Genomic DNA, 72,089 nt, shown 5'->3' with positions numbered 1-72,089 from the left:
CAAGTAAAGAGACCTCATGATTTAGCTTTTCAATATAGGCAAGCACTTGCAGTCCTTAAACAAAACAAGCACAACAAATGGTCACGTAATTTTAAATTATAAGGAACAGACACTAAACAAAATTCCTAACCACTTCAGAGAACCTTGGTCCCTTTAAATAAATAAAAAAAGAATTAAAAAAAAAGGGAATCTAAAAAGTTTTCTTTGTTCATACCTTTCTTCTCTCTTTAGCTTATTTTTATTTCTCTTTTAGAATCTCCATAATCCTTTCATTCCCCTCTTGGGCTCTGTGGCTACATATATACAAGATTAGCCAGAACCTAGACTCCGACCCTGAGGACAAGTGGTACACAGCCCAGTCTACATCTGGGAGGGCTGAACGCCCACCTTTTGCACGTGTACATCCCCACAACCCCCCGCCAAGCCCAGCCCTGCCCTGTGCTACCCCCCAGCCATGCCTTTACACTGCCTGGGGGAGAGCTTGCTGGCAGGCCAGAACTGCCTCAGGGAGCATACTAACAATTAAACAGCATGGATGACTAAGGGCCAGCATGTGAATCTGTGCCCTAGTCTGGCTTAGTTTGCTAGTACAGACTAGAAAATAACTCTTTTTCTTTCCCCCTGTAGCCTATCTTTTCCTTTCCATGTTATAGGAAATTTGCAGTCAGACCAGACATACTCCTCCTGCAATGGAATTTTACTTCTCTGAAAAGCCTGGGAAAAGTCATAGCACCACTCAAAAAGCAACAGTTGGTAGCCTCCTACTTAGATTGTATTTGAAAACATGCTTGCAGCTGTAAACTTCTACATTCCTTTTAGCTGGAGCTCTTTTGGGGTTATTGTTTTGCCTAGTACTTCTTGGAGAGCATATTTTCCAGCTGTCAGTAAGTAAAAATATCTGGAGGTTAGGCCATCTAGCAGTGTTTTCATTACTACTCAGAAACCAGGACAGGAAAGCAGAGAAGTTATCAAAAAAGAGATGGCAGATTTGGGCATACACTTGCATGCAAATTAAATACAAAATGCTGATACCATCAGGAAAAAAAAAAAAAAAAAAAAAAAAATCAGCATTACTACTCAGAAGAACCCTTAGGTGAAAATTAAGAATATCAGATTGATTGGGCTGTAAAACTCAACATTCTGATTTCCACAATGGTTTGCAATCTTTGCTGGGCCAGATCCTGAAACAACTGAACACCCGTGATATGCTTAGGACCTATCAGCATATCTGCTTATCCTTTCACCTACACTGTAGTGTCTAAATACTTTCTATACACAAATTTGTAAAGTCCAAAGCATATTTCATAAAATCTTTGTCATGTCTCTTCCTTGTGAAATCAAATGTTTGAGAAACCTTTACTTAAAAAATATTTTTTTTTTTTAATTTGTCAAAATACTTCTTTGGTGCTGCCTGGGTTTTCTTGGGCTGAAGCTGGTATGCAGATTATATATGCAATTCCAACAGTAAGACGACTTTTTCCATGAAGAAGATTTTGCAGAAGTTCCCAAAGATGTTCAGTGCCTGGGCTTAATACGCCCTGGAAGCATGTTTCTAAGTCAGAACCACTTAAATGAAAAAAATTTATTCAGGACTTTGTGATCTACATTGTCCTACGGGATCACAGCTGTTGTCTTAGCATTTCAGAGACTGAAATTCAATCTTCCGTGTAGTTGTGGTTTGATCTATTAACTACTGTGTCTTGTCACGAAATTAATGAAAAAACCTTGGAAGACAATATGTTATGCAAATTTAATCCACGTAACAGCAGCATTATTTAGCCAAACATTACCACTGGAGAAATCCATATTTCACTAAGTGTGACTGCCACAATATACGACGTTCTGAACTTTGGTTAGAAACAATCTGAACATCAGTTATATAAGACAAGAGCTAGAGATGTGATAATGAACAATTCAAGCACAGGACTGATGACAGAAGACATATCTGGAGAGTATGTTTAGTGCATACAGTCCTCTTGAGAAGGAAGTTATGCTGGTAAATAGGAACCACACAAGAGGCAAACTTCCTGTTTGTAATAGTATAGCTGTCATAAGGGAGGAATCAATGTCACAAGCAGTTTGAACTTAAAAGAATAAAGTTTGTTAAACAGAAGAGGAAACAAGAAGTTCAAATGCAAATAACTTTACACTGTGCTTCACAGCATAAACAAAGAATGTTGCTTTAAGGTCAATACAAATCTCTAAGCAAATCTCTGGAACTTATCTGCAAAGTTATCCCAGATGGTCCTTCCTGGCTTGACACCACAGTAGCTGCCTCAATGACAGGAGCGATAAAACTCAGTTATTGTGTTAAGATAACTGGGCAGCTAAGGGAGTGTATCACCATTTGGAAATTCCCTGGAGAATTTCAATAAGCCAGCTAGATGTCAGATATTATCAGTGTCTAAAAAAGATCAGTACACCCTCTTTGCAGATGCGCTAGGATGAGTGTAGGGGCTTCCTGGGAGACATAGAAAATGGAACTCCTCCCAGAACCCCAAACAAATGCGTAAGAGGTGGTTACAGAACAAGCCTTATTTTCAGAATATGCATCTTTATTAGTGGTCCTTTATTTATAAAGCCTCATAACCAGAAACAAAGACACATTCAGTATGAGAATAGCTCAAGAAATGTACTCTAGAACTACTGCATTCAAAGAGGAAGCAAAACTCCTCCTAAACTTCGACCAATAAATAACAGCCTATTTGCCTAAACAAAGCATTTGAAATGGGTATAAAAAAAGGTCCTTAGCATTAATTTTTAACTTCTGTGACCTCTGACTTTCCTCAGATCCTCCTTTTCTGCCTGTTACCATTTCTCATTGCATTAATTTCGTGTTAACTCATAAGCTCCTCTAAGGCATGTTCTATTCCTATCACACATTATTTAGCTCCCAGTAGGATGCTATGGATAAATTCTGGCATACTCTAGAAACACACCAGAATCTCACTGCAGAGCGATCACATGAGTATTTCCTAGTCGTGAATGGACTGGTAATAAATATCAACTTTATCCAACCATCTGGTAAGAATTTTAGAGCCAAATTCAAATGAATACTGGCCTTTGCAAAATTTCATAGGGACAGAATTATGCAATTTTTATGTATCATTCAAATGACCTAGTGATTACTTAAAAGAGTACTGCTTGAAGAAAACGGTGTAAATGCATACTGAGGGAGAAGTAATATCTAACATTGAGATTACGTGGTAGAAGGAAAAACTCCAGAGCTTTCATCTTTCAAAAATCAAAATGTTTAGAAATAGCAGAATTATCATCTTGTATTTGCTACCACCTCATCATTTAATATGCTGTGTTTTGAATATCAAAACTTAAAAAGCTAAACTGAAGTTACTTCATCATTAAAACCAAGACTGAATTTGCCCAAGTCAAAGTTTTAAGATTTAATCCATAAGGGACTGTCTTTAAGTATGAAAAATGTTATTCTGTGAAGAAAACTTATTTGGTAGCATAATGGAAAAATTTTTCCCAGTAAGTTAAATACATCTTGGGAAAATTCTTTCAAATGCTCCCTAAGTGAACTTGCTTAGGCTCACAAGTATTTTTTTCTAAATAGCATGTAAATATATGAAAGCCAATAGGAATGCGGTGTCTCTAAGTTTTACTTCTTCAGAATTAGCAACAAATACCTATTGAAAAGACAGTTTGTTTCTGATGTAGAAGTAGGGTTTTTTTGAAATGGTAGTCTTACAAAAGCAAACCAAAACAAAACTTGGTTTCTCGTGCAACCACTTCCAGAAAGTCTGCAGAGCCAACTTACAAAAGGTTCTAAGTATTACAGAAGGTGTTTTTTCAATCCCTTTAATGAGGTAGCAGTAATTGCCTTTAGGAGTCTCTTCAAATCAGCAATGTGCTAACGCGCTTGCTGCTCTGCCAAGTAGCCGTGAAGTGTAGCCTTCCTTCTCCCAGGGCCTTAATTATTGCTTCCTCCAGTGGCCACAACAATCCATTCTGATTTTCATTAGAGACTGTTGCCAAGCGGGATCCTCTTCTACAGACAGTGCCATATAGAACTGAAGTGCTAACACTAAGTTTAGCGAGTTCTTTGGAGCCTTCAATGGGCACTTTAAAATGTGCAAGATGGTAACTACTGCTACCCACAAAAGCTTAAACAATCACCTGTGAATTCAGCAACATTTTCACATACCCCCAAAATAAACAATTAATAATTATTCAGAAAACATAAATATATTCAGAACTTGTAAGTCCGTGTTAGAAACCTAAATTCCCTGATGCCTTCTACGCTCTGGCTCCACAAGCACAGAATTAGAAAGACAGTAGATCAATTTTGGGTGAGTCAACTCTTGCTGCAGCTTTCTCTTACTCAAAACTAGGCCATGTACTTGCTCTGGATGAGAGTATTTTAAATAAGCCTATTCCTGTGAAATTTATCCTAGATACTCCTGTTAAAGTCCTAAACATTTCTAAGCAATAAGAAGTGCATGCCAAATCCTATTTCAAAACAAAGCAAATCAGTTTAAATACCTACACTGACAATTCTATGGATAGTGCTAACTAGATCCAAACTTTTCTAGAACACAGAGATATTTGAGATCAATTTTGGCATTTGTGTCAGAAATGAGAATATCTGCATGAACAATAGTTTTGGATCTGCCACTACAGTGTATTAACTGAAGAAACTACTCTTACTATGTCCAGCTCTGCAACACTACACATTGACCTTTCCAGTAAAGAAATAAAATAGAAAGTATAAACCCATACTGAACTAGCCAAGGATTGCACAGAAACATATTCAGAAACTCACAATTTTTGTCATCTCTGACAACTAAGTACTGTGCAAGTTACTTGACCAGATTCAAAACCTGATATACTTATGCAGTCTAGCCCTGTCAGGGAGTTTTCTCCTTCCTCATGCTAGGAATGCGACTTTAAACAAAACTGCATAGCTGAGTTATGCTCCCACATCATCATTTAAAAATAAACTTATAATTGACTTTTTGTAAATTCACTTTCAAAACTGTTCTGTTGATTTGTATGTATTCTTCATCCCTCAGAAAAGTACAATGCTCAGATTATAACCATTTACATAATTATTCGTAATTAGCAGGGCTATCTGTGTACTACTTGTTATCTAGGACTTTCTGTTGATTACATGTACGCTACAAAGCGGATCTCAAAAATAGAAGCTTCCATTTAATCTCCTCTGCATTACACAGAAATATTTGGCACTTGTTCATAATACATTAGCTTCTAAGTAACATAATAATAGAGCTAGCTGTCTGACTCAGGGCTATTTCTGAAGCTGCTAATTTGATTTTTTTTCTAATAAACAGAAAACTTTCCCCATTATATATATCATTATGTGGCTTTTCTGCTTGCAATGAATTTTCCCAGATTGCTACATAGCTAGATAATCTGATAAGACAATTTTTGTTTGTTTCAAATAACCTTCATTCAAAACATCCACTACATACAATGATGAATGTGAAGTGTGGATATAATGATTTTTTGATAAACATACCTTATACTTTTGACTGATTTATATGACTGTAATATGTCTTAGGTATCAAAAGAGGAGGTGTGTATGCTCAGGGGGCAACACTAACAGATCTATAGCACAGACATGGCACATTGGTAGCTGGGCAGCTGAATGCTCAGGGACACATTGATGCAAGCTCATTGTGCACTTGATTTTATTTTAATAATTTTTTATTTTTAATTTAGTATTTTAATAATAATTAGGATTAATATTACTCTTATAGATATATTTACTTGGTCTACCTGAAGACTTTTTCCGCATATCTAAAGAAGAAAAATCCAAACTTTGCAGTGATCAATATTACAGTGTCCATAAAAAAAATTGCATGCTAGTACAGCATATAAACATTCTTATATCAATAATGTGCTTCTAGTTTAAGTCAAATCTTTAAGATAACCCTAGAGCTGTATGCATTCTGCCCCATCCTGGACTTGCTCCTGAGCTCAATGGAACAGTTTCAAGGAGAGATGGGGGGAAATTTTTCCATTTTGTGCTTAAAGAGCCAGTCAAACAGAGCTGACAGCTTTTAAAGGGGTAAAAATGAGAGCTCTTTTGTCCAGTGAGTACATGGAAACTTACTTAGCAATTCAAAATTTCAGATTTAGGTTTTGGTTTCATTATTAGTCATTGCAGACTCTTTCAGAACACGGAAGACAATTTAAAATTTAATTCACATAACTTTACTTACAGTTGTTTTAATGTAAAAACTGGACTAGCTATCATACACAATTTAGTGAATGTGTGGCTATACAACAGACTTGACCCTACACTTCTTTCAGTTAAAAACACTGAAATTAATGTGGATTTTGCCAGTGAGGATGCAACTTTCCCTCCCATCCCTGCCCCCAAACTGTCAAAGATCAAACAACCCTAGAGTTCATTAAATAACATAGACTGCATAAACAGAATGTTTGATTGGGTTCCAATTTCTTACAGATGAAACACTAGGGCTGCTTAGGGGAGATAAGCCAGATTGAGTGCAATAATATGTATTTTGCCTTTTAAGTAGCCACAAATCAAAGATGTGCAGTTTCTCATAAAAGATTTAACTGTTGTTAATAACCTCTAAACATACCTCCTGATTTACATCAGCTGATATTAAGAATGTATTTGCATTTCAATGATAAAATCCAAAATAATCTGAGAATTTACTTCAGTTTGCTGATTCCACATCTCAGATTTTGCTTGCTACAACCAAACTATTGACTTTTCAAAACATGATTCTGAACAATTACTGCCAGAGGTTTAATGTTATTTTTGTCAACCCTTTAGGGAGTTGAAGGAAGTTGATTCAGAAGGACAGTCCTTTTCTGGTCATTCAAATCCAAACTGAACATCATCACTTAATGAATCTGAGACACATAAATTAAATTATTATGATACTGTGTTTAATCTGATAACCATCTTGTGTGTCTCAGAATCCAGTAGAGAAAACCAGCAGTCCCTCTGATTACTACCTCAGGATTTGGGCACAATCCAGATATTGGGAAAGGAGTCAAAAAGTGATCCATATTTGTGTAATGAAACAGCAGAAATGATGGTGACAATGCTAGTGGCAGCAGAGAAACAATGGAGAGAGTAAGACTTGAGAAGGAATTTTCCTATAGTGAGCACTTTCTGGTAGAAACCTTTCCTTGTTAATATTGCTGGCACAGAGTCCAATTCCTGAAGACAGTGGGTTAACAATGCATAAATATACGACAACTCATATTTGTACAACATTTAAGAAGCTTTCAGTACTGATATCCATACCGCTCCTTTTGTGAATGAAAGGGGACTTTGGCAATCACATTTAGAATTCTTAGTCATTTTCTCCAACAATCTAAAGAAGTAACATTTAAATACACTTCTTTGTAGCAGTCATGGCTTGCTTTCCTTTCATGAAAGCAGATATGAAAGGTAAACAGACATCGTAATAGCAGATTTCATGCGATCTCACATAAGTCATTCTGATTGCTGCCTTCTGAAATAGTAGTGTCACCTCTTCACCACCGAAGTTATTTTCAGAAAGACCAATCATCTGCAATTACAGCTGACAATGATTGGCGATGCATATGTAACTTTAGCTCTTTCAAGTCACCAGCTCTTAACTGATGTACTCACCAGAGAAGCCCCAAATTTGTAACAAGCCGGGAACATTTTTCTTGCTGGGCATGAAGATTCAGTGGGGCAGTTCAGGGATAGGAGGGGAAAGAATATTAGATTGCCTACTTCCAACTCCCAAGGAGACTTTATCTACACATTTTCCCCTACAGTTCTGTCTTTTGTTTTATCAACTGGAAGATAAAATAGTAATATAAACATTTATGCCACCTTATGCTGCACGAGTCCTCATATTGACCCTAAGGACTCTAAATATAAATTGGCACAGACAGGCCACAAAGCAATGTAGGACCTGGATTGCAACACACAAATACCACCCATTGGCTACTCTAGAATTTTCAACCAAGCTAACAGGGAGACGCATACGTTTCTGTAAGGACAGAAACATGCAAAGGGTAATCAAGCATCTGGAGATGGGTAGCGTATGTTATGAAGGGAGTTGAAGAATAATAGATGGAAGTTTCTTGTTAAAGCAAGAAGAATGCATGCCCCTAGGCTGCAATAAAGAACAAGACATCCCAATTCTCATTGTCCTTAAGTAACCACTGCAGCCATCTCCACAGACAACATCTTTGTGGCATTAATATCATGCTATTATTCAGGCCTTCGTCTCCCAAGTACACAGAGTAAACCTAGTTGCAGGTTTGGTCACCTATGCTTTCATATACAGGTCATATAAGAGAAATGAAACTCTCAGAAACCAGCTTATTTGTATTAAGACCTCCAAGAAATGCCTAGTAGGTGTAATTCAATTTCTTCAGTGTTGTATCAACAAGAATTCTGCTAATAAAAGATGAAGTTACCTTCATGGTGTATATATATAAAATAAAAATCTTATAAATGATTCATTATTTAAAAAAAAAAAAAAAGAGAGAAGAAAAAAAGAGATGCTCCGTATACAGAAAGATCAGGTCAAGAATCTCTTGTACAAGATTTTTTTTAAGAGTTAGGGTACCATTATTTCAGTAATTGTGTAGAAATCTGGAAGCGTTTTTTTGTTATAGAAAATGCCTTATGAAAAATGTCTTTTCAGGCTGGGAAGGGAGTGCTGGATTATAAACCATGTTATGCAAGCTTGCTGCTCCAGAAGCCAAAACCCTGCCCCATCAATTGCATAACCAGCTCCAAGGGAGATCTGAGCCCTGCTCCTTTACGAAGGAGCCTCGGTGGAAATTCAGCAAGTTACCAGCCTTCCCCAGGCAATAAACAAGGCATTTACTGTTACTTGGTATTTACTGGAGCCAATTGTGTGCAATTTGATTTTTTTCCCCTCTTCTCATTTCACGGTGTAAACAATGAAACAACTTACAAAAAAAATGACACTAGGCAGACTGTCTCCTGTTGACACTATTCTGATCTGGGAATCATATTGCCCCTTTGAAATGCTGAACAAGCCTGTAGGCTGCTGGTACAATTCTGAAAGGAAGTGGGAGAGGCAAAAGCAAAACAAGATGCTCTGCAATGGAATGCACTAAAGAAAACCAAGTATTTCAACCAATATTTAAATTCCTCAAGTGTGGGACAAGACATCCTGATTTCATTCTTAACAACTGAAACCACTACAAAAAACACAGGGCTGATTTATATAGACATTAAAAAAATGTCATGCTTCACTGTGGATCAAGAGACACCTTAACCATTCAGTTACCCCATTTTTGCTTTCTAGACTGTAGCTCTCAACATACCAAACTGTTTTGCCAGGTTTGTACTGGTAAAAAGGTTACAGAAAAACATAGCTGAAAATAACAGCACAACTTTCATTTCCCATGCACTGAGTCTTGATCTGTATTAATATTATTCTTCCTCTATTGTTAGTACTGCATTACTAAAGCCTTCTGCATGCATATTGTTCTCATCTTTACTGGTCTATGAACTGATTTAACATGCTGGATGCTGCACTGTTGCTTTTCCTTTACAGACAGTAAAAGGCAAAAGGAGAAAAGGAAGATACAAAGTCTATCTGAGTCTTGATAGCCCATTGGGCAAGCCTGGTCAAGGGATGACATTTTCCACAGCCAAAACCACACGAAGGACTCTTATGAATATTGTAGTTTATAAGCACTTCCCCCCCCTCCTTATTTCTTCTTCCTTTGTCTTTCCAATCTCATTCAGCTTGGAAAGGATGACTAGAGGTTTCACTCAGACAGCAGGCTGGAACTAAGAATGGCAAGTGTTGGAACAGACAGGTAAAGTTTGTTTAGATTTAGTTTTTCACATAATTTTGTTTTACCCTTGATTTTAAAAACGGAATTCTTATGGCTGGCATTACATTTTTCTAAATACCACATTTGATGATTACTGGTTAGGGTAAAGAATTTTTGTAGAACAGCACATAAATTTACATTGATTTTCCTACAGTAGCAGTTTTTCAAACAGCATCTCCTGGAAAAAATTCTTGTTAATCATAAACTATATTGTTTTGTCAATCATTTTCCTGCAAAGCATTCAGCAGAACTGAAAGACCTGAAAAAGACCTGAGTTCCATTTCCTTCATGGATTTACAAGGAGACTGAAGTATAGCAAAATCATACCCATGTTTGAAGAAAGCAGCTGCACAGCCACCCAAAAGAAAAAATTACTCACCATTCTTATGCCATTATGTATCACATTTGATTTGAAAAAAAATTAGCCACCATGCTAAAAATCTAGCCCAATATTTCTAAGTTCCTGTAAGCAATTAACTGTAAAAAGCAAAGCAATGTTGCAGTTTGTAATATAGAACCCAGCAATTATAAAGATCTGTGCACTAACAGGAAGCACTCGAAGAAAAGTCTTTTGAGTTTTGAGTTTCTAGGATTCCCTAGACACGATTCATAAGATAAAAAATGATGATGTTCACAGCACAAATCCCCCTCTCTCCCTTGAATGAGACTGCACGATACAAGTGATTGAGCAACATATCCTGGCTACCTTTAAGATACATTATATTATCCTGGCCATGTCTCAGTGTGGACTTTATTATAAGCAACTAGATAACCAAATGCAAAGATAAAAATTATAATATGAGATATGTTAACAGAAGCATTATTCCACATGATATAGGGGGGTTGGGCTAGATGATCTCTAAAGGTCCCTTCCAACCCAAAGCATTCTGTGATTCTATGATACACAAGGTATGAGCTAGCTACAAGAACTATCAAAGGTCATTACTGAGCATCTACATACAAACCAGCTCTGAGTAGGTAACTTTTTCCCCTTCACAATTAATTTTTCCTATTAAATTAATAATCATTAAATCAGAGCCTGATGATCTTACTGCAGGCACACAGAAGATTCCCTTTGCTTTGCTGCTTTATTAAGATGACTACTTTACTGTCATTTCTTCCCAATGGCTTAAAAATCCAGCTGCTTTGCTTTGAGATGTTAAAATCCCCCTGAAAGACCATTTTGGCCATACATGTTCCTGTAGCATCTTAAAAGTCACTTTAAACACAGACAAAATTAAGTAATGCATGATTGATTGAACAGAGCTTAGCAAATGAAGGCCTTTTCAGCCATCACCTTAGCCCTCACATTGTTTTTTAATTAGTTACTGTGTTTGAATCTATGCCAAACAACACACCCTTAGCTAAGCATACGTTAAAACTTTGATCAGTAAATTAGTCAAGTTGTGCAATCCATTTTAACTCTGTCAAGCCAAATAAATATTGCCTTGACATTATGGAGACACTTTGAGTAACAAAAGTAAAATGTGTTCATAAAATAAACATGAAGTGTTTTCAATTAAAAAAAAAAACCAAACCCAAAATCAAAACCCAAACAACATTTTGGCAGAAGGCTAGTGTTCCAAAAGCACTTATTTTCCCTTGAAATGATTGGGAAGGAGTCAATTAGACAGTTCTGAAAATTCCATTACGTGTATATCTGAATATTCAGTTACCAAAAATATCATTATAGACAGAATTTTCAATGAGCTATGGTGGTCTGGATAAGTTGCTTATTTACAATCCATTGTGGTAGCTAATGACATGTATTATACTTTAAGGAGAGAGAGAGGCCTGCATCTTCTGAAGCAAAGGATATCCAAATGTATTCTTTGTATAATTTTAAAGAAGTCAACAGAGATTACATTGTACCATAACACATAAATTACTTGCGTTTTTGATACAAAGCATTATATTCCCAGAAAAAAAAAAAAAGACATTAGGGCAGATGTCTACAGATACAGTACAGTTGGGCTGTGTCATAAATAAGCAACCTATGGACCTTATTTTTAATCTGCAATATAATTCTCAGCCTAACTGTCTCCACAAACTCAGTTACATAGGCTGAGTTTATTTTCCATCTAGGCACTTTCAGCGAAACAAAAGAAGTTACAGATGCATCTACTTACAGACAGGATTTGCTTAATGGTTATAGTACAGGTCAACTTTCCAAGATCTAGTTATTTTATTATTAAATATATTTTATTAAATGAGTGCAAATATAATTTTTTAGGCTTAAGTATGTTGGTAATGAAGTGTTCTCTGGCAGCGATTAAGCAGCAGTTTGAATTAGGAGCTTATAACTATGATTAATCTATAACCTAACAGTAGGTAAGAGGAAGAATTTGTGAGGGAGGGCATCCCATGTACTTCTCACCAACTACTACTTATTTTGTCGCAAGGGTTGCTAGTCTTCACAAAACCCCGACAAAGCGTCAGTTATCCATCCAGTTGCATATAGAGTCGACCTTGACAAATAAGTCTGTGTAACTTATAGGGGAAAAGATCAGCAGGTAAGGCAACTGTATTCTATCCTTCGTGTACCGGAGCATTTCATTTATTACCACATACAAATATATATGTACCTGATATATATACACATGAGATATGTACATAATATATAATATTCTATTTGGAACAGGGACAATATTAAAAGGAGTAAAAGCAGGCTGACAATAGATCTCTAAATATAACTATCAACATTTGCAGGACCAGATGATCTATTCTTGGACCATGCCATTTATATTTGTATACACAATCTAAACAGTTGCGCAAAATCCTTACTGCCAAAATCTTTATAGGATGGCAAGTTACATTAATGATATTAAACACCTGGTTTGATGGTCATATTGAATATTAACATAATTGAGTGTATTCCAATATATCTAGGAAGGAGAAGAAAGGGCATAAAAACGTATGTTTGAGATGGAAGCCATCCTGAAAAGCAGCAATTCACAGGAAGACCTGAGGATCATTGTAACTAACACAATTCAGCTCCTCGTGCAACCTTGTAACAAAAAGGGTCAGCAGTACCTACGTAATCATTTTATTACTCCTGTAGTAATTCTTTACAATGGATTTTTGCATATTTGTAAACAAGAATATAAAATAGAAATGTAATACTTCGCATCTGTGCGCATCTTTGGCAAGACAGCTTCCCTTCAATTCCAATATCCATACTTCAAGAATGAAAATATTTTGGAAAGATTAAAGCACCGAGACCTTAGCAGCAACACAGCAGAGAGGAGGTTAACAAAGCTCAACTTTGCCAAGGAAGATTTTGATAGGTGACAGTCACTAAGCATAGGTATTTACACATTAAAAAAAGCTTTTCAGTTTTCCTGATAAACATAAATGGATGCGAGACAATGTCAATGTTAATATTTCCTACCAGTGAGGTTCCACTATTTCTGATAAACTTTTTTATCAGGGTAGGTGGCAGAAGAATCTCTCACCTAGCCATTTATGTGTCAATAGATGGGTCTTAATCACATGCTGTCTCCTAATTCTCTGCTTGCAGCATTTAATCTCCCAGAATGCAAAAACCTGGACCCTAAGACAACCATCCAAATTATTAGGTGAACTACAATTGACTGCCATCTGCATGTCAGGATATAGATTCTACCAGTTGTCTGGCTATAAACTCCATGAAAGTGCAATATAACTATTTTTACTAACTACATAACAGCATGCAGACTAATTATGAACACAGCAGAATGCTAGTGGCTTCTAGAGAACCAGACACAGCGATTCCTTGAATAGCAAACATGAAGTATTTAAAAAGATATTACTTAATTACAATTAACTACACATAATGAAGAAGCCAGAGTTAAAAAGCAAGTCAGAAGTTTGCTTGGTATTCAATAAGAATAATTAAGCTGTAGCATCAACGTATCATTTTGCCTCAGGATTTGTGTCAAATGGTAGCACATATTCATACATACAATAGCAATATATACCCTAAACCAGCTTACAACATATGGATCTAATGAACATGAATATTACATCCTTTTCTTCCCCATATTTGTTAAGAATGTAACAGTGTGCCCATGACTGTCAGGCAAATCTCCTGCATTTAGTGGTAAAGAATATACATATTGAATAAGGCCTAATAAATAGAACACCAATGTCTCTAGTAACATGTTCAAACAAAATTTACCAAGAAGTTGTCAAGTTAGTTATTAGCAGTTTCCTCTTTCACTTGCAGTTTCAAAGCTGCAAGATTCAAGCCATTTCATGGTTTCTGAGGATTTCTACATTTCGTAACATGATCTACAGAACAAGGCTAGTGTGATTAAGATTATTCTGTTAAACATAATATTTTGCATAGTGAAATGCACGGCATACCATTTCCTATAAACCTCAAATGTGGAGAACTATAGTTATAATAGGTTCAGATTTAGTGATGTCACAAGCAAAATAAGGATATTTCCAAGATATATTTGCCTTAAATTCTCTTTGTTAAAACCAACAGTAGCGCTTTCAGGCACAATTTTTTAATAAAGCACCTTGTTATATTATTAAACTGCCAGACCAGACTTTCAGCAGATGGAGTTAATTAACAAATGTAGCATACCAGGCAGGCAAAGAACATCTCAAAATGTCCAAGTTAAAAACAAAATGGTAATATATGGAACACTGATCAATTACATACCATTTACTAATTGTGTTACCATTAAGCAGATCTTGTCTTCCTCTGATTTACCTTGATGACTAAACAAGCATATAATCTGTGAAATTTATACTCACTGTGCTAAAAAAGCCCAATGGCTTTCTGTTGGAAATGTCTTCATTGGCTATTTCCTGTTGATTTGTTCTACTTAGGTATCTAGCTAGTTTTCATTGGCAGGATTTTCTGTTGCCAAAGGACTGGAATGTTGAGGCTTTTACATTGACATGCAGGGTTTTTGCGTGTGTGATCTCCCTGTTTACATGCCTGACCCTTCTGAAAATGCCAAATCAAATTGAAATGCTGCAGATGTAGATTATTTCCTTTCCATAAAATACGATAGATTTGTTGTGTCTGCAGCTGTGTCTACTGAATAATGTACATACATAAAAACAACATGCAAAGATGATCCTACTAATAAAAGAGCTGTGTTTTAATTGCTTCTAGACAGAAACATGTCATGCTTCTCAACTTGTTTTGCTCCACAAGAAAATTCCTTGAAAAGTTTCAGAAAACATTTCCACAATCACATCCAAACATGCAGTTCCATAGACTAAAATCATAATGAAAAAACTCTTCAATATTTTCAACTTTATTGTAAACTTAGCTTCAAAAATTTCAACTTGAACCCCCAACAAATTTGCAGCTTTGTTGGTGTCTCTAAATTGGGGGAAAACAGTCAACAGCCTTGAGGGCAAGACTCCCATCCAGAGCAACTTAGACAGGCTGGAGGCTTGGGTCAGCAGGAACCTTATGAAATTCAACAAGGACAAGTGCAGGGTCCTACATTTGGGATGGAACAACCCTGTGCAAGAATACAAGCCACGGACAGTCTGGCTGTGAGCAGCCGTGCTGAAAAGGAGCTAGGGATCCTGGTTAACAGCCCACAGTGAACATAGGCCCACAGAGTGCTCTAGCAGCCAAGACGGCCAATAGCATCCTGCGCTGTATTAACAGGAACATAGCCTGTAGATTGAAGGAAGGGATTGTCCCCCTGTACTTGGCACTCATTAGGCTGCATCCAAAATATCGTGACCAATCAAGCAACACATTGATAAACTGGAGAGAGAGAGTTCAGCAGAGGACCACCAAGACAGCCAGGGCCTGGAGCCCTTATCCTGTGAGGAGAGGCAGGGGAAAGAGTGCTGGATACAGTCTGGAGAAGGGAAGACTTTGGGGGGACCTGATAGCAGTTCCCGAGTACCTACAAGGAGGTTATCAAGGAGACAGAAAGAGGCACCTCATGGTAAAATATGGTGGAAGGATGAGAGATAAAAGACAAATTGAATCAAGAGAGGGTCAGAGGCATACAAGGGAAAAATCTTCTGAGCATGAGGACAGCCAGGTAGTGTAACAAGTTGTCAGTTGTCTAGTCTCAGTTCTTGGAGGATTTCAAGACCCAACAGGATAAGGCCCTGAGCAGCCTGATCTTGTAGCTGACCCTGCTTTCAGTAAGAGGTTGGAATAGATGATGTCCTGAGGTCCTTTCCAATCTGAATTAATCTATGATTATATTGACTTAGTAAGCAAAATTGGGCCCTGTCTTGTGCCAATTGTTAACCAAACTCAACAGCAGGGAGAATAAAAGATAGTTAAGATCTTTCACCACACATGCTTAGACTTCACAAAAGCATTCAATACAGAGAATGTAAGGAACACGGGTACTGATAAAGCCTAAGTAAATGAAAAAAAAGCACTATTTAAAAAAAAAAAAAAGGAGGAATAAGCATACTAGATGCTGGCTTTGCGACTCTGAAAAGAGGAGCTGTGTAGACATGATATTGTGATATGCATGGAAACACGAATTTCCATATCAAAATTCTTGTATTTATACAGGAGGAATTCTCTTTCTCCTATCCTCCTCAAAGGGAGGCTCTGGAAAATCAACTTGGGGTCTGAGACACAAGGTTGGAGCCTTATTTTTGTCTCAATAACAGTAAGATTTTGCAGTTACTGTGTTTATGGGGAATCTTTAATCCTAATTTGCATACATACAGTTATAAAATCTACAAATACAGAAGGATCCCTAAAGCTACTATGTTTTATTTTCTCAGATACATGAATATTCAAGGACTCTATATATGTATTTGAAGTTAAACAGAAGTTACTATAGGCTGAAAAAAAAAAAAAAAGCAGCAATTTTTTTTATGCTTAGAACTTTATAAGCAGTGAACAACCATGAATCTTTAGATGGAGGCCTTGTTTCTGGAAATGAAATTCTGTTATTTTTTCTAATTCAAGACCTTATGTTTGCCATTGAGTAGACAAACAGTGGGCTAAATAGAACCAATGTACAGAATTATCACAAACATCATCAGCCTCTCTAACAATATGTTTACTGGAAAAAGTTCAGTCACTGGGACAATTTTTTTCCAAACTTAAAAAAAAAGCCCAAACAAGCTTTGTAGTCCTATTAAGGTCAGCTAAGAGCTGCAGGACTGGGCAGCTGATCTATGATATTAAAGTCAAATTTTAGAGCATTTAATAGACATTGTTAATGAAACTCTCAAGGCTATAAGCTTGCCAAATAGCAATTTCACTGTTATGTGGACTATTTCCAGAGACTGTGTTTGTGGCCAAGGTTTTTCTTTAATTTCTGACCTATTTTTTGAAAGAAAACAGTTCCAGTGAAGAGATTACAATGGGAGCTGAGCATCCTGGCTGAAATAATTAAACCTTATATTGACTCCCCAGGTAGACATGCAGTCTTCCCAAGTGAACTCTTAAGTTTACCCCATAGATAAACCAGCTGGGAAGGTTCTGCAGCACTACAGTGAATGCCCTCTTCCAGACCATATGGTTCTTCCACACCCTTTGTGACAGTCCCAGACTAACCCAATTTGTGTGAACTCAAAACCCACACAATGGCACATTTATAGACTGTAGGAATAACTTACAAAGCCCCCTTCTCTCAAAAAAAAAAAAAACAAACAAAAAAAAACCCAAAAAACCCACCCCCCCCAAAACCAAACCTATCCCCAAATGCATCTCCCACCAAAAAAATAAGACACCCCCCCCCCCCCAAAAAAAACCCCAACCCACACCACACAGAGCATTTTGTTTTCTTTTTTAAAAAAAGTATTACAGACTTTCATTACACAGAGAAACGAAGAGGGTTTGGGTTGGGATTTTTTTTTAGTCCATGTGAAGCAGAATCAAGGGTGGAAATACTAAAAGGATTTGCTTTATTAAACTAGTTAAAACACAAAAACCTAAATTAGGGCACTTCCAAATTAAACTCAAACTGTAGACCAGTTATGACATCTCTAGAATTTAGAAGGACATGCTTGTCTGCAAGTCTTTTCTCCTTTAAATCCACAACCAATTTTGTTTCACAAATGAAACAAGTGGTACGTTCAATATTCCATTTGCAAGTGCATTGGCTCTTGCAACTTAATTAAATGCCTCACTAACTTCACACATTCAAGCATTTCTGCATGGTTGCCTCATATTAAACAATTCACAAGAAACAGAAAATATCACAAAACAGTTCTGTAATCAGATATGCCATTGTACTACAAATTATTTTTGTGTAATAGAAACTCTGCTAATAAATACAGAGGCAGCTGGTAGAGAAGCCTTTATGGTTAAACGGACCATCATCTCCTTATCACTGGTTAAGCAGAGGGGAATTCCTAAGGAGACAAACACTTGTAAGAAGCTTACCTCCCAGTTGCCAGGCTAGGCAGATTAATGGCATTGTCAGTCACACCAAATCACCATGACTGTTACTTCACTTTTATGCAAGCATTCTGTTGCTTGCTAGTTTTGTATTTTAAATCCACATATTAAAAAAAAAAAAGCAGCATATTAAAAAACTTGCATACCAAAGTTTCAAGTAAACGTTTATGCTTACTTTTGTATCGAACACTAGTTGCAGTAGTTATGGTAGAGGGTGAACTAAGGGTGTGGAAACCACCAGCAAAACAAAAGCTCATGAGGGAGATGGTGAGTTTGTCAATAAGCTCTTTTGGGCCAACAGGGCTCCGATTTCATATTAAGCTAAGATCAAAGCATCAGTACATTTAATGTGCCAAAGACATCCAGAATGGCTCTATGTCATACTTCACACTGGAAATGCTCTTTCTGCTTTGGAAAAGTATCATCCTGTGCCAGGTTTAGACAAACCCAGACACTCTGAAGTACACTGAAGCTTCTATGAAAGCATTTCAATGTCAGACTCTGCAACATGATACTGAACTCACTACCTTTAATGCCAGCAAGTGACAACTGAGCCTGACGCTCAGTATCTTAGGACTCATACCTTTCTTATGGGTTCATTTATTTAAGCACCAAACACATGATGAACCCTCTAAAAACAATCTTGGCCTATACCAACAATTGCAGTGAAACCAGCACAGCATTCCCCACATACTTCAAAATTCACACTGCTTGTTCCTGTGCAGCCGCTATAGTACAACCTGCTTCACGTTTATACCTCCAGCATCTTAGATCCCTTCCATCTTCATGACAGCAAGTTTAATAATGATCAGAATTGGAACTACATCCAGTAAGTTTAGCAAGTCCATGGTTTCATTACTGTGAAATCAGTCCTATTTTTCCCCTCTCTCAAGAGCATGGTGGCTCTTGCAACAACCTGTAGCCACACTTGGGGCAGTTTACACAGAAATGCTGCACAGCCATGTGGCTGCAGTTGTGCATTCCTGTGGCATATGATATACTGCTCCAGATGGTGCTAACAGCATGGGACCTAAAATACATTTACCTCCCACTGTAAATACACATCTTATCTTCCTTTCCTGAGGTAGTCACATGTTGGCAATACTATATGAATGCAGAAGATGGACTTTTCAAAAATGTAAGTGCTTAGGTGTTAAAGCCACACTTTCTAAAGTGCCTGAAACACTGTGGTCTTTCAGAGGTATTTATGTACCTATACACTTCTGAAAATTCTGCAGAGTTCCTGTCTGTGCCTTTAGACCCCTAAGTGCCCTGTAAAGCTCCCGAGTACCTTCTGGAACAAAACCTGCCCTGTTAAAAAAAAACAAGAGAAGCTGAAACTCCTGGAGCACTATCCCTTACAGTTAGATGAGTTGGAGGTAAGGAAATATTGTTTATATCTTCATGTTGGCCACAAAATTATTCTAGATTTAAAAAACAAACTGGGGGGGAAAAAAAAACCCTGAGTGATAGCTAGATGAATATCATCCCTACTGAAAAGCAGAAAAGAGAAGGATAAGAAAATTGAGCTCAGCTGGTTTGATTTCGTCAAATGCATATAATGTTCCTTCTTAAAACTATTAAACAGGTTTATTATATTAAACACCAAATCACAACAGGGAAAGAAAGTATATAGTGTATTCCCATCACTTAAAAAGTTCTATATTAACAGGCAACAATTATATGTACAAATATATGTGTTATATGTAGTGATGCAAGTATTACATTTACTTTTTCTTTTTTTCTCCTCAAAATTTTTGAAATATCGTGAAGATAACAGCCCCAACACTACAAACTGTATTTTCTCTACAAGATTTTTTTTCCTATGGTTTTCTTTATTACTATTCAAACTACAGGTTTTCCAAATTGCCTAAGCTCACCTCTTTCTTCAAAACCCTTGACTTTTTTGCACTCTTTTTTCCTCTATCCATCAATGGAAATAACAATATGTACTTCTTATTAATAATTCTCTAGGGATTACAGGTCAAGAATCCTCTGTATATCCCAAGAATTATCATTAGTCTATAAATATTTTGTTCTGCAGCACCTTTAAATGGATTTCTGCCTACAAAGAGCTTTTGTAAACAGTAACTCATCACTGCAGTTCCTGGCACCACATTTTGATACGGAAACAGTTTTAGGGCTCCTTGATGGCAGTCTACTTAAGTCTTTGGGAAAAACATACACAGGCAAAAGTTCATTCAAGTAAGCATGCTAATTTCTATCAGGGCTGATAGGTTATACCTAGCTTGGAGAGAAATACTGCATCTAACTTACATCTAACTAGCTCAAATGGTATTTGAACTGAAGATACCAGTAAGAATCATAGCAAGATTTTCAGCAGTTATTTTTACTTTAAAATTAATTCTGCTCTGAAACAGAGTTCTCATGGGGAATCAAACCAACACAATAGAAAAATTGGTCTATCTAACCACCTGCTAGCTTATTTATAAATAAACCATAACTATCTACATAAATTTTTTTCACTAAAACATTATTATATACCTCACTATTTAAGATGCAGCAAGATGACTAAAGCCAACATAAAAATGGACTTGCATAGACATAGAAAGATGTCACATTAAAAATTGCACTTACAAATTAAGAGTTAGTCATATATTTTTCAAGCTCAAAATTCTGGCTTTCCATTACTGGTTTGGTTTCTTCCCCCCCAGTCACTCATCAATGCATTAAAATCAAATACAAAACATTGTAGACTTACACCTAAGCAATAACTTACATAGATTGCTAGAACAACAAGAAACTGATAAAAGCAACAATCAAAACCACAAGATAACTAGAAAATTAGAGGAAAAACTGTCAAACCTTACATGAAAAAACAGCCATCAAACTCTTCATATGCCTGCATCACCCTCCCAAGTTCTTTAAAGTTTCAATTCAGAATGCAGAGTCTTCACAACATGGCATACCTTTTACTCTGAATTTGCAGGTCACATGGCATAGCAGAACCTTAATTCAGCTGGGTCTGTCAGGTATTTCCGTAATACCAGTTACCAATCATTCCACTATATATTCTGTTCACCTGTGAGCTAAATTACCTTGTCAATGCATAGCCTTAGTTTAGGAGTCATGAGGGAGTGGGGTATCACAGCTGTCTACAACATAAAGCTTGCAGCAAACTTCAGGGAACAACCTGGTTGAAGGGGGAACACAGATAAGGTTGCAGCCCATCACAGTGTGCCATGTTTTCTCCACCTCGACTCTGTTAAGAGATGGTGAAATCCTTCCTGCTCTTTTTTGCTGTCTTAGCAGGAAAGTTTTGGAAGTGGTTCTGCCTTTTTGCAACTGCAAGCACTGCAGGTGTCACCCTGATGAGCTGCATAATGATAGGTCCTGATACAGACCTTCACACACTCCGAAGCAAATACCTGTATAACGTAAGAACCACACAGCATATATGCCATTTTTTCTTCCGAAATATGCACAACAGAAAATGTGCACTTATTTCCAACATTGTTCAGTAGCATAGAGTGTCAAATCAATTAGTAGAACAGACAATTTTCGGAAAGACAGTTAACTCAGATCAAATGTTAGAAAGTGTAAAATTTTAAGCCTGTTAAACTTGTATTGTACGGTAGGATATGATTTAATAACCAACTCCTTCCAAAATTACAGTCAGTACAGAGACAGAGCAAGACAATAGCATTGTCTATGGCAGTTTGGTAAGTTGTTACAACTGACAAACGCAGTCTGTTTTGAAATATAAACACAGCTTTCAAATATACTGTCATATTTTCACTTGTGGAATAGAACTTGCTCCATATACCCACTCTGTTTCAGAGTTCTGCTGAATGCTGCTTATCGTATTTCCCACCCTTCTACACACTGATATCTGATCAGACCTTCTGCTCCATGTCTGCATTCACTAACCACAAGATAGCCTTAAACAAGATTCTAATGAACAGACTTTGTGCTTGTTTCACCCAGCAAGAAACTGGAAAGAAACCGTCATAACTTCAAATTTTCATACTTTTTTTTTTTTTTAAAAAAAAAGTTTTATAGCAGACTATAGAACTTTTCACTTTATCATGTAAAGATGTCATCCTTTGCACTGGAAAAACCTTTCTAGATAGAACAGCACACCACCTCTGTGTTGTGTGAGATACAAGGTATCCCCTTGCCCAACAGCTTGCCTTCTTTTATTTAGCTGAATTAATCTTGTGTATGAGCGTTTCTATATGTTTACAGCATTAGGAGATATTATCTTACCTAAACTTTTTCAAAGTGCACCTACCCTGTATTTTATAGAAGGAAAAGAATATGTGCATGCAACGCTAGTATTTAACGCAAACCCACCACAACTGAATAGCAGTCCTAGTAACGAGAGGGTGTCACATATACCTTAGATGGGAGAAAAAGATGTAGATTCTGTTTCTGTCTTTGCCACTACAGTCCTGACTAACCATTGGCAATTTTGCTAACTCTCTACTACTTCTCCCGCCACCTAAGGGCTTATGAGCAGATACACACAATTTAAGGCAGACTCCCATTACATCCTTCTTACTATGTATCACTCACCCTTACTGCATTATGATACAAACAAAAGACAAGCAAGAGCCTATCAGTGAGGAAAGAAATAAAGGGCCATAACATTTTTACAGGAACATTACAAACTCATTTAAGCTGCTTTATTATTTGTATATAATTAAATATCATATTAAAAGAAATCATAACCTCCCCTCCCAAATAGCTCCTCAAGCAGCAATTACATTCACCTCCTACCAGAAACATTTGAATAATGTCCCTGAAAGGCCCCGAGACTAAACCCACCAGATGGGGTAGATGAGATATTCTGGGCTTTTGCATGAATTATTTCAATCCATCATAATTTGGAAGACTCATAGCTGCTGTAATACTGGAAAGCTTAATTTGATTTCCATTTATAAAGTAGGGTTTTGATGGATGCTATAAAACAACGGATAACCATCTAGCTACTATATCTTTATCTTCCCTGCATTTTTGTTGACAGCGGAGAACTGAGGGCTCTGACTCATGACCTACAGCAGTTTAAGCCAATATGCCAGCTATGACAACTGAGAAACCAGCACATAGCACTCCCTGCAGTAGCAAGGGTAGCTGAAGTGAATCTCCTGCAAATAACACCGGTAACATTTTAAGCCACTACAACATACACCATTTATGAATCAGAGCCCTGAATAATTTTAAGTCAAAACTAATGTATTGAACAGTTTAAAACAAAAATAATTGTGGGCACACACTGAATCAGTAGAGACTCTGTGAACTAATTTAATGATCACACTAGCATAGTCTTAAACCATTTAATTTTTAGTGCTATCTAGACACTCATGCCAAGACAATAAAAATTTGGTTAAAAGCTAAAATACAGCAAGTTCTATTCCCCTAATGTCAAGAATCCCTGAGTAGCTACAAATGCAACAGAAAACATTGATTTGTTTCCTGCAAATGTCAAATATTACTATTTTAATGCCCCTTCACTTCAGAATGTCAAGAATGTCCTTATCCATATTCTTGGTGTTCTGCCAATAAGAGATCTGGCAAAGGACTCTGATGTGCTCTTTCTAATTCAAGGCCCTCTGCTGCAAAGGTCTCCCACAGAAAAGTATTTATAAACCACAACGTATCTCCTCCTCCTCTCAGAAAATATTGCCAGACCTTCACGCTCTGCCTTTTAGATATTCCCAATTTTCTTCTGTCTTTGCAAAACACACAAGTGACTTGGGTTCATTTGGATTCAAGGTGCAGTAATGCTCCTCACATAAAGGAGTCGGACTCAGACTCAGACAGGCTTCAGTATCATTTAGTCCTGTTGTTCATAAGTCACTGTCCCAGTGAAAGGTCTGGCCCCTTCCTGCTTCTGCTTTTGGATTCTGCTTTACTGCTCACGAGGTTTTGGCAAAACTAGGCAGCCAGCTCTGCTCTTGTCCTGTTACGTAAGTCTCTGTGATATCTTCTCGGATTTTTAATGTAATCCTTCTAAATTTCTTTTTTTTTTTTTTTTTAATATAATTTCTCATGCACTGATATCTTAACTTTTGGCAATCAGAATTGTCCAAACAGCAGATTTCTGGTTGCAGTTTTGAATTCAAAGAACTCATATCGAAGGTAAATACATTACTACCCATTTCATTTGCATCTTAAACCTAAACTATTAGCAAACAGAAAAAAAGTACAGTCCCTGAGCCAAGAAGCAAATGAAACATAACATACAGCACTAAGGATACCAATAAAAGTCTAAAACGATACAACAAGACATACCAGTGAACTTATGCACTAATTGTTCAAATACTTACTATGTTCATACATCATCCCATAACACTACATTTTCTTTGGAGGCCAAGCATGCAACTGTTCACGTTTGAACTGAGGCGTTAACAAGTGGCTCCCTCTTCTGTTACAAGAATGTCAGTACTGGTATTTCTTTCCAGAAACTGTTTTAAACTGTTTTGTGACCATCAAAATAATTATATAAAATTAAAGAACTGAAACTCTCACTCACAGTTTGGATTCATCTTTAACATTTGTTTCAAAGAGTGTGTGTATACCAACATACATGCAAGTCAGCTTTTTATTTTTTGCTTTTATTTTTTACTAATAGCCTCTGAATAATATTTTACTCAGCAAAGCTCTCTCTTAAAATTAATAATACTAAGACTCAATACTTCGAATATTGTATGCTCATTCAAAAGCCAGGTAGAAAATTGTTACTTTGGATTTGAATCACAATTATTCCTAAGAAAATAAAACTTAATTGGTATATTTCAGCAGAACTCTGATGTGTGTGGAGCATAGTTTCTATTTTTTTTATTAAAAATATGCAATATTTTAGTTCTTACACACATTGAAAGTATCATTCCTGGAACAGTTCAAAATGTACTCAAGTGGAGACTGAAAAGGGGAACCAATGCGTTCAAAACCAGTTTCCTCTTAAAAAACACTTCCTTTGAATTAGCTATTTAAAATTATATAATACAATCTTACAGAATTTATCTAGCCATAAGGCAGACAGCAAAACTTCGTTTGACATACACAGCTGCAGAGTTTCAACAGTACAATGGAACTACAGTCTAAACATAAATACATACACAGACAGGTGAAAAATTTACATACCTAAAATCCATGGTTTTAAAAATTCATCAATTGTCTATCCCTTTTACTTGAGCATTGTAGTATTTCCACTGTATGCATAGGCACTTTCCCTGCTGTTGCAAAAGACAGTTCAGAAGTGTTCTTCCAAAACACAAACTACCCTAATATGGCACTGCAAGAGAAAGCAAAACCAGCAGCACCAGCACTGAATACTAGGACTCACTTGTAGCTTCGCTTATTTACAACCAGAATAAGATTATTTACATTACCTAATGCCTACATTAAAGCTTAGAGAAAAAACTCCTTTCAACAATAAACTGTTGAGCTCATCACAAAAATCTTGTACTCATCCTCACACCAGGAATCAAAGTCTCAGGACTTTATCCTGGAGACAGATGTTCTAGAAAACATTAACGGCAGCAAGAGGGTAAGGCCGCATCACTCACTCATAAGGAATAGTCCCTGTTACTTTCTACTCAAAACACTGCTTCTAGTTGTGTTTTTTCAGCAACCAAAGGTTGAATAGCATGAAGCATACTTTAGGAACAGACTTGAGAGAAAGAAAGATTACAACATATGTATATCCTCACACCAGCAACTAAAAAATGAACAAGTATGCAACCAGGCTGCACGTAAATGAAAGAAGACAAGTTCTTCAACAAGCACATTCACACATGCACGCAGGCTCCAGACAGTTTAAGGGAGCCTATAGCTAATACCAGGGCGAATGCAAAGAGAGAAGGCAATTTCTCTTTAAAACTGAGAACAAACAAAGCCCCAAAATCACACTAGGGTTCTGTCTTCACTTGATTAAGTAATTGTGTGACTTTTAAGTGATTCATCTCTTCCTGATTAAGTCCAAGCATGAGTATTTATTTTGGCATAAGAACATAATACTTAACATTTTTCAGGCGTAGCTAAATCATTCAGGACACGAAAAATAAACCCCCCAAATCCCTGCCATCAGTTGCAGCAAACCAGTTCATACCAATACAACATACCAGACCTCCTTGCCACAGCTCACCTGAGGTAAAACAAGATGGACACCCCCAGAGGCCTCATTTTCCACAGCAGCAGGGCTGCTGCGGCGCTGGTTGCAGGCTGGGTGATGCTGGAGCCGGCCGAGAGCAGCAAACCAATTCATGCAGCAAACCTCTTTTACTACAGACAGCTACAGCGTTTACACCATTAAATCATAGCCCTAACAGGAAACACATTTGATTGTGCCTTTTAGCAATTATTTAAAAACAGAAGCACAGTCTTGACCTCTCTGACACCCCTCACTTTGCATGTAGGCTGTTCAGTACAGCGGGCTACCTGCAGTTTGCCATCTCAGTTTAATACTGACACTACTATGTTTTGTCAAGCCTAGCGGTGCAGACAGTGAGATTTAAGCTCACCTAAAATACGTACCTACTGCAGAGCTGCCCGGTAGCCAGCTGAGGGCTTTGCTGTTACCACACAGTCCACCACTGAGCCAGGGTTTGCCTTGTGCTCCTTCATCCCCCGCCTCTTCCCTGCCAGCCTCTCCCCTCAGTCTCTCTCATTCATTCACTCTCAACCTGCCTGCTTCAGCTGCAAAATTGGTCCAAAGCACAGAAAACCAGCACAGCTGCTGCCCAGGCTGCCATACAAGCTCACAAAGCCTTAAGCACCGTGTCAGCCATCAGCCTGCCTTCCTGTTTCCTCACGCCCCTTTTCCCTCCCTCCCTGCCACACTCACCTGAGGTGAAACAAGATGGACACCCTCTGAGGTCTCATTTTCCACAGCAGCAGGGCTGTTGTGGCGTTGGTTGCAGGCTGGGTGATGCTGGAGCCAGCTGAGAAAAATCTTCACGTCAGCCCTGGACATCTGCCTAGGCAGGAGAGATGTCCTGGTTGGATGAGGAGGGATTTACCAAGGAGCTTGTTGCTGCGGTGAGGCTTGGGAGCTGGGTCACCACTTCCATCTGCCATACTGAGCGGTTTTAGGCAACTTGGTTCTTTCTTGTGCTTCAGTGTCTCTGTTTGAAAAATGGGAATGATTATGTTGGCCATCTGTGTGGAATGTTTTGGTTGATAAGAAAAAAGATACTCATCAAATACTCTCCTTGGCAATCCTGTAGTTCCTCTTGTCAATGCCCTTTTCTCCCATGTTTTCCACCCATTAAAATCTAAGCATTGTCTCAGATGTCTATAAAAGAATAGGAATTAGGTAGTAATATTTGCGCTACAAATTGACCTTCTGCATGCTCATTCTCTGTGTCATACAAAAGGCCATTTACAATTATGTTGTTAGCTTATCATTAATCAATTACTATTTTTTCATAGGCAAAAAGAACATGTGGGCACTTGCCGTATACCCAGTGTGTTACCTGCTGCAAATAGGCACTGTCTTGTCCTCAGCAAGCTTGTGAATGGACCTACGTAATGCTCCCGTGTGAATGTCTGGAAAAAACTTGTTCAGTTCTGTAACAGTCTCTTCCTAGAGATTTTTACCTGCTCATATTAAGGTTTTCATCTTAACTTTTTTCAGTGAAGAACAGCTTTCCCACATATCACAGTATTTTGACAATTTTTCATATTTTTCTTTCTTCATACAAGTTAGCATTAGGAAACAGTATTTTGCAATAAATACAATAGTATATTTCATATTTTTAAACTGATGTTCTTTTTCTCTTAGCTTCAGTCAACTCTGTCTTCCAAGATGATGGGAAAGGTGCCTGGAACACAGAAGGCATTAACACTGGTAGGAAAAAAAAGCCCAAATACCACATTATGGGACACACTGGGCAACACAGTACGAAGACACTTCATGGCATTAGCTCAGGTCCAGCAGGAATGACAAGTTCAGGCTCACCATCAGTGCAGGACTTCCTTGCAAAACCATGTCACTCACTGTACACTTCATTTGCCAGCACAGAACCCAGTAATGTATCTGAAGTGTGAGCTGTCTGGGATTGGGAGCAATGCAGGAAGCAGAGAGCTCCAAGATATTTGCTTAGAGCTGGATCCTGCTGGTTCCAAACTGACAAATCCAGAGTGCCTTGGGTATCTGAACTGCAGTTTGCTACACAAGGATCACAGCAGAACTAGACAACAGCTACACATTAGTTATCACACAGACAACTACTTGAATGCAGTCGGGCAATTATAATATTTTATTATTTTAGTATGGAGCTAGATTATACACATATTCAGGATTTTGGGTTTTGTCGCTTATTGCTGGGTCTTGGCACTTTTTTACTATCATGGGTAAACTCAGGGCTGTTCTGTTCAGGTAAAAGTAGTCATTATCTACCTGGAATTATGAATATCTCATCCCAGACAACAGAGAATATTCCTTTATCTTCCCATTTCAGTGGAAATACCAAGATATTGAAAGCCATATTAGTGATATATACCACCTCACAGAAAATTAGGGATCAGGAACTTTCTGCCTACATTCAGACTTAGACTTGACCCTTTCCTCTGCTTATGCCACTCTGAGCACTTTGTACAGTTGATAAAGGAGAATCACAGACCAACCTTCTTGCATAAAAAAAGCCTATTTTCTTTGCCATTAAAAAAATCCAAACAAAAAACTTGTTCTGTTGGGTCCAAGAAAGCTTTCTCAGTTGCTGTGTTTTATGCAGTGCTAGTTCTGTTGTGCACTGAAAGACACTGTTCATGGATTTTATGAACAGCAATACCTATAGTAAGTAGGCTAATAGGGAACTAAGAACAAATGAAAACAAAACTGAAAGACACTGATGGTTTTATTCTATGTGCAGTTGAGATGCCACCCTGGGTGTTAACTTCCACCACATAGTGTAGCATTGCAACAGCTCCACCCGTTTCCCTGAAGGAAAATTCAGACCATACTGGTTATGTTTGTCATCTTCCCTGTTAACAGAGAAGCAGTGTTTAAAACCCAAAGCTGAAGGGACAATAGAACCTAAAAAAAGAAAAATAGAAAATGAAGAACTTAGACCTTACTTGGTATCATTTTACATGAACTTTAGCTGTGACAGCTTGCTTTAATGTCCAGCAATAAGCTTCTGCCACCAAAATCAATTAATTTGTCAAGTCTGTCTTCTATCTGGGAAAAAGTGGTAAGATTACAAGTTTTAGATAGCTACTATTCCCAGCTAGGCTTCTTGTGTCATGCAAAAGTAATCAGCTACTACTCTGCTGAACACTTGATGCTACATTCCTCTCTTAATTCCTTTCAAATTGGATGTATAGCACAGAAGTGAACAGTGAACATCAGCATTTACTAGCATTAACATAGTTCCCTAATCCACCGCTAGCTAGTGAAGAGTTTCTATACTTTGCTATGTCTCCCACACTAGATAGTAATCAACATGGTACTTATCTTTTGCTGCCCCTGCAGTGACATACTCCATTTCTTATTTTCTTCCTTCCTTGTGACAAACAAATAAAAACAAAACCTTATTTCTTTATCTGCACTTCTGTAGTGCACAGTTGGTTTCAGTTTTGAGTATACAAAGGACGCATGGAATATTTTGTATTGCTCTTGGCCCATTTCCTTGATTCTCCTGATTGCTTCTAGAAGAGCTTATTAGGAATTAAGAAGCTAACCCAAAGTTCCTGTGTCTCCCTCCAATGCAGAATTAAGCAGAATTATCCAATTCATCACCACTGTCCTTGGGATCCTATCCCTGTTAAGGAAAAGCCCTTCACTGGTCATCATTTATTCCCTTACTACTTATTAAAATGATACACCAACTCCAATCAGTGACAACAGATTTTAGGAACCTGCCTAAGTTTTTGTGGGGACAGAACTTGGCGATCACATAGCACTTGGTATGTAAGCACTGCTTCTTGGCAAATATGCTTCTGGTCAGAATGACTCTGCCCACCTGACTAATGAATTGCCCTCTCATTTATACAGAAAAAAGAATAATTAAGATTTGTCTATTTGGATGTAGAAACATATTCAAAACCTTTCTTCATCCTCACTTATATTTTTGAGATGCTGAAATAACTGGTCCTAATACTTTTTTTTCGCTCTTGCTGCAATCACCTTTCAGTTTGCTCCTGTTGGGGGAAGAGCAAGACCTTTGCCTTCTGACTTCACAATACACGTGAAAGGGCCATGCAAGATGACAGACTTTCAACACCCTCATTTCCTCAGTATATTTCAGCTCTTTTGCATTTAAGCAAAGAGTGATTTCAGAACTCTCACTGGACAGAAAGCCACTATTATGCTTCAGGGTAAGGTTCAGTATGTCAGAAGTTTAACATGGGTTCTGCAGCCCACATTTTGTTTACAGTCTAATTTGATTTTACTGATGTGAACACTTAGCACCAGAAATGGGTTAAAAGGATGGTATAACAGAGTGTGTACAGAGACATAGGCACATACATGGTAATCTTCACTTTGTTCCTGCTCTTGTGTTCCTGCTAAGTGGTCCTGTTGGTTAGCTTTCATAAAGTATGCTCCTTTTTTTCCACTTTATTTTTGGGATAGATCCCCAAACAGATTTAAAAGGGTGGAGCTGACTGTTAACTGCAGCGTATTAGCTCCGCACAAGGCAGCATGCCATTCCTATATAAACAGCATCATATTCTGTTAATAGTTTATCACAGCATTCAGATTTAGATCAGGCAGGGCAAAGACAAACAAGTAACAGCACAGATTGTTAAAGATACTAAAATTATTCTGAAGGAGCATTGATAGTCAAAAGAATTTCCAATTTAAACAACCACTGTAGGTATCACAGATCTTTTAAAGCATTACAAATATCTTCATTTGAGGATAGTTGTGAATCTACACTTTCTAATTGAAACCTTCCCTCTCCTAACTACTCTAGCATAGTGTCTTTCAACCTGGATGAACAGTCAAATGGTTTTTCTTGGTTTTCATTCCATGGGCACTAAGATTTTACCCATATATACAAAGCTTTTTAGCTGCCTGTAGTATCAGAAGGGTGCTTAGTATCTGTAAGTTCTTCATATAATACACAGTTTTATCCATAACACTCTTATAGTTACTGTTATCTGTCTTGCATTTAATCTTTCTTTACATAAGAACGAGCACTTCAGAGTATGTCAGAAGCCTTCCTGTTGATCACTACAAAGCAACAGATGTATAACGCCATCTTGTGACAGTACTTCAACAACACACCGAATATCCACTGCTCCCATACAGTGATCTTCAAACTGCTGTCCATAGACCCTTAGGAGTATAGCCTATTTCCAAAATCCACAATGCAGGCTTAAGGAAAGCAGGTTCACATATACACTATGTAGAAGTCTTCGTATCTGAAAATATTAAAAGGGTCTGTTTTATTTCCATGGAGAAATATTTCAAAGTTCATTAAGTAAGGGAGGTACTTGTAGAGCATAGGTTTTTCTAAGAATATCTGTACTCTAGATACAAACACCAACAATGATATCTGACAGGTGCATGGCTTATGTTATTATATGTTATGTGTGCATCTGGAAAACATATCTGAAGTTGTAAGAGTCACTTTTAAGCCTCTGACATGATTTTTCCCTTTTGAGGAAAGGGGTTTTTAAGAAGTGCTAACACACTATTCGAAGTGGTAACCGTTCTTTAGAACTGCTACTGCTTTAATAAGCAATTAAAGTGAAGCAGAAGATTCGTTTTTTTCATAGAAAATATTACTACAAATCTGTAGTAGCAGCAGTTTTTAATTTACCAAAAACTGGCATCTATTAGCAACAGAACATACACAAAAAATCTTTGTTTATACAAATAAAATTAGGTTCTGAATATTCACAAAGTAACATAACAGAGCAACATTTTTCTTCACATTGACATTCAAAGTTAGTCAGATCAGTTGTGATATAAAAACCCTGTATAATATTCAGTCAAGCACCATGGCAGACAGTGCATTAAGATCTCTCATGAATGGATGATCAGCTAGTATTTGATCGATCTTCTGTCTTTGCTCATAATCAGGAAAAATTTTTATCAGGGCTTCTCTTAGCTGTACTGTTTCTGAGGCAGATCTCTGTGGTGGAATTGCTAGACAAGCCTGTATGTTTGTTTCCAGCGGAAGCCGTGTTGATGAACGATCACCATGTACTCTGTTTTTAGGCTGTCGACTGCTACTGGTTGGTCTGGGGACTGGCACGAAGAAAGGTGGCTCAGAGGAATATTGTCCACTGGTCTGTAAAGCCTTTTGTGCTGACCGAAAACCTCTGTGGAACAAAATAAAAATTTTCATTAAATTAAGGTAAAGGAGATGCTAGCTGTCTCTGTACAAACACAGAAAAGAAAAACACATGTAACTCCTACACTTCACTGCTGCTCAGCTAGTTAATGATTGGAATCAAATGATAAGCATTTTTTCAAAGTGAAACAAAGCAGTAGGTGTAAAAGTTTTCAGTCTGAATCTGGCACAACTAACATCAACTAACATTATCTAGGACTAGTTCCAATATGCTCTGAGTACTTTACCTGGCAGAAGACAGCAACAGTCAAAGCTTATTTTATGGAAATATCAGCATCAGTATTATTGAGCTAAATGAATAAAAAGATACATTGAACACACATACACTGACTCAGAACATGTGAAAATACTGACAGACCAAGCTCCACAAGACTTTTTCTCATCTACTTTTGGTCGTGGCTGTGAGCTGTGTTCACATTTAGATCAAGGCCTTGTTTCCCTCATATGATATCCTTAGTGGGACAATGAAGTTTTTCATCAATTTCAGGATCTGAATATTCTTCCTTAATTACTGAGATTAAGGACATTGAGTTGCTGGAGCATGTCCAGAGAAGGGCAATGAAGCTGGTGAAGGGTCTGGAGAACAAGTCTCATGACGAACAGCTGAGGGAACGGGGATTGTTTAGTCTGGAGAAGAGAAGGCTGAGGAGAGACCTTATCGCTCTCTACAACTACCTGAAAGGAGGTTGTGCTGAGGTGGGTGTTGGTTTCTTCTCCCAAGTAACTAGCAATAGGATGAGAAGAAATGGCCTCACATTGCACCAGGAGAGGTTTAGATTGGAGATTAGGAAAAATTTCTTCATGGAAAGAGTGGTCAAGCATTGGAACAGGCTGCCCAGAGAGGTGGTGGAGTCACCATCCCTGGAGGTGTTCAACAAATGGGTAGATGTGGCACTTTGGGACATGGTTTAGTGGGCATGGGGGTGTTGGGTTGATGGTTGGACTTGACAATCTTAGAGGTCCTTTCCAACCTTAATGATTCCTAGTTTTACTTTCAGTAAAAAATAATCCAGCCACCAAGTCAGGAAACGTGAAATTAATTATTACTCTACCCTTAACTGGTTTAGTGGTGGACTTGGTAGTGTTAGGTTAATGGTTGGACTGGATGATCACAGAATCATAGAATCGTTTAGGTTGGAAAAGACCCTTAAGATCATCCAGTCCAATCATTAACCTACACTAACAAGTCCACACTAAACCAATCAAGGGTAGACTAGACTAAACCATGTCCTGAAGTGCCACATCTACCCATTTGTTGAATGCTTCCAGGGATGGTGACTCCACCACCTCTCTGGACAGCCTGTTCCAATGCTTGACTGCCCTTTCCGTGAAGAAATTTTTCCTAATATCCAACCTAAACCTCCCCTGGCACAGCTTGAGCCCATTTCCTCTCGTCCTATCGCTAACTACTTGGGAGAAGAGACCAACACCCACCTCACTACAGCCTCCTTTCAGGGAGTTGTAGAGAGCGATAAGGTCTCCCCTCAGCCTCCTCTTCTCCAGACTAAACAACCCCAGTTCCCTCAGCCGCTCCTCATAAAGCCTGTGCTCCAGACCCTTCACCAGCTTTGTTGCCCTTCTCTGGACATGCTCCAGCACCTCAATGTCTTTCTTGTACTGAGGGGCCCAAAACTGGACACAGTATTCCAGGTGCGGCCTCACCAGCGCTGAGTACAGGGGGACAATCACCTCCCTGCTCCTGCTGGCCACACTATTCCTGATACAAGCCAGGATGCTGTTGGCCTTCTTGGCCACCTAGGCACACTGCTGGCTCATGTTCAGGCGGCTGTCGACCAAAACCCCCAGGTCCTTTTCCTCTGGGCAGCTTTCCAGCCACTCTTCCCCAAGCCTGTAGCATTGCATGGGGTTGTTGTGACTGAAGTGCAGGACCCGATCTTAAGGTGTCTTCCAACCTAAACAATTCTATGATTCTATGATCACCATAGAGCAATAGAATTTTAAAGGGTGTCCTGGTTTCAGCTGGGATAGAGTTAATTTTCTTCCTAGTAGCAGGCATAGTGCTGTGTTTTGGATTTAGTAGGAGAAGAATGTTGATAACACACTGATGTTTTAGTTATTGCTAAGTACTGCTGATGCTAGTCAAGGACTTTTCAGCTTCACATGCTCTGCCAGGTACACAAGAAACTGGGAGGGGGCACAGCCAGGACAGCTGACCCAAACTGACCAAAGGGCTATTCCATACCATATGACGTCATGCTCAGTATAGACACTGGGGGGGGTGGGGAGGAGTTGGCCAGGGAGCAGCGATCGCTGCTTGGGAGCTGTCTGGGTATCGGTCGTCGGGTGGTGAGCAATTGCATTGTGCATCACTTGCTTTGTATATTATTATTATCATTATTATATTGTTATTATTACAATTACTATTTTTCTTTATTTCAATTATGAAACTGTTCTTATCTCAACCCAGGAGTGTTTCTCACTCTTACTCCTCCGATTCTCTCCCCCCATCTCATTGGGGTAGGGGGGAGTGAGCGAGCGGCTGCATGGTGCTTAGTTGCTGGCTGGGGCTAAACCACAACAGAGTTTTATATTAGAGCTTGAATACTTTCTTAGCGTTTCTTATTGGAGTTCTAGAACTGCACTTACTTCTTCCATGCTGATATTACATGCTTATTTTCAAATCAACCTGTGACCTACTATATATGTCTCACTTTCCTCAGTTGTTTCCAATAGCTGAGATTCCTGCTTATTCTTTGTATTTGTATTAATCCTGAAGTATAGGTTGCCTTTTGTATTGCTAATTTCATTTACCTCACTTGTTTCTAACAGCTTTCTCAATACTCCTCACTATCACTAGCATTTATAATTCCTAAGCTGGTGAAAGAAGACCAAAGAGCAGCTTATTTTCTTGTGCAAAGGAGCAAACCTGTTCTCAAGTCTTGGCGGTTAATGCAAAGCAAATTCATACTTTGAATATATGCACATTTTAAAAGTACAATGATCTTAATGGAACAACATATGTTTACTAGTATTTAAAATTATGAATTTAAAATTATGAATGAAATATAAATGCATTTAATAACAATGCCTCTCAAACATCATTTTATTAACAGCACAGTACCCTCAAGTGTGAAGTGAAATGCCTCTCCTGTGACAAAGAACATGAGTGTAGAGTGTATCTTTTGTAGCACTTACTGTCCCACTATGAATAAGTGACCAACCAAGGGGTTTTAAATAACATCACTGTAATTGACAGGATACCAGGCTACCACATACCCAAAATACTGGCAGCTTTGTGCAATGTCAACACAGTTTGGAGCACCTCTGTATGAAAGCCACCACAATCAAATCTCAGAGGAAGTTATTGTCTTGCTTATCTTAGTTCTGAGAAAGATCTTGATTAGGTGCAAATGTCACCAGCAGTTTCTGAACAGACTGAAGTAATAGGAAAAACATGTTTTTGTTAAGCTGCTACATCCTACAGTGTTCTTGCTTAATTTTACCGTACCTTCACTATACAGAGCTAAAGAAGTGTTCAAGTCAACCAGGAAAACAATTTATTTCACATTTGAAATCGTAACTGTCTCAAACAAAAGTGAAAACAGTGCTTGTACCTAGAACAGCCTTCACTTCGAAGGAAGTCATCTAATCTAGGTCCATTTCTTCCCAAAGGATCATCAGGAACCATGAATATGTCACCAGCAAAAGTGTACTGGAGCAACCTGCAAGAGAGTTCCTTCAATTTTATTTACTAACAACGTATTACACCCTCGCTGCCCTTCAACTCTGTAGCATAGGATGACTTGCCTTAGAGCAGACACTTCACACCACATCAGGAGCCGCTGAAACTTAACTAGTAACCCATTTTACATACAACCAGCATTCACTGAATTTAATGGGCGCTTATGTGAACTGTTCCCGTTGCACTGCAGAACACTGAGCTTTTTTTTTTTTTTTTTTTTTTTTTTTTTTGACAGCAAGTGTTGGATGACTGCAAAGTTTTGCAAAGAGACCAGGATGGAATTTTCTAGGTGATTACAGAAGATTTTCTGATTGTTCAAACTCCCCTTCCTTGTAAGGATCTTCAACCACGTAGCTAAAATGCATATGTTATCAGAAAGCCACACAACTAGCAAACATAGCATTAGCTGTTTACAGTTAAGACACAAAGCAGCTTTTTTTCTGGAATAATTTTGGGACAGAGGGAAATCTGTATTAAAGGAAACCAGTTCAACTAAAATTTGTCTACAAGGGGAGAATTTGGTACAGTGGAATTTCCCCAGAAGTAAAACTAATAGCAGATGTTAACACAAGCTCTTAAAAAACCCACAGACTCAGAATGACGTGCTAAGTATTCTTGCTGAAGTTCTGTACAAGAACAGAACCTGACTTGGGTAGAATTCACTCAAGAAATAGCGTAAATGATTAGCCAACATCAATTCCATGTTCTCCCAGCTATATTGTGAGAACCCAAGACAGTTTTCAATTCTTTATTTCATTAGACCTATACAGACCCCAGTCACTGCAGTAGATGTACCCTCAGAAGATGTCGGGGAGACTCTGAGGGATTAGTGGGAAATTTGGGCACTAGAAAATCATACCTTAATAGTAAAATGACGCGATTTAACTTGAGGGGGGAAAAACAAAACAGAACAAACAAAAAAAACCAACAGAACTAAAAAAATAAACCAGTTGCACAGGAGAAACTGTAATTCACAGAGAATCCACAAGCCGAAGCAGGGATATTTGATAGTTAAGTGATCTCATCTAAACCCAAAGGACACTCAGCAATTGCAGGGAAATGGCTACAGGGATGTGTTGCAAGTGTTCATTATTTTGTTTAGCTGTACTGATTTGTTGTACTACAGTAAAGAGTGAGTGATTCTGAAACGTTAAAAGTGACACTGTATGTCTACATTGTCTATCACGTCTCCTTGAAGAAATGAAATGTAAAACAAGCAAGCCTGTGAGAATGGACCACAAAGTGTATACTCTAACGGGATCTAACATTGAGCTTCAGAAGTGGTATGGCTTGGCTGCTACACCAAGCTCCTATTTATGTGAGCAATTAACAGACTTACATTAGAGAATGTATGAATAGTAGGGACATTAGACTACTCAACACACGATTGTAAGGCTATGAATCAAAGTGGTGAAACAAACACAGTACTTCGTTGGGCTCTACCGGAACCGCATGACAGATTAATTAAAAATAAAAAATCCCACATGAAGGTAGAGTCCCCACAACTGTAAGGACAGACATCCTTTTAAGCCTTCACAGAAATTGAGTAATTACCTTTTTTGAATAATTTCTCTCCAGGCATGTGATTCCGTCACAAATTCTCTGAAGTTGTCATTAGTCACAATAACACCTCCAGTTTTATCAGCAAGGTGTAATAAAAACCTGTAAAATTCATTTCAAAGACTGTTAAGACAGTCTGCTTTGCTGAAAATTGTCCAAAGATCTATTAAAATAAACATTTTGCCATCCAGGGGTAATCTATTTGCATGAAAACAAGCAGTCTGATTACCAGGAAATTACTCTGTGTTGACCCACCATGTAACTTTAAACAACATTTTAGATAGCATGCATTTATTTAGTGCAGCAGAGTCTTCATGGGAGGCTTTTTTTCAACAAAAAAACCCACAAGCAAATCCCCTCAAAACCCATGGGATTATCAGATTCTGAAATATTTGTAGAGGTAAATGGTTTGCTTTGCAAAAGAGTACAGTATTTGTTACACATTCCAACACAAACCTATTTCCACATACTTTTTTGCTTAGCATTAATGTCTGTGTTCTGCAAGATGGTGTTATGCATGTTAGTTGTCTGCTCTGTCAACACTTGTTAATGAAGAGTGCTGCTACCATTTTGTTGTTAAATTATGACAAAATGTAGCTACTCATTTATTAAGGAAATCCTATGATTTTTTTTTTTGCCTGTCTGAAAACAAGCTTTTTGCCAATTGAAACTATTCTAGCAAAGAGATAATGGATGGTGTTCTTTCAAAGAAGTGTGTACACCTTAGATGAAAGTTCGAATATGTCGGCACAACACTCATTTCCACCATCATCTCAACTGTAAATACTGCACCTACATAGCATTTTATATGAAATGCTGGGCATATATAAAATATTAGTGTGTAAGCAACTCCAGCGTGGCTGCCTTCTACATTTTTTGGTTACCTCATTATTATTTAAGAGATCAGAGTTGCTGTATTTTAACAAGGAAGATAAATTAAGTGCACTCTATATATCTTTTGCATATCAAGTTCTGCAATCAGGTACATGACTGTGCAATCTAACAAAAATAGGCATGCCCATGATGCAAAAACCTGACAATTTTGTAGTCAGAAAAATAAAGTATGAATGATTATTAGTAGGAAGGAAGAAACTGAAATCCAGCAAACTGTAGCTAGCTGCAAAACACAATTTCAAAGCTGCAAAGTGCTCATCCATGCAGAATTAGGAAAGCTGGTTGTGGAAAAAAACTTAAGCAGCACGCGCTTTTAACTGTGTCTCAAGACTGAGAAAATTTGACAACAGCAATGCAAGCACTAGGACGGTCCCCACCCGGCCCCTCCAACACCCAACAAAACCCCCTAAAGCTTACTGGTGTTCACTGAAAGATGATCCCCACATTTTGAAGCTGAACTTTGGTGCTTAAATTCTCTTGGAAATTCACTAGCCTACACTTTGTTACAAACACACTGCTCCAAATACAGGTTGAAGAACTAGCTAATGCAACCGCTTATGAAGTATTAAGCTTTTACAACCACTAGTCAGATGTTCAAAAATACTTTAAAACTATGCATATTCCATACCTGTCATCATGAGCAGCAATTCTGGCTCCTAAAACCATCCTTGCAGGGGTTAAAGACAATATTCCAACATCCTGGAGCTGTGTTAAGAAATCCTGCTCTGTTAAAACATGAAACAACTATTCTTAAAACCAAAAGCTTTCTTCTAACCTATTTACAGATTTGACAGTTAGCCTGAGATATATTTAGTAGAGAAGATAGGCTATTTTTGTACTTATTAACCTACCAAAATGACATTGATAGCTGAAGAATTGCTAATATTATACAAATGGGGAGGAAAAGGTTGAAACTAGAAATTAAAGAGCAAACAAAAACCAAATCAAACAAAAAGGCCTCCACAGGCACATCAGTTAGCCTAAACAGCATTTCAGAGTGTCTCAGATTGTATATGGAAACCCAGTTACTCATGCTAAGCAGCCAGACTGCTCATGCTTAATGTTTTATGAAGTATTCCTTCTCCATTCATTCTTCACAGAAGTATCCAAAGAAAGAGTTACAATTTAGTTCAAAAAAGAAAACACAAGGAAACAATTTCCCTCACCTGTAATGTGAGGATCACGTCTTGTTCTCCACTGTGGAACAAACACGGTAATATTTCTGTGGCCACGTTTCCAAAAGTAGTCAACAGCTATTGCAATCCCTCGACAGGAGAAGAATTTCCTTAGACCATGACTGGGGGTGAAAGAAAGAGAAGGGAGATTAAATTCACTAGAGTTTTATTACTATGAATATAAAGAAAACGGAACAAAACCTTGCAAAGTGAAGCTGGAAGTTACAGATACAGCCTCCCCAAAATAAAAGGTAGATGGATGTTATAGATGAGGAATCTTATAAATGGAAAGAGATCGTCAGCAAAAGAAGAGAACGTCACTTTGCAGCTTCATAGCTCAGTCTCCTTCCCGTTTCATGGGAACAACAATATTTGAGTAATTAGAAGTGGGTTTAGCTTTAAAAAGAGGCCAAGACTGATGGTGTCCTGGTTTCAGCTGGGATAGAGTTAATTTTAGTAGCTGGTATAGTGCTGTGTTTTGAATTTAGTATGAGAATAATGTGGGTAACACACTGATGTTTTAGTTGTTCCTGAGCAGTGCTTACACTAAGTCAAGGACTATTCAGCTTCCCATACTGCCCTGCCAGCGAGTAGGCTGGAGGTGGACAAGAAGCTGGGAGGGCACACAGCCAGGACTGCTGACCCCAACTGTCCAAAGGGATATTCCATACCATATGACATGCTGAACAAAAAAACTGCAGGGAGCTGGCTGGGGGGGTGCAGCTGCTGCTCAGGAACTGACTGCGCATCAGTGAGCGGGTGGTGAGCAATTGCATTGTGCATCGCTTGTTTTGTATATTCTTTTATCATTATTAATATTATTTTCCTTTCCTTTTCTGTCTTATTAGAATGTCTTTATTTCAGTGCATGAGTTTTACCTTTTTTCCAATTCTCTTCCCCATCCCAGTGTGGGGGAGCGAGCAAACGGCTGTGTGGCCTGCTGGGTTAAACCATGACAGATGGTTTCCAAAATCTATTGATTATAGATTAAAATGATCATAATCCAATATTGTGGTAGTTCCAAATACAGTCCCACGGCAAAAGAGAACACCTTTGGTTCAGCTGGTTCCCAAGGAGAAGTTCTGAGAAGTTCCCTGATAATCTAAGATATTAGGGCCCTCCTCTCCCTGCATTTCAACAATCCGAGCTACCATTTTCAAGCAAAATAATGAAATTTCTTTGAAGAAAGATTTTCAAAACACTGTATTTTAGTGGCAATCTTTTTTTGTTTTTCCCCATTTGAAAAGATAAGATGTTCATTATCTGTTTTTGCAACTCAGTTAAGTGACTTTCCAGAAAAATCAGCAACTGCCCAATACGAGTGATACAGAGATTGGAGTTGATAACCTTGTGAAGTCCCTCTCAATCTGAATTATCCCAATGATCCTATATGCCCATTTAACACATGGCAGGAAGTCCTCCTTTAGCAATTAACTGTCTAACCAGATTCTGGGAACTGAGCTTCAGGAGAATAATGGAAGAAGAATCTTAAAATAAAGCACAGAAGACAGAATCAAAAATACCTCTAGAATAAATGCCTACAAAACACCTATTAGCACCTTACATAAGGCTAAATCCAGTTTTCATTAAGAAACTTTTCCCCTTGCATTTTCATAGATTAGAGGCTACACTTAGACAAAACAAAGATCTACTTAGTCAGAAAAGCCACACCGATTCAGAACTGATGGCACGAACAGGCAAAGCACTTCCGACAAAGTAGCACATACTCTATGTTTTGAGTTAGATGTTAAGTTACTACAAAGTGCTGCTCATAACAGGAAGTGATCAAGTGGTATTTGTATTTTAAACCAGTCTCCTAATTAACGTGCAAGTGTATATTATAAGCCAATTAGTAAGCCCTATTAGTTTTGAATGGAATCTTATCTTTAAACCCCTAGTTTAACCTACTAGGAAATCTTCTGAACAGAGGCTTCTTTAAAACATCTCCATGGAAATATTTTACAGTGGAACTCAGCCTTTAGTAGCATTCATGTATCCTTTTCCAATTTTGTAAACTCATTTTAAAATAAATGTATCAAAATATAAATCTGTTAAGGTTCTCTGAATTTAGAGAGGGATATTTCATGTAGAAGGGCAGAAAAATGAGTCAGCTACATCTGAACTATAAAAGGCAAAAAATCTGACTTTAACAGAGTTTCTGGAGAAAAAAATCCTATGCCACACTTGCCCTAATAAAATTAAGTGTTCTTGATGTCAAGAGCAGTCAAATAAAGGAATGCAATTGTCAGAGAAGAGTCACCCCTCATAAATCTCCTAGGCCATAAACTTAAAATGCAGTCGTCATCCCCTCACTTTAAGCTAGAAATCCTATTCAATAAACTGGAAAACTCTGTTAAATACTTTCACTGTATTAATGGCTCCCAATTGGACTTCAAGAGATGCAGAGGTCTTGATGTTCATGGTGGAACTTATGCCTTCTCTACTTGTCCATTCTCCTGTTTTAGAGCTTCAAACCTGTTGAACTGCACAGAGTACTCTGTTTTTTAAATGTTTTGAAGCTTAGAACAGCAGCTCTTGATTTGTCCTGTATAATAACAAACTCCTGCTCTGTAGCAACTTAAAAAAAGAAGCATGCAAATAGAAGCCATATATTTAACTTTACCAAATAACATGTAGAATTAAGGTAAGCTATAATATGAATAAATATGTCACTGCTAGATAAACAGAAATATGAAAATGCTTTATTTGAGCTAGGTAAATATCTGAAGGACAGCAAATTAACACAGCAAGGTGGTCTTTTCAAGACATCCATCTCAAAGACTGCATCTGTTCCCCAACTGCCATTGTAAATACTGGTTTTGGCTGTCCCAGTTCGTTAAAAAACTGTGAAGACCCTACAAAGGTATTTCTGAAGTTAAACAAGAGATCATCATAAGCAGCACAAAGCAGCAAACAGCGGGTTGCTTTCCAGGACATGTAGCATTTTCCCTTTGGTTCTGTAACTAAATTAAGGAAAGTATATATTTACATATTTACAAACAATTCTAGCAAGATATAATTCCATCCAATTATTCCTTTATTCTGATTTTCTTCCACATTTTCATAAAATGTAATTTAAAATCACCTGACAACTATCTGGATATTTCAGTCTGCCCTGTTTTCAGCACACAAAAAGAGGCAATTTTAAAAAATACTTGTTAGGGATTAGAGTAAACTTGGCTTTCTCTCACTCAACAAGCACACTGAAAGTACAGCTAACATTAATAGATCAATGTGCCGTTTTTACTAGACTGCACCTGTCAAGAGGAAAAATTCTTCATCTTCTTGCAGCCTTCCAGAGTTAAGACACAAAGCAAGTAGTGCTTTGGAAGCCCATTCAGCCTTAGTCCAAGCCTGTGGACAATGCATTAATACCCTCCCCCCCCAAAACCACATGGCAGCACGGGTCAAAAAAACCCCAACATAGGCATGGAAGCAGATGTCCATAACCTCAAGGTACTGAGAAGTAAAACTGAAAACAATGCAAAACAAAATTGAAAACAATTCTTCACTTTCTAAGATGTAAGAAAATAATGAGGCTTTATCTAGCCAGAAGGAAGCTGCAGAATACCTACATTAACCCCCAGACCCCCGCATGTTGATTATTTAGTAGGACATTTAAATATCTCAATGGTTCTGCTATTTTGAGGCCATTCTCTGTCCTTTGCTTTTCATAAGCAGAGCTTTCATTTTGTTGAGCAGCAGGCAGCAGTGTTATATAACCGTATTTGGGCACTCTATGTCAATGGCATCCAGCTACTGTGCCCTACTCACATGTGGGGTGTGTGCACACCAGCTGGAGTGCAAGACAAGCCATTGGGGTGCATGAAGGACATATGAGAACTTCAGTAATGCACATACATAGTTGATAGGGGTGTTGGTTAACACAGAATCATAGAATCGTTTAGGTTGGAAAAGACCTTTAAGATCCTCAAGTCCAACCATTAGCCTAACACTACCAAGTCCACCACTAAACCAATTAAGGGTAGAGTAATAACTAATTTCATGTTTCCTGGCTTGGTGGCTGGATAATTTTTTAATCAAAGTAAAACTAGGATCCAGCTGAGTATGAGCCAGCAGTGTGCTCATGTGGCCAAGAAGGCCAATAGCATCCTGGCTTGTATCAGGAATGGTGTGGCCAGCAGGAGCAGGGAGGAGACCATCCCCCTGTACTCAGCACTGGTGGGGCTGCAGCTCACTGTGTTCAGGTTGCTCACTCCCCCCTGGTGGGATAGGGGACAGAATCAGCAGAGTAAATGTGAGAAAACTTGTGGGTTGAGATAAAGACAGTTTAATAAGTAAAGCAAAAGCCGGGCACGCAAGCAAAGCAAAACAAGGAATTCATTCACTGCTTCCCATCGGCAGGCAGGTGTTCAGCCATCTCCAGGAAAGCAGGGCTCCCTCATGTGTAAGGGTTATTTGGGAAGACAAACGCCATCACTCCAAATGCGTCCCCCCCCCTTCCTTCTTCTTCCCCCAGCTTTATACACTGGGCATGATGTCATACAGTCCGGGATATCGCTTGGGTCAGTTGGGGTCAGCTGTCCCCCCAGCTGTGTCCCCTCCCAGCTTCTCATGCACCCCCAGCCTGCTCGCTGGTGGGGTGGGGTGAGGAGCAGAAAAGGCCTTGACTCTGTGTAAGCGCTGCTCAGCAGTAACTAAAACATCCCTGTGTTATCAACACCGTTTCCAGCACAAATACAAAACATAGCTCCATACTAGCTACTATGAAGAAAATTAACTCCACCCCAGCCAAAACCAGTACAGGGTGCTCAATCAAAAAAAGTTAGAAGACCACTGCCTACAGTAGTCTCACAGCCATCAGAGAGATAAGCAGATGTTTATTCACCATCTTTTAATTCATTGGTTTTAAGAACAGCCAAATATATCTGAAAAAGAGAATCACAAAACCCCATAGATGAAATACATAGATGAAAAAAATCTCTCCATATTAAAAAAAAAGACGACAAAAAAGATGTGGTGTATTTGTTATTTTCTACATGACCCCAACAATTTGCATTTCTCTTCCACTAATACACATTTGGGAAATAATTTTTAAAAGTTCAAGGTAGCTTATGACTCAGTTGTGACTTGCACTTTTACATCACTATTTTCTAAATAACAGAGTCTGAGCAATGAGGAAATAAGTTTGCTTTAAAAACTATAAACTGACAGAAAACCTTAATCTATTAATTCAATTAATCCCCCGCTGATTGACCTGAAAGTTTTACTGTTGCCAGTCATAAGGGCCTAGCTGTGGGCTCTTTAACCTGGGGAAATCAAGTTATAAGGATGATCATCACCTTCTTCAACTAATGATCACTTGGCAGGAAAGGTTACACATTAAGAAATCTGACATTCCTTCTCATAAACAGAAGTTGTTACTCAGATTTACTTTTGATGCCTCGTCTGTGCTATAGAGACTTTCTGCACTAACTGCAAACATTTCTGTATTACTAGGTCCTTAAACCGCATTTGAAGCTAATCATATTTAAAAATCTATGTTTTGTTCTGAATGGGGGAAGAAGTGATCTAGCAGGAACACACAGAAATACCTAAGAGGCCTGTCAAAAAAACAGGCAAAGTGAGATATATTTTTATATGAATTAAGTTTAAAACATCAGCAGAAATATTTCTGAATGAACTACACTTCTAGGAATTTCAAGGTATCATCTGGTAGTCTACCTAAGTTATCTGCAAATGCCAAGGTATCAAAATAGAAATCATCAGGCTAGGACTGTACATAAAGGGAAGAGGTTAAGATTGATTCCCCAATTTGCTAAAATAATGTCAACAATTCTACTAGCACTTCACAAAAATAACAACAGAATTTATTATTTCTGTTCTCAAGCAAAATTCATACACATTACAGAGAAAAGAGAGTTAGAAGTATTTATTATCCCTAACAATTCAGGAAGTTTTGCTATTCCATGAATTTTGGCAAAATGTTTAGGAGCTACGCTAGATCTTTCATAACCACGACAGAACAGTATCTAAGGGCATCTTTATCTAGCTCTGTGAAACTAGAAGCATGCATCCATTTCTTCCCCATTAACGCAACTGTGCGGACGTGCACGTGCAGATCTGTGTTTACATAGTTACTTTTGGGAAACCTGTACTAGCTGTCAACTGTCTGAAACATTAAATTCATTTTAGGACAGACTTTGACATTATTTTCTTATGGTACATAACATTGTAATTTTATTTTTTTCCTGGAAAAGTTTATTTTTTTCTCCTATACAGCATTTAAGCCCATTCCTTTGGGAAGCCTCTTTCATCTATTAGCTGGAAGTAGATGACATATGATACAGGTATCTTAACCAGTCAGATGTGCTCTTCTCAGCCTAAGAGCATCCTACAGAATTCATGGGATCACTGGTAGTACTCTGGCCTATTCTTAGAAAATATCCTATTCAAGAATTAGTTACAACTGAATACAAGATAATATCACTGATATGAGGCTCTTCAGGTTTTCTAATCTCCAAGATTAAAATCCATATTTTAAAATAGTTTAAGTGTTTAAGAAAACACTTAAATAACCTAATGTTTCTCACTTTGTCTTAGGGATACAGATGATCTTTCTGAGAATTACTATTGTTTTGCTTACAGTACTCCATTTTGTTTCTGGCAGCATGGTTTCACAATGAAAACTAATTTCTGTACTTGGAAGGGTTTATGCATGTTCAGTAGAGGAACTCTGTATGCACCAAAAAAATATTAAATAGCAAGTTCTCATAGTAAATTTACTCTTACTTACTGGTACATTGACAAGTGGAGCAGGAAAACAGTTTGTTCTTAAAAAATACCACTTCCTCATTCAGAAGAAATACTGCATTTGTCATTGCTCACTTTCATATTCCAAAAGGCCCATAGCAAACACTGACAAAACCTTCTGACGCGTGCTTGCCAAAATAACTTGGTATAAAAAGAGCAGATCCAAGTCTCTTCCTGACTAGAGAACAGCAATCAATTCAAGGATAGTTTTGACGAGACAAATGTTAAAATGAACCAAGTGAAGCATGAAATTTTAAAGAGATATAGGTTCTAAGTGATTTTTGCTATTCCAGTTAGTTATAACCAACTTAGACAACTTTGGAGGGCATTGCCAATTACAATTTTTTTTTTAAATTTTATTTTTCCTACAATAGAAACATTAAAAAAAAAGGAATTAGGATATTAACAATAATGGAAAATCCCTGCGTCATAGTCAATGAAAGGGATTTCTTGATCTTTTCAGTATTAACTGTGCCCATTTCATAGGGTTTGTTTGCATGGTGCCTTGTCAGCCAAGCTATTCAAATTATCCAACAGTCCTATAACTGTCTACTATCATTTGCATGCACTCTTCCAGGTACCAGGAGGAATAGGAGGCGAGGTGTGTGCACACATACACCCAGTTCCCTATTCTGCAAATTGTATGGAGGGGGATGGAATATCTTTGTTGCACGCCTACATTTGCAAAAAGTAACAGGACCCAAGCACTAATGTGTAATGTTGTTAAAGGACAAATAAGTTACTACTATATAAGAACCTCCACTTTAAAATTAGAAGACACTAAAAGCAAAAGTAAAAAAACCAAAACACTTTGAAGTTGATGGTAACTCAACTTCCTTGTTAGATGCATGCAAAGCAAATTAAGTTGAATGCAAAAAATTGCTTGCAACAGAGCAGAGCTCACTGAAATTACTTCTGACTGAAGTGTTACATCAAGCTGGAGCACTGATAATTCAAAGTAGGTTGCTCTGAAATGGCATAAATTGGGCTTCAAATTTGACCACTGCCTAGTAAGAAATGCTGTAGAATTAATTCACTTTTCATTTTGAAACATGTTGTTATCAAAAAGAATCTCACCTACCTCTAACATTTAATTAGTTTTAGTTTCCATTGCCTATTCTGTTCAAGTTTGTTTCAGATTATTCTAGTATTTGGGCTTCATAAATCGGAGCTACCTGTTTTTACAAATTCGCAAATTTCTACCAGAGCAGGAAAACTAAGTCTTAAAAGGTTTTACAGAAAATATTTTCCAGACTACTGCAATTACCAACCAATTTTTAAGTCAAAATCAAGGATTTTCCTCATTCTATTTTGACTGGTTATTGCATTTGTTCAACTTCAGACTATGTAAACTTTTTAAACCAAAAGTAAATTCTACAAAATTGTTTCATGTTAGAATATCCCACAACCACACTGTTCTAGCTGGATTTGTGTACTGCAGTAAGGGTCATATAGTGCACCAGCTAAAAACTTCTGAATTTCCTTCTATGCACAGTATCTCAACAAAGAATAACAACTCCAAACAAATCAGTCATAAAAATGAATGCTGTCACTAAATGGAGAATGAGAACTATCAAAATTACTATGTGTTGGAAATTAAAATTGCTACTGTCAATCTTATGTAATTTTTCATGATCAAGCCTTACCATAACTTACCAATGCAGCCATTACCAGCAGCTGAAAAACCTTGCTGTGTACATGGACTGCTGGTTACCAAAAAGCTAGCTAGCAAAAACTTTACACATGCCACAGCAACCTCTTAGTCCCCATTTCATTTGAAAGTTCACTGAACTTTTAATAAAGAGATAGTTGAAAAGAACAATACTTACGAAATTGCAACATTGCTTCCATCAATAATGATATGTTTTAAATATGGTTTCCCAGGTTCATTTTTCAACTCCAGTCTGTATGGCTTTTTCAGAGATTCCAAAAATCTTTGAACTCCAGTAACTGAAGGATCAGGATGATGTCTGTGTGGTCCCACCGTCTCTCTATCAGAATTTGAAGGATGTATCTGTGAAGACAATACCTGGTCTAGGATAGGATTTTCAGAATTTGAGGTTTGGGGAAGGCGTCGATTGAGACATCTCACTTGAGAAGAAGAGCTGCAGTGTCCTAATTGGTCCTCAAAACCAGGATGACTATTCTGTACAGTTGAGGGCCCTGCAGATTTTTGCTGAACTGCAGTTTTAGTCTTAGTTGAGATACGCTGCACATCTGAGCTCCCTCTGGCTACAAAATCAACATCTTTTAGAGCTCCAGCTTGTCTAGTGCCAAAAGTTACACCACCATCAGTTTCTATATCACTTGACCTTGAACTGTGATTCTTACCAGGGCAATAAATGTCTCTCTGTTCATAGCACATAGCTGAATTTTTACTGGAAGGAGAAGCAGGTTTGCATACCAACATATGCATTTTATCTTCTGCATCAACTTGCACGCTTGGTGAATCTCTTACTTTGTGATATTCATTTTTTGTCTCCTTTGAAGTATGACTGGATTTAAGTGGACTTTTATTGCTAGAAATGCCTTTGTCTTCTAGCTTTTGCGAATCATTTCCATTACTTCCTAAATGAGGATTGATAGTTCTAGGCTTTTGAGACGACTGCTCATGTTCTTTTTGAAATTTTACATTTTCCTTTTCTATTTCTTCTAGCAATGTTAATGGTTCCACAGATTGTCCTAGGATACCAATAACTTTTTCTACAATATTTTGGGAATATCCCATTGTTCTGAAAAAGTTCACAAGAATCTTATATTCCATTTCCTCACTGATATCATCACCTTCTTTAAGGCAGTAACTGGGATCATCTGATTCGCCGCAGCTATCCGAAAGCAGATCAATAACTGGATCACTGTCTGAAGGATTACTGCCTGAAGCAGATTTCACTTCCTGATCATTTTCTAAAGAGAACTGCTTTTTAGGGAGCCTTTCCTCATCATCAGAAGATCTTCTTTTACATGACTGCCTTTCTTTAGGCACTGCCTCTAACATAGGCACAACATTTATGGGAACAAAACTTGTTTCAGCAGCATCAGAAAACACAGTGTCCATTTGCTTTGTAAGCTCAGTTACAGGTGTCCCAGCATTGTTTCTTGCTTCCTCACCACCTGCTCTTCCATCTCTGTTTGTAGAGGTTACTTTGGAGGTTTTGTTTTGTAAAAGCTCTGTCGGGCTTTCAGAACCTGTAAGATCTATGATATTGCTCTCCACTTCACAACATTCAGTTTGCGTGAGAGCTAGGAGTTCTCTTTTTAGCGAGCTAGGCAAAATCAGTAAATCCATTGTATATTTATCTGCATGCGCTTCCACAAATCGTCTGAATTGCTTTTTAATCTCTGATTCATTGTCGCTTAATAAGCTTTCATTATTCTCAAAAAGCTTCACAAACTGCTGAACGTGACTTTGAGCCATAACAACAGCTTCTGCACCCCCCTTAATACTGAGCAATCCTATTTCCAGAACTGTTATATCAGCACAGGTATCCTGAATAAGACTGTTAAGGAACAGGCTCTGTGCACCAACAAAGATGCAGTGCATGTCCTTTGGGTAGTACTCCTTTTCTTCTAGTTCAGGTTCACAGAGTCCCTTAACATACTCCTAGAAGGAGAAAAAGACAGCAGAGTGAATATTTGTGAAAATCTAATACATAAAATTAGTTTTGGTTAGGTCAGTAATGGACAAGTACATTAGAAAATAAAGCCAACTTAGCATAAGAAATGTGAGAAAGTAAATACTGCCAGTAAACCAGATAACAGAAATAAAATACAGATATCTGAAATGATTTTTAAATGCATCTCATAGAAGGCTAACTTTCTTTTATATCCTACTGTTTATAAAAAAATTTACTTGAAACTGATAGTAACAGAGTATTTAAGTTGTAGCTCAAACAGTTTAAAAGATAAGTCAGAAAGGATTTATTTTCACATTCCCATTTTTTGGTCAAAGAGAACATATACTTCATGAACAAATGCCTTGCACTAGAGAATGCTACCTAATCCATAAAACTGAACTTCTAAAAACAGTTTCTAAAGAAAATTTCCAAAGGCTCATCACAGCAGTAGCTATCCTATATTTTTAAGTAGTTACTTATTCTATACTTAATACTAATGAATCAAGGACATTGATCCTGTGGCATGGCACAACATAACTAGTAGCCACAGTAGTATCCATTAAAAGATACCCTATAGAAAAAAAAAATGCTACAGGCAAACAAACACTAAAACCACTATCTGGACTCTACCCTTATTAACCAAATAAAACATTTTTATTTTAAAACTACAACTGCCAGCACACCTACTTACAATGGGTATGTAACAGTAAAGAAAAATCACACCCAAAAAGCTCAGCAGCAAGCCAGCTTTCCACATGAGGCTTTGAAACTCGGTAGTTTGAAAAAGCAGATGATACCGACAAAAGTCTGAGAAAACTTTTTTTAAAAAAACCCTCCCATTGCTATTTTTGCCACCTAGAAGTTATTATAGATAAATTCACTATACTACTTTGTTTTAAATGTGTCAGAGTTCAGAACTCTGTCAATCCAGTATACTACGTCTTCTTTCAGGTAGCATTAGTTTTCCCCAAACTGTCTCTTTCTGTGTTTAAAAATCTGTAATGTAGTGTAACCAGTTTCCAAGCCGCAGTCATTGTATTTGCAGACTCGCAAGTATATAGAATTTTATTATCTATCCTTACTCTCAGAAATCAGACTTCTTTTTTAAATGGAACCGAAAACCAACACAAGGTAGTGAATAACGTAACACCACTTCCTATCATCTCTTGAGTTACATCACCACAGGTATCAAGGCAGGCTGCTTCAAGACCATATTAGCACAAACTGCTTCTGCAACGAAACCCACAGGATTACTTTTCATACCTTAGTCATCATATGACTGCTTTCGCAGAGCAACAGGACAATAACAAAGTTAGAAAAAAGTATATTAAAAATCTGGCAACTTTTTTTTTTTTTTAACTAAACAGCACTGAAGAATGAATACATTGCATGTGACTGATGAATTAAAACACAAATTGCTATCACAAAACCTTTTAAAGGGAGACAATAAAGATGTGCAATTGTTCGTACTTTCTAGCCAATAATCCCTCCAGAGAGAGTCTGAAAACTGCTCTACACGTACAGGAAGTCACGTCTCCCATACCCTTTAAAGTATTTGGAGTAGGAAACGTTTTGTATGTTATTAGGAAAAGCAGCAATTAGAAAATGGAAATCTTGTGCTGTTTGTTTCAGCCTTTAAGTTTTCTGGAAAAAATAAAGTTGTACTGCAGCTGCCTGGAGAAGAAGAATAGCCGTTCATGCTGCAGGTAATGGTTTCTGGAGTCTCTGAGCCCAAATATAAAAGCAAATTGGTTTAGAGTCAATTTCAGGGTCAAGTAATTCAAAGACCTCAACATTCATAGTATTTTCCTTGTAAGTCTTAGGCATTACACAGTTAAAGAACCAAGTTTTTGAAAGTGGACTGCCAAGTCTGTCAATAAAGTCACAAACTACATGCTAAGGATCCCCACTGATATGGGGGGATATTTGTGCATTTGATGCACACAAAATGTGCATTTAAACAAACAAACAAAAAGACACAAGGGCCCACATATCTAGATTTTGGTTTTGAAAGCTACCTTCAGCCTAGCTAGTGCTCACACTACCGTCCTCATCACATGATTCCAACAGCTATAGCTGCCAGGTCCGCTACGAGTACTACTCATTTTGTCATTACAGCTGAGCTCCCCCAAAGGTTAGCTGTACAAGAGATTTAACAAAATACTTCTGTGAAGACACTTCACAGCAACTAGTGTCACAGGCAGAGCCACAAACAGCCTAGACGGCTCTCTCTTTTTTAACTTGTTTAGCGTGCGGTTAAAAAGAAAGCTATCTGCTCCAGCAGACTGGCGAAGCAGTCTGGATCTGCCAACTTTTACACTGAGGAGACACTGGCGCTGTCAAGCTGTTAGGGAGAGCTTTGCTAACAAGCTACTAAATGCCACCGAATAAGCGAAGTCTGCAGAGCAACTGCGAAACATGGCAACACCCAACCGAAGAATTTCTCGACTGAGGGAAGGAAAAGGAGAGCGACACATTTTAATCGCGCTTTAAAACAGAACTTGGCCCATTCTCGCCGGCGTTAAAACCCCTCACGCAGCCACGGGCAGCCAGCAGCAACGCTTCACGGCGGTGGGACGCGCCCGGCAGTATCGGTGAACTCTGCGCCCCTCGGCCCGGGCGCTTCTCTTTATCCTCGACGCTTATGTCAACACCGGCGGAGACGCCCTGGCACCTGGAACACACCTATTTGCCAAGGCAGCACCGTTTCTGTTTCCTCGTCAAGCACTGACTTTTCCCCCACTCCTTCCTCCTCCCAGCCGCACGCAGCGGCCCCGAGCCGCGCCCCGGGCGAGAGGGGCCTTTCCGTACGCAAACACGGCGCCGGGCTCCGGCCGGGTGGCCGAGGCCCCAACGACACGACCGGGCGCCGCTCCCCGCCCCCCCCCCCCCCCTCCCCCCCGGCCCCCGGTACCTTGGCGCTGCGCACGGCCTTCCCACCGCCTGCCAGCTGCACCCAGATCCTGGCGGCGGGCGGCGGGCCCGGCGGCGGGATCGCGGGCCGCCAGTCCCCCTGCGCCCCCAGCACGGCCAGCCGCACCTCGAACAAGCCCTCGATGCGGCCCCGACTCCCCTCCAGGAGACGGCTCTTCTCCGCAGGGACGGTGAACTCATCCACCCCCGGCCCCGGCTCGGAGCCGCGGGCTGCCCAGCGAGCCGCCATCAGCGCCGGCCGCGCCGCCCCGCGCTCCGGCCTCCCATCCCGCTGGGCCCCAGGACAACAACACGGGGAATCCCCGGGCTCCCTCCGCACGGCCCGCGTACGTCATCGGCCGGCGCCGGCGCCACCGCCCCGCGCCGCGCCAGCAGGCGGGGAACGCCCGGCCGCAGCCGCGGCGCCATCTTTAGCCAGGGCGGCGGAAGCGCTCCTCCCTCGGCCGGGCTGCGTCTCGCCTTTCCAGCGGACGGCGAGCGTGTGGCGGGGCCCGGCACGGCGCTGGAGGCCGAGCTGCCCGCCCCCCGCTTTCGCTCCGGGTCGCGGTTGCCGCCTGCGGTCGTGCCCCAGGCGCCCTGAGAGGCGGCCGCCGGCTCCTGGCAGCGCGCCGGCCCCGGCCTCAGCGCCAGGCGCAGCCCGCGCGCCCCGGTCGCTCCCCGCCTGGCAGGCAGGGGGGAGGCTCCCGCCCGCGTAGGAAAGAAACCTTCCTCTTTCACGATTTCACAGCCCAGAAGCTTGGTTTTGAGATAGTGTTGGCACAGCCATGTTCTGGTACCGTCGTCTCGGATTTCATTTAAAAAGAAACCAAAGTTTTATCCCTCGTGGTCGCAGGGCACAGAAATGTAGCCCCCATGCCCAAATCCTTATCTCTGATAGCTTGGGAAACACAAGACACATTTTTACTACAAAAAGTCTAAAAATGAGACGTGAAGGACAAGATTACTTCTTAAAAAGCAGATGTGGGGCTTCACTAGGCTTTGGAACGCCAGGAGTTGACAATACTGACCAGCTGTTGTACAAAGGAGTATACATCTTAGTTTCTTTCATCCCATCCCAGACCCAGGTAAACATCTTCCAAGTTCCCCCTAGGCTATTTGATTCCCACTTGTTTTGTCCATTTCTTTAGCATCACTGTGAAGTTAGTTTTTAGTAGCTGTTCATTAAATACAGCCTCTTAAGGGAGGATGAATATTTCATGGTTGTGTATCTAAATGTACATATTTTGTTTTAATCTACTTATCTGTTACACAAGGAAAGGAATAATATAAAAATATAAAATATCATTTTGAAAAAGGCACTTGTATCCCTGTGTAGAAACTTTCTAACCAAACAACAGTTTGCAGTTCTTAGCACATTGGAAAAACACACTGAACGGTCATGTCCAGGTATAGCTATAGACATTTTCCTATCTGAATTTGAAGTGTTCTGTCTTTGAGTCCAATATAATTTTTGTCTGTGGCATGGTAAAATTTAAAAATTTACGTCTGTGTACACACACTGCGTTTACACACGTACATGCGTTCTAAACAGGATAGGGTTTTGATGACGAGTGTTATATTCGAGAAAGATGCTGTACGTTCCTGAAGATAGAATTTTTCTGGTTTTGTTGTTTAGACATTTGCATTTTGCTTTCCAATCAAATTATTCTACAACATTCACATATAAGAATGTAATCTAACATTTAGCTAGGCAATTTATTGAGGCGATTGGTGCCATCAACTGTTAAAATGTAGTCACTGCAACCATTGTTGCATTGTAGTCGTTAATTAACAAATGAAATTGTCAGCAAGGAACTTTATAATAAAAATGAAATTATCAGCATTTGGGGATACAAAGTATCATTAAAAAGCTAAAGAAAAATGCTTTTATTTCTGTCTACCATGTCAACACGGCCTTTTGGAATCACAGAATCATAGAATCGTTTAGGTTGGAAAAGACCTTTAGTCCAACCATTAACCTAACATTACCAAGTCCACCACTAAACCAATTAAGGGTAGAGGAGCAACCCCACCCCTCCTGGCTTGGTGGCTGGATCACTTATAATGAAAGTGAAAACTAGGAATCATTAAGATCGAAAGGACCTCTAAGATCATCAGTCCAATCATCAACCCAACACCACCATGCCCACTAAATCATGTCACAAAGTGCCACATCTACATGTTTTTTAAACACTTCCAGGGATGGTGACTCCAGCACCTCCCTGGACAGCCTGTTCCAATGCTTGACTGCCCTTTCCATGAAGAAATTTTTCCTAATATCCAACCTAAACCTCTCCTGGCACAGCTTGAGCCCATTTCCTCTTGTCCTATCGCTAACTACTTGGGAGAAGAGACCAACACCCACCTCACTACAGCCTCCTTTCAGGTAGTTGCAGAGAGCAATAAGGTCTCCCCTCAGCCTCCTCTTCTCTAGGCTAAACAACCCCAGTTCCCTCAGCCGCTCCTCATAAGACCTGTGCTCCAGACCCTTCACCAGCTTCGTTGCCCTTCTCTGAACATGCTCCAGCACCTCAATGTCCTTCTTGTACTGAGGGGCCCAAAACTGGACACAGTATTCCAGGTGCAGCCTCACCAGTGCTGAGTACAGGGGCACAATCACCTCCCTGCTCCTGCTGGCCACACTATTCCTGATACAAGCCAGGATGCTGTTGGCCTTCTTGGCCACCTGGGCACACTGCTGGCTCATGTTCAGCCGGCTGTCAACCAGCACCCCCAGGTCCTTTTCCTCTGGGCAGCTTTCCAGCTACTCTTCCCCAAGCCTGTAGCGTTGCATGGGGTTGTTGTGACCAAAGTGCAGGACCCGGCACCTGCCCTGGTTGAACCTCACACAGTTGGCCTCGGCCCATCGGTCCAGCCTGTCCAGGTCCCTCTGCAGGGCCATCCTACCCTCCAGCAGATCGACACTGCCACCCGGCTTGGTGTCATCTGCAAACTTATTGAGGGCGCTCTCAATCCCCTCATCCAGATCGTTGATAAAGATATTGAACGAGCCTGGCCCCAAAACTGAGCCCTGGGGAACACCACTCGTGACCGGCTGCCAACTGGACTTAACTCCATTCACCACTACTCTCTGGTCTCCGCCACCCAGACAGTTTTTTACCCAGCAAATAATATGCCCGTCCAAGCCATGAGCTGCCAGCTTCCCTAGGAGAATGCTGTGGGAGACGGTGTCAAAGGCTTTACTAAAGTCCCGGTAGATGACATCCACAGCCTTTCCTTCATCCACCAGGCGGGCCACCAAGTCATAGAAGGAGATCAGGTTGGTCAAGCAGGACCTGCCTTTCATGAACCCATGCTGGCTGGGCCTGATCCCCCGTTTGACCTGCACATGCCTGTTGAGCACACTCAAGATGATCTGCTCCATAACCTTCCCCAGAACCAAGGCCAGGCTGACAGGCCTGTAGTTCCCCAGATCCTCCTTCCAGCCCTTCTTGTAGATGGGCGTCACATTCGCAAGCCTCCAGTCATCAGGGACCTCCCCTGTTAACCAGGACTGCTGATAGATGATGAAAAGTGGCTTGGTGAGCTCCTCTGCCAGCTCCCTCAATACTCTCAGGTGGATCCCATCTGGCCCCGTGGACTTGTGAGCATCCAGGTGGCATAGCGGGTCGTTAACTGCTTCCTCCTGGATGATGGGGGCTCCAATCTGCTCCCTGTCCCTGTCTTCCAGCTCAGGGGGCTGAGTACCCTGGGGATGACTGGTCTGGCTATTAAAGACCGAGGCAAAGAATGCATTAAGTACCTCAGCCTTTTCCTCGTCCTTAGTGACAATGTTCCCCCCCACCCGCCCCCCATCCAGCAAAGGATGGAGATTCTCCTTGGCTCTCCTTTTATTGTTGATGTACTTGTAAAAACATTTTTTATGATCTTTTACAACAGTGACCAGATTGAGTTCTAGCTGGGCTTTTGCTTTTCTAATTTCCTTTCTGCATGACCTAACGAGATCCCTGTACTCTTCCTGAGTTGCCCGCCCCTTCTTCCAAAGGCAGTAGACTTATATCTCAGGATAACTGTAAGCTTACTGGTTTCTAAATAAAGTGGATAATGCTTGGTGCTGTGTGTATTTTCTTGTGGCCTGTTTTGCCATTCTATATGTTAGAACACTTGGTCTCTGTGCTGAATTTATTGTAATTGTATAATTCTATATGCATGCTCTATAAATCTGTATTCAAAGGTTGTTTCCAGCATTAAAATGGTCTGAAACTGCTCTCAGGGAGGCCATTGTGAGCATGAATGGTTCTGTAAGACTGTGACCCAGTCTGCTAAGGATAGGTTGTACACGACATTGTAACATTCAAGACAAACTAAAGCCCTTTTGAAGTGGAAAAGACCAAGGCTATTGAAAAGGTTTACTTATGCTTACAAACATGGGTCAATTATTAAAACAAGTTAGAACTTTCTCCCTGCGTTGTGACTCAGACTAGAAAAAATATATAGATCGTAGTAATTTTTTAATTTTTTTTTTTTTTTAGTGGCCATTTGACACTGCAGCCCAAACTTAATCTTCCCCATACTTAGAAGAAATTGCAAGTCTCTTGTCACAAGCACATATTCAGGTGTATGAAAACCAAATGTGAGGTAGGTTGAGAACACTAGAAATTCTCTTACATTTTATAATAGACTGCTTACAAAGAGGATTTGTCAAGGAAGAAAGATCTATCCAAAGTGATAGGCCCTGTTTAGTTGGAGGGGAAATTTCAGTTTCCCAGATCTTTGGCTGCATCTTATAAGCTTATCTGGGGGAAGGGATAGTGCAATATTTAGCTGGTAGCAGTCAAAGGAGTTGGTTACACCCAATGCCTGCTCTTGCATTTCTACTTGGAACACAAGTGGGATATTGTCCTGAATGTGAGTTGTTGCCAAGTTCAGTATTTGTATTACTGTTGGAGAAATACTGTAATGTGTAAATAGCTTTTTTTTTCTTTCATGTTTTAAAATAGCTTGCTTCAGCTGCCTTGTGCAACTTCTTGCTTTTTGTTAAAATTTCTGCAATTGAAAATTGGTTGCGTAAATGATTTTATGAAACTGGGCCTTCCTGAAATTTTTGGGTTTGAGTTGCATACTTGAAATAGGAGTTGTGCTAGTTGAAACAACATGGAATCCAAATCTTAAAATTGTCTATCACATCCGTGTTGGTTAAATGAGCTATGCAGTCTATGATGATGCACTTTACAGATGGTACTCTGATCCTCATTATTAGTATTATGGTCTTCAGTGGGGTTATTTGCATGCATACATTTAAATATATGTTTGATTGTTTGCAGGATGGGGACCTAAAATACTAGGGTATAGAAAGTATCCTGCATGAATTTGAATAGCAGAACCTTTTATTTGTAGTCATAACACAAATAGTATCATATTTTTTCTAAAAGTGATACCTCAAATAAATTCTATGTATTTCAGAAAGGAAAAGAAGCCCTGCCTAGATCTCTCAAATCTTTGTGTGTAATACAATCCGAAAACTTAAGACTACCTCTGATTGTATCAAGCTCTCATTAGGAGATTTTGGTATATGCTTTAATTAAAGTTTTTTTGTTTACAGAAAGCAAAAAGGTAAAAATGGTTTGAAATAAAATGACTTCACAATGCTTTATAAAGACAAACTTCTAGATCTCACTCAAGTCTCCAGTTATGCAGTGGCAGACATTTATATTTGCTTGAAGTCCTGGTGACACTTGTGATTAAGCAGGTTTCCCTTTTAGAGACCTTATTGCAATGCTGACATCTTAATGAACTTACAGATCAAAGCTTTGGTCTTATTTCTTTAGTATCAAGAGGCAAACTTTTTGAAAATAATCCAAGGTATAGATTCTGTAATTAGTAGTTTCTATTAATGAAACTTATTCTGTCCCTTAATTTTAGAATTAATTATTTTTCTTTATTCCAAATTCCTTTCAGAAGTATCTGTTGTAAATAATTGAATTGTTATAAAGGGCAGAAAAGAAAAAAGCATTGCCATTGTACATGCATCAGTTGTTGAGAGTGGGTAATATTTTTCTTTTTATGTAATGGAGTCTGCATTTGTTTTTTGAGGCTTTTTGAGTATGTTTGCTCAAGTTTGTTAATTAGTTACAAAAAGCTGCAGGTGTATTGGCAAAGACTGTTATTTAGCCTGGGAGATGTTCCAGAAGACAGTTTTGTGGTTTTTTAATGTAAATATTTAGCTGTATTATTACCAGTCACTTTAAAAGTCCCACACTGTGTGCCTGCTGCGTATTTAAACATTGTAGCTTCACTTGAATGACTGACAAAACAAATGATAACGTAAGACTATAATCTTTATTGTGAGAGGGGATTGAACACTACTGAATTACTTGCAGAAATGACAAGTGGTATTTGAAGGGGTGTCACCATCATGCAGCTGTCTCTGAGGAATACATAGCCCAGCTTCAGCTGAAATGCCGCAAAAAGTGTGCCATGCTCAATTGCCACTCTGTAAGTTAGTTTAAAATTGGTGTACTTTATCAAAGTTTCTGCAGCTGGAAAAATTAAAGCAGTACTCTTGCTAATCTTGTAACCAGGGATTTTATAAATCTCTTTCAAGTAATGTTTTTATAGTTTATCAAAAGGTAGATTTAGACTCTTGAGTGCCATTAAGGTTTTATGACTTTTGCAGCTGAGAGTTTGTTTGGTTTTTTTTTTTTAAATTTTCATAACCAAACATTTTGCTCCTAGCCTGACTACAGGAATTTAAATCCTTTTTGTAAAGCACTAGCTATAGTTACCGAGCAATGTTCTTGTATGTACTGTATCTGTTTGGTAGCTGTCTGCTGATAGAGTACGACCTTACAACTGATTTCTGTTTGTTCTGGAAGGTTTAGTACAGTATAAAAGAGTTGGTGGAAAGTGGCATCAATAGTTGAAAGGTATGAGGGGTGCAATAAGCTTGAAAGATGTGCTTACAATGGCTTTTTAATGCTTTTAAGAGATGCAGTCAGTAAATCTAACTGTAGGTGATTTGCTTTTTGTTTTGACATTTAAATTTGTGCAAAGCAGGATGAGAATACGTGTAAAAACTTCCATTTCTGAATAATATCAGTTTGCAGATAGCTTACACATAATCTAACTGTTATAAGGTTAAGACCAACAGAAATTAATATTATTCATCTTTATGTATGGTCCAGTTGACTTCAATGAGACTGCTAAACAGCTAAATGTTTTTCATCTGAAGTAGTGAAGCACAGTGAAATGGGACAGTATTTTGGGGACATATGTAATTGATATGGACAATCAGATGTACAGGAACAGATAAAATTGTAATAGTCCTACTTAAATTGAAACCAAAAGCCAAGTAGTAACAATGACCAAGAGTGGAAAATTAATTGAATGAATTGTCATCGAAGACTATTAGATCATAAGTTAACTTTAAAGGTGTAAAAAGAAGTACCTATCTGACTATGCAATATAGTCTTCAAGTGAATAAAGTTATTCCTACTGGCTGGACTTTTGCATGGGTGCTGATTTACTTTAGTAAGGTTTTTCAGAATCTGGTCCTAAATTTTAATTTTATTTTAATGTCCAAAAAAGAATGGTGATGTTTGGCTTACATTTTCTTGTACAGAACAATATCTTCTTCCTCAATTAAAGAAGAATATTTTTTCTCTCTGAATATACCATGTTTATTTTAAAGTGTTATGTATTGACAGTAGGCTGGGCCAGACTTTCAGTACATTTCACTCCTTACAATGACTTCTACTTGGTTCAACGTGTGTGATAATGTTTCTGATATATTTACATTGTAACTGATCCTCTTTTGAGAGGTCTATATGAAAACACTGCAGTCAAAAATCAGGCTCACGGACCTTCTGTGAAAATAGGGTCTGATACAATCATACTAAAATCAGTGGGATTAATCATCAGCTGTTGTAAATTAGAATATTTCCACCAGTTTCAATCAAATTTTACTTACACCAACTGGGTGTGCTAGACTTGTGTAATAGTGGTGAAAAAAGCAAATTAAGCTGACTTTCTTTACATAAAGGACAATGATGCATATACATTTGATTCTAGTGTATTTTACTGCATGCCTCAGAGCAAAGGCAGTTCAATTAAATATCAGTGGAGGGCTTTTTCTAGACAGAGACCTCTGGAAATTGCTTTAACCCTTTAACATTTAGAAAGCAAATATAGAGAAATGGGATGCCTTCTTCTATGTGCTTACTTTCATGCTGGTAGAAAAATAGTAAAACATTTTCAGGAAGATACCATCCCATTTCAACCTATTCCACTAGAAGTAACAGAAATCAGCTCTAAGTTTTGTTTTATGATAAAGACTCCTGCATCAAAGTCTAGGAAAAATAGCTTGGAGGTAATTTGCTTTATATTACAGATGATATTTTTGAAACTTCTGTCAGTCATGTTATCCACTTTTTCATACTGATGTCCTGTCAGTCTCCAGTCATCTCCAGACTATTAAATCCTAAAACAACACACTTTTATCATACATGTAGAAATACATATAAGTCAGGGCTATCTTCAATTTCATTTGAGCTGTATTTGAGCAAAGTTAAATGCAATTTTGCCATGGAAATAAAATGTAATTATTAGAATTTCCTGCCTGGTCAGTGTCTACTCTTGAGTGGTTTAAAATAATCTCCTATGACTTAAAACATTTTATATTTATTTAAATCTGGACATACTTCTAAGTCCAGTTAAACCATAGGGATTTATATTAGGTGAGGATTAGAAGACAATAGTTCAAGCAATCTCTTGAACTAGTGTTATTCAGCTAGCACTATGAGGGCCAAACTTTTTGCCAGAATCTGTCAACAGAAAAAAAAGAAATTAAGCCAGGACAAAAACCTGATTTCTGAGCTTATTTAGAAAATATGTCCTTGTAGAAACATGATAAGTGTGCTTATGACATACAGTGTTTCAAGTTTGAATAGAATTTATATTTTGCTAAACCTCATCACTGAGCCAGTCTTGGGTGTGGTTAATGTTTAAAGGGTAAACCATCATGACTTTTTTTTTTTTTTTTCCTATTGCTGGTGGGTTGTAAAGTTCCCGTAAATGAGCAGAAATAGTTCTATCCAAATGTCTTCCAAAATACAGGTGCTGCAATTTCAGTTTCTTATGCTCTGACAATGAATGAGAAAGTTTTTTGGTTTCTCACACTCTACTGCAGGAGCATCTGCATAAGAATCAGATAAAATCTGGCCCTCTTGTATCAGTGTTTCATTGTGCTTTGAGTTGAAAATGACCAGTGTAAGGTCATAGTAGTATTGGCTAAATAACATCAGAAGACATGGTAGGATTTGTGATAAAATAGGACTTTGTAATAAAAAAGTATGCCTACTCATGTCAGCTCATTAACTTCGCTTATTGATTTAACTTTGAAACAAATAAGTTCAATTTGTCCAAATACCTTTAAGAATTTGGGGTTTATTTTTCACTCACTCTGGTGGAAATCAGGAATTAAAAGTATTGCTGTCATTGGGTCTGTTGTGGCTTAAAAGCAGAACAAATAAAAGAGACTTTGGTAATGGCTCTTTGGTATTGGAGCTTTCTCTTTCCCTGAAAAGTGTTTCAAACAATAACCCCGTTGCTTTACCTGCCCATCAAGAAATTCATTACAACAGTAGCTGTGATACCAGAACTAAACAACTGAGTTGGGAATTGAATTGTGGTTTTCCACAACTCAAAGACACGGTATGATCTGTTAGCTGTTAATGAATAGTGTCAACTTGCTAGCTGACAGCAAAATCAATCCTATCAACTTTACTATTTGAAAAATATCATTACTATATAAAAATTATTATTTGAAATTTGATGTATTTAGAAATACATCAAGAAAAAATATTGAATTAAATCTTCATACTTTCTTTACCCAAGTATGTAACTTCTCAGAAACTTAGATTATATATTCACTCTAGCTGTTTATGTTCCTGAGAGTTTGCTCTAGAAGGCAAGGCCCTTCATATATTTTAATTAAAAGCCAGAGAAGAAATAAATTGTCCTTGGCATATGTCATGCTAATGAGCACTGGTTAGTTTGAAAATACATGTTCATTGGTTTTACATGATAATTTCCCTTTGAACCAAAAGACCCTATTTATACAGAAACATTTTCTGGAAGCAGTAGGGGGCATCATTTCACTTTTGTAATTCTTCAGAGACATTATCCCAGTGCATTATGTGTGCAAACTGAATTTTCTTTTTTGTTTATGGCATTAATCCTGGGGTTAAGGTTGGCCTATGGTGAGCAATAATAAGTTTAACCTTTGACTTCATACAATAAGATGTAATTTATCATTTCTAGACTCTTTTGTAAGTGCCATTACCCTCACTTCTGCTTAAGATAAATTGAGACAAGTGAGCACTTGATATCAGTGATCTTTACATGCAAAACATAAATCTAATTTACTTATTGTCTGAGCTTAGTTCTTTATCCTCTGATTATGTCTTTTAAACAGTACACACATTTTTTGTTTGTTTGATGTGTTAGTCAATTTTTGTAATTCATAGAAAGTTTGGTCCTTCACATAGATTTCAAACCAGTAAATATAAATCCTGAAATGTCAAAATGCATAGAAACTTCGTGAAATGTGGCAACAAAGCAAACAAGGTATTCATATTCATATTCATAATATTGACTTGCGAAGTAACTGTGATCAGGAAAGCATTTTAAAATTAAATTTTAAAGACAATTAAAAGGTGATTAAACAACTAACAGCATGTAAATAAATTGTTTTTGTAGCCATTGCCATTTACGTATAATGTATATGTATCTGCTCTTTATAACACTTCATTATTTTTTAATTCTAAGTGAAACAGTTTTAACTTTTTTATTTTAAAGCACTGTTTTTTAATTTGCATTAAATGTTTATGTTGCTTTTTGGTTTGTAATGGAAGAACAAATTTGCGGCAAGTTTATTACTCTCCATGGTCTTCAAGCAAGAAAAAGAATATACTTTGTAATTATGTATATTACGAGTACTTCATATTTTTCCTACATGGTGAGGAAGTGCTGACTCATCAAATATGTTTGGGTGGGGTGTGGGCTGTGAGGTATATGCTGATTTCATAAAGTATGTTTTAGTTTCAGGTTAGGATTATTCAGGTAGAAAGACTCAGGCTTACGACGCTCAGTAAGACCAGAACACTGAATGTCTCTTTCCCCCATCCCAGGCCTTATTATATTTTGATATTGGGACCTGCTTTTATCATAGCAATGATCACATAAGAATATTTGTCAGTATTTATGCAGTATGTGCAAGTTAAAAGGCAGAACAACTTGAATAGAAATAAAAGTTATGCAGTGATATTTTGGAAGAGTAGTAATGTTTGGGAAGATTCTAAAATATATTTTTCAGCCTGGATTTAATGTTTTGGGAGAAAAAAAATGTTACATCACGCAGCTGTAGGAACTCAAACCATTTATAGGCCCTTCACATGAAAGCTTATATAGAAAATATATGTGTAATTACATAATTTGCATGGCAGGACTGCCCATGATCACTGTATTTGGTCTTCATAACAGTAAGGACTACTTGATGGTAGTTTCAGTCCTGCTCCTAATTTTAGAGTAATTGTTTAACAGCTGCCAGTGTCTGTAATTTGTGCTGGTATTTGAATCTTCACTAGTTCATTTACTAGAAGTTGTCTTTTGGCTGAGCTTTCTAGCAACAAAAAAAGCAGTTAGTGGATTAGCTTAGCCCTTGCTGGCTAGTTATAGGTAAGAGATGGGTAGAATATTATGAATCCAAACAGTACCAGCCGTCTCTCATGACACACGATAGACAATGGTGGATTATCAGGTTAATTAGATTCCTTACAGTCTTACAAGGATAATTTTTAAAAGCTCCCTCCAGCCTGCGTTGCATAGATATACTTTGCAATTTCCCTTAAGTTTGAATTATTTTAGGTAATGAAGATATAATAGTAAGAATGGAAGATACCATCATTTATGTTGGTTTCATACACTAGATCTATGTTGAGTAGAATGTGTTTAAATGCGAGTTAAGGAGGAAGAAATTATTCTAGTGATACTGACGGAAAAAGGAAAGCAGAAAGGTGGTACTCTTTTTTTTTAAATGTCACACATATTAAAAAAGATTAATTTATTTCTTAATAGGCTGGGCTTCTGTATTTGAGAACAGAAGAGCTGTGTGAAAAATGAAGGGTGTGCTGGTTGTTGGTGAACCAATAAAATGTATTGTACTAAGCTATTATTCATACTGTAATACACCATATCAAATTAAATGTTTGTAATAGATACCAAATCCTGAGAATGGTAATCCTCCTCACAGTGTTGGAATGTCAAGGTATGGTAACTTCCACTTGAACCAAAGCAAAATTCTTTAGCTAATAATAATAAACTGTTACTTTGCATATTGATCAGTTGTTAGAATACCTATGAAAACTTGAAATTTGAAAAGATAGAAATGTTTCTGCATGCCATGAGCATGTGTATTTGACTCATGAACATACAATAAAGAGATGATCTGTTTTTGTGCAGCAGCTATTTTCCCCAAAATTCTGGATATCTGATAATGCTATCATAACTGTTGCATTTGGAAAACCCAATCTGGAAATTGAAAATCTCCAGTAAGGGACAGAAAATGCAAGGATGCTAAATGTCACTTCAAAGCATTAGTCTGCCACTGGAAGTGGTACAGATGAGAGGTATATACTGCAAAATGCCATGGTTCCTACTTTGCAACCATCCTCAGGATAAGTTAAGAGGCTTTTTTGTCTGTCATATTTGTGAGTATTAACATCTAATGTGCAGTTATGATAAAACAATATAGGACAAAATCCTGGGACTCTTCACAAGACAGATAGTATTTCTTCTGAAATGTCTGTCTTGGATACCTCCTTCTGCTAAAGAAGTGCTGCCTTGGCTACAAGGATCAAGAGAAATACCGGAATGTCATGTATTTCATCTGCTTGAAAGAAGTTGTCCCTGTAGACCCAACAGAAATGCTGCTAACATAGTTGCTACTTTTTTGCTCTCAATGTATCTTTCCCATGTTGATTGAGAAAGTCATATTGATAGTAGGAGGGAAGGGAATGGAAGGAGGAATACTGATCTGAAGACATTAGTCCTACATGTGCATTGCTGGTTTCCTGGACTTTCATCCCTCATGTCCTTTCTCAGAATGTGTTGGTTTGTAACGAAATGGCAGATACTATCACACATATAGCTCTGAAGCCTCTTTCTTAATTCAAGTATTTTTTTCTTTGATCAAATGAGAAAAGATGAGATAACAACGGGCAAACTGTCTGCATGACATGTAATGTCTGCTGTGGATAAGACATGTACAATACACACATAGATAATATAAATAAAATTTAAATATATAAATATTAACCAACAAATTAACAAACTATTGGTAGCCATTTAAAGGCTAAAGTCAAGTGAAATGTAGCTCTGAGCCCCAATATGTGAATATACAACCTCATTTTTCTCATGTGTTCCTTCGTGCCCTTTTGATATAGAAGTTGTAATCACAGAATACTTAGAAATAAGTTTGCCACCTATGGGCGGGCGGGGTGGGGGGTAAAACCTTCCTTACTTGTCAGAGGCAGCAGACATGAAGGTATTTCATGAGACTCTTCATTTTACTAAGTGGCAATGTCCTCTTTCCACTGGGTGGATAATAATTCTGACAACTTTGCAGGGTTTATAACAAGTAATGCGAGTTTTTTTCTTTTTGAAAATGAAACCAGTCTCGGCAGCGCTGAACAGGTATTGGGATCTGCATTCTATCTTCCCTTCCTGGTGAGCTTCTCCTTACTTACAGCAGGCTTTTTTAGGTCAGAAGAATGGTTAGCCTTTAAAAATTGCTGGTTAAAGTTTGGAGAAAAAGAAAGTTGTGGCTCATGTGGAGAAGAAAAGCACTTTGGTAGCTGAAGATGAATAAAAGTCTCACAGCAGGGAGCTGCTGCTGACCCATTACCTCTAATCATTCCAGAGCTTTTCCGTGGTGGACATTTGCTCCAACTGCAGCTGAGTCATTGGTGTACTTAAACTGATGCAGCTTCTGGTACAGATACTTTGCATGAGCAGAATGATTCAAAGAAGAATAAATTCTTCTGGTGCAATTAGAATATTTGCTTGTCCACACTAGAAATATGTGTTGGTGCTGCGGGCTATCAGTGGCTTTTCATTGGGGCATATTCCCTTTAATAGGCAAAGACTTAAAGAATGAAGGAATTCAGTGAGAAACTATAGAGTGAGTGAAAATTACCTCTCATGCAAATAAAAGTGAAATGCTGAGACCAGTTCTGAAATTATCTTGTGTGGGACACACCGTACTAATTGTGGTGGTTTAATCTCCCCTCTAAAATCTGCACTGCTTTGGCCAGTGGCCAGGAGAAGAATTGCATTTTGACAGTTTTGCCTTTTTATAATCCTATCAGATACTCTTAGCTACCCAATTAAGGCAGTTTCTCTCCCACTAACATGCTTTTTTCCTTGTATTTTCCATCAAGACTTTTTTCTGAGTTTAAATACTTGAATTACTGCTTCAAAAGGACAGTTGAACATTTTTAGATATGCTGAGATCACTTCAGGTGATTTCTTCTGATAGGTTGTTATGACTTAAGGGCTCTACAGATCCTAATGCAGTGGCATCTGAATGAAGTTTCTGTGCATGTGGAGTCTGGCTGTGGGTTTCAATGTGTTGTCTTTTCTCTCTATTCTTTTTGTAACACAAAAAATATTCTGGGAATTTCCAAGGAGTGCAGTACACTTAATGCTTAGTTGTCAAGATAGCTGACAGGTTATTGTGGTACTATGAATAAATTATTCCAAGGTTCATACTTAAAACAAAGGCAGAAATACTTCCTTTTTTTTTTAAACTGGTATTTTGACTTTATATTAAGCATAGTATCACCTGGATACACACTGCATGAAAATGTAGACTATTCAGGATGAATTATTAACCCAAAGCTTTTCCCCTTTCTTAGATGCACTGAAGTTACTCTGCAGGATACTATGGGGATATGAATGTGGGAGAGAATAGGGGGTTTCTAATAAGATGTATAACAGGCTGTAGTATCAGCAGATGTCATTGTTCAGCAGCTATTTTCCATAAGAGAAAGTTCTTTATTACTAAGTGCTGTGCAGAGACCTCTAACCATATTATTAGGAGAACAGGAGCACTGTAGTTTGTGGCTTTACTTTAGGTAACCTTCTGATATCTAGGATAACAGCATAGTCAGGATTGTAGTTTAAATGTGGTCTCTAAACATATAATCCAATTAGCCACTGAATTTAGTCCACATTTTTAATAATGGTATTTGAAATGTCAGAGTTTAAACTTGTCTTAGTGCTGTCTGAAGAGTTGCCAGTCTCCATGCACCTCTGCAAGACTTTTCGGAACAGTCAGCTTGCTCAAAACTGAAAGAATCAGCTGTATATGTGATCATTCAAATTAAATGTTTGGTGAACATGGTGGTAGGTAGCTTGAAAATAGTGTAAGTGTACAGACAGCACCTTCCTAAATAAAGATTGCAAAGTTTGTCTTTCGTTCTTCGATTAGTTTGTATTGATGAGTAACTGAAGAGCATCAAGACAAATGTTACAACTTTAGGAAGACTGCCATTGATTTCAGTGGACTTTGAATCATATTCTAAGTGTCATATTACTGATCGTCAGAAGGTGTAGGATATTTGGGGCCTGATTCTTTTTTTCCACTGTAGTTCTAGAATACCAAAAGATATGGAGTTATATAGCTATAGATATATATCTATATATATAGATATAATCGGAAAGCTCCATAAAAGGACCATGACCTGAATAGTTTGGGAAGAATTTTCTGTCTTTCCCTACTGCTTTCAATGTATTTATTTTAATGCCGAGGCCTTATTTAAAAAAGAAAAGTCAAAATCACCCAACTGACTGAGGAAAAATGAGTTGATCCTGAAATAACAAAACTATTTAGATAGTTAACATACAAGCCTCAAACCCCCAGTTAGTTGTCATACAGGGTTGGAGAAAATGAAGCTTAGAATTGGCTAAAGTATATTAAAAAATGTCCAGGTGACTTAAGCTCTGCCTGTGATCATTTTCAGAACTGTGTTAGACTTGCTAATCATCTTACTCATTAGCTGCCCAGTAGCTTTTTTAACCAATGGAGTGTGGGAGTGTTCTCAATATATGCCTACATGATGATTGTTTTATTTTAAAATGTACAGAAGAAGTGAAATGATGCTGTCCTTCCTACTTTCACCATCTCTGGGGAGACTCTACTTTTAGTTTTTAAATAATCATCTCCACTGTTTCTTCCTTTACCTTCTTTCCCTTTTGGTTGACATTTTTAACCTTGTATTAGTTAGTTTTCTCTCTTTATTTTATTTTTTTTTTTTAAACTGTGTTGCTTAGGAGTAGCCATTTCTGAGCGACAGTGCTATGTGACCTGTAATTCCCTCAAGATCAGGCCTAAGTGTAACATATAATATTACAAATAGGGATAGAAGCATAATGCTAATGCTGCATAGCAGTTCCAAGAGGCGCAACAAGTGCAGATATTTGTTTAAAACAAACCCCACAAATAACTAAGCAATTATCTTCCTTTAAACTATTTTTCCATTTCTAGGAAAAGGAAGCTTAGAAGTTAAGTTAAACTACTATTTGCTTTAGACTGATCACAGCAAAATCTGCTTTGGTCTTCTCTAGTCCAGCATATTTGAAGAGTGACCAGTAGAATCACTCTCTCAATATTCTCTGGTGTTGTCATGCTTTATAGCAAACAGCACTCTTTAAAGGGTTCTGGACTTCACAGATTCTTGCACTCATTCTTCTGTACCTTCATGACATTATGAAGGTCCATTTGATTTGTTTTTTAGCTGTAAAAACTTGAAACTGATATTTAGGAATTATTTTACTTGTTGAGAGAGCTGGGATGAATTTGAACTCAAGCTTGACAGGTTTCATCCAGCTAAAGTATGGCATATAGTTCTGGTTCTTCACTTGGAGTCAAATAAGTCATAGGTATGTCTTTAGGTACATTGAAGCATTTAAATAAATGTCAAAATGAGTTTGAAAATAAAACCTGAAAGAATAAGCACAGTGCCCTTTTTTCAGCTTTTAACTATAGTCCTCTGCACAGAAGCTTGAATTTCTGCAGATCAGAATGAATTAATAGCTCTTATTTTGTAATAATAATGCAACCAGCCAGGAGGTAGTTGAAAACTTGGGTGCAACTTGTGTTTAGAGAACTATGATTCCCAGTTTGCATGGATGTTCATAATTTTTAAGAAAGCAGTTTTATATTTTATTAAAAAAAAAAAAAAAAGAACAGGTATTTCTCCATGTGAAAGTCCAAAATGGACTTACTACTGATCTGAGTGAAGGAAAATTAATTCCCCTTGATTAACAGAACCACCTTTACTGTTATGGATGCAGAAGACAGCAATTAAAATATATTTAATATAAGCCACCCTCATTTTGAAGCTGCTTCAGTTTGCAGCCCTGGGGGAAGCCAAGTAATTAAGTTTGGATGCAGCACTGAAGTGAAGATGCATAGTACTAGCAAAAAAACCCAAATAATTATTTGGACAGTACTGGCATAACAGAAGGCTCCCATTAGATCCTAGAGTGCTGTTTGTGACCATTAGTGGATGCACTGCACTAAGTGATGTTAATTTCATTACATGCTAGAGTTGGATATTTTACATAGAGATAACAACATTAAACCATGGTAATTCTCTAGCATGTCCATCCCGTGCTACAAAAGTAATGTCTCTACATTCAAGAACCTGGTTGGAGCTGGCAATCAAAATGTCTCCAATCGCAAAAAAATCCAACTTGTTGCAAGATCAGACAATAAAGAGGAGTCACTTCAGATGAAATAAAAACAGGAATTCGAGTGATCTGTGGAGGGAGTGGGAGTAGAAGACAGAGGGAATGAGAGCAAGGGGTGAAGCTGCCCTTGGAAATAATCCCTTCTGTGGGCTGGGTAAAACAAACACGTGATCCTAATTCCACAGGAAGTAGCAGCTAAGTACACATCTCTGAGGCTAAAACTCTGTGGATCTTGATATTTACAGGCAAGATAAGTACGTGACCATATCTAAAACATTCCACCTTCCAAAAATTTGTGGCTATATCTGTCTCGTCAAGAACTGTGCATGAATGATTCCATTGTGACTGTCAGTCTCAATTCTGTTATTTCGGTTCTGCCAGTTACATCCCAGTGTTTCCTGTATCATAGCTATGATGTAACATATGCTGACAATATATGTATATATACAAATATATTAGTCGGCATACATTTCCCGTTTTACTGACTGATGTAAATTAAATTGAGTCTGCACTGGGAATTTTATAATCTATAATAACATCAGCAGGATTATATTTTTTTCAGACTCCAGAAGACATAATGGTATCAGCAAAATAGTGTACATTACACTGTTTCTTCAGAATGCCTGTGTTTTAGTACTATTTTCACCACAATTTTGTTCAGCCTTCCATTTGCAACGTTCTGTTCAGCGGTGTGAAATAATGTCTTCTAACTGAAACCAGTTAACACATCTGATGTGAAGAATCTAAGAGGATCCTTATCTTGTTGAAGAAAAACTTGTCTCAGGTCTTTCTTGTGGAAAAGAACAGAAATAAACCCTGGGTTCCTGGGCAACAAGTCGTCTCAATAAAAGAACTTCTATTGCCTGTGAATATATCTGAGCTTTTGCCGAGAGCATTCTGGCTGCCACGTTTTCCTGTACTCACTGTGCTGTCAGTAAGATACTGTGTTACAAAGTGCTTTGGGACACTGTCCATAAAGAGATATGATACATAACCAAATTCTGCTTTATTTGATTCCCCAAAATGGTGCAATTAATTTTTTAGTAAATACTGTTGCCAAAGTGATCTGAAATCATTCCACTTAGGCATCTGACAGTGTCAACACAACACTCTTCTGAACAGCTAATCTGAATACCAAAATGAAATAAGAGGAGATTACATTGATAGGAATGGTCAGAAAACACTATGATGAATAGTATTTTTCGGGGATAAAGGGTATTCATTGTATGT

General features: G+C 38.2%; 1 protein-coding gene across 1 annotated transcript; it reads right to left on the bottom strand.

Moving 5' to 3' along the window:
- Nucleotides 1-30,520: 30,520 nt before the first annotated feature.
- Nucleotides 30,521-53,334, bottom strand: N4BP1 (NEDD4 binding protein 1). Its single transcript, XM_075715079.1, has 7 exons — nt 53,086-53,334; nt 48,387-50,158; nt 39,775-39,905; nt 39,237-39,333; nt 37,709-37,816; nt 36,027-36,134; nt 30,521-32,419 (listed from the first exon to the last, which is right to left on the bottom strand). Exons 1-7 carry the CDS (start codon nt 53,332-53,334, stop codon nt 32,083-32,085), a joined length of 2,802 nt encoding a protein of 933 aa, XP_075571194.1. The 3' UTR covers nt 30,521-32,082.
- Between the last annotated feature and the right edge of the window lie 18,755 nt (nt 53,335-72,089).

The sequence above is a fragment of the Pelecanus crispus genome, chromosome 8 (genome assembly GCF_030463565.1).
Source record: "Pelecanus crispus isolate bPelCri1 chromosome 8, bPelCri1.pri, whole genome shotgun sequence".
NCBI lineage: Eukaryota > Metazoa > Chordata > Aves > Pelecaniformes > Pelecanidae > Pelecanus > Pelecanus crispus.
This window is presented reverse-complemented; position numbering and strand designations above follow the sequence as displayed.

Excerpts from the sequence above, each read along its gene's own strand:
- N4BP1 (XM_075715079.1), bottom strand. The coding sequence starts at position 53,334 with ATGGCGGCTCGCTGGGCAGCCCGCGGCTCCGAGCCGGGGCCGGGGGTG. Across the intron at positions 37,817-39,236 it reads ATTGCTGCTCATGATGACAG|GTTTTTATTACACCTTGCTG; the intron begins GTATGGAATATG and ends TGAATTTTACAG. Across the intron at positions 36,135-37,708 it reads AGAGAAATTATTCAAAAAAG|GTTGCTCCAGTACACTTTTG; the intron begins GTAATTACTCAA and ends ACTCTCTTGCAG.